General features: G+C 42.1%; 3 protein-coding genes across 4 annotated transcripts; 2 read left to right on the top strand and 1 right to left on the bottom strand.

The window, feature by feature from the left end:
- Nucleotides 1-9603: 9603 nt before the first annotated feature.
- Nucleotides 9604-12955, top strand: s1pr3a (sphingosine-1-phosphate receptor 3a). The gene is made up of 2 exons (XM_080505630.1): nt 9604-9853; nt 10498-12955. The coding sequence occupies exon 2, from the start codon at nt 10620-10622 to the stop codon at nt 11832-11834; it is 1215 nt and encodes a 404-aa protein (XP_080361756.1). The 5' UTR covers nt 9604-9853; nt 10498-10619; the 3' UTR covers nt 11835-12955.
- Nucleotides 12956-22035: 9080 nt separating this feature from the next.
- On the bottom strand, nt 22036-42732 carry shdb (Src homology 2 domain containing transforming protein D, b; the record flags this gene model as incomplete). Of its 2 annotated transcripts, XM_080506808.1 has the most annotated exons (7): nt 22036-22227; nt 25133-25252; nt 28750-28924; nt 29833-29910; nt 37360-37581; nt 40392-40542; nt 42403-42732. In XM_080506808.1, the coding sequence occupies 7 exons, from the start codon at nt 42730-42732 to the stop codon at nt 22041-22043; spliced, it is 1263 nt and encodes a 420-aa protein (XP_080362934.1). In that variant the 3' UTR covers nt 22036-22040. The 2 variants fall into 2 exon arrangements, with proteins under 2 accessions (XP_080362934.1, XP_080362935.1); XM_080506809.1 differs by lacking the exon at nt 29833-29910.
- A 4971-nt stretch (nt 42733-47703) lies between these two features.
- ankrd24 (ankyrin repeat domain 24) lies at nt 47704-60685 on the top strand (the record flags this gene model as incomplete). Its single annotated transcript, XM_080506085.1, has 22 exons — nt 47704-47739; nt 49533-49663; nt 50679-50767; nt 50867-50931; nt 51082-51139; nt 51385-51455; nt 51639-51745; nt 52310-52482; nt 53012-53034; nt 53286-53378; nt 54093-54182; nt 54301-54420; nt 54526-54655; nt 54818-54996; nt 56061-56224; nt 56537-57303; nt 57382-57698; nt 58375-58608; nt 59148-59324; nt 59400-59558; nt 59711-59776; nt 60338-60685. 22 exons carry the CDS (start codon nt 47704-47706, stop codon nt 60404-60406), a joined length of 3318 nt encoding a protein of 1105 aa, XP_080362211.1. The 3' UTR covers nt 60407-60685.
- Between the last annotated feature and the right edge of the window lie 263 nt (nt 60686-60948).

Here is a 60948-nt window from a genome sequence, read left to right on the forward strand (position 1 = left end):
TTCTCATCCATCGTTGAAGCATGCCGCAGTTGGAACCTCTCGGGCACAACAGCACACTTGCAAGCGATGGAAGCACAGATGTTTCATGACTGGATGGTTGGAGGCGGAGGAGACTGCTGTGATCTCAGAAATGTCTTGGCCCATCATGTTAGGTTCATAAACACAGGTGTACTGTTGTACAGCGGGTTTGGGGCTCCGTGTGTCCTTCTGAGAATCGGTATGAGTCTCTCTATGGAAATGCAGCGACATATGGCCTGCAGATGCTATGAGCGTCAGTAGCACAAGGACTGAGATGTGGCTGAAAACACTGTTAATCATAACTCTGAGCTGTTTTGCAGCAGACTATTCTACTTGAAAATTATAATCTGGCTCTAAACGTATGTTTCAATGTCATTGTATATATAATTATTACTACTACTACTAGTAGTACCATTCCTTCAGCCTGTGAGATTAAAAAGCAGTGGCAGAGCCAAATATTTTCATGTGATCATGCCCTGAATCTGCCCAGCGATATTAAAGCAGTCATTAAAAACAGTTTATTATGACCTGAAGATGTGGCTTTTGTAACACTATCTTTACTGGCTTTCGTAAAATACTTGCCAGACACCTGCAGATGAATTCATTCGATGAATCAATGCGTGGACCGAGTGTTTTGTCCTTCTTCTCCACAAAGAAGAACCCTCCCTGGCAGGAGTGCAGTCAGAGAGGCCTCACTGTACTCTCTTATAGCATTGGTTTCTGGGGAACACAAAGAGTGCAGCCTCTTACAAGGAGGAAAGGAACCAGGAAGAAAATCTATAGCACAGTCATATGAACCAAGAGGAAGAGTGGTTTGCCTTGATAAAGACCTCCTTCAGGTCCCAGTAGACCCAGAGCACCAAGGAGATATTGGCTGAGACGGAGTCACAAGAGCTGTTGACAGGATTAATGACAGGGGTGTAGTGAACAGTTCAACTTGCTCTAGGACTTGATGATGTCGGTGTTTCATTCAAAAAAACCCCTGAGCCTGATCCTTGACATTGCGAGTTGGTTTCCCGGTTGGCTGCAGTACAGGCACGTCTATGACGGAGTCCATACGTATGCTCAGGAACGCATCGCCGAGGTTGACTCGAGCCTCTCTGCCAGGAGGGACATGCAGGAAGATCTGCAGGAGATTCTTTGTGAAGCTCAGTAAGGTTTCACACAGGGGAGAGGTGGCTCCATTCTGCAGGAGCTCAGACCTCCACTTGCCGGGACAGATCGGAGACGATCGGAGACGATATGGGTGATGCAAGAGAAATTGATGGGGAACAACGTCACCTGTAATTCAAAATGCAGTTCACAGTAAGTCAAGAAAGACCTGCAGTCTCCAGAGCCTTGGCCAGTTGAGACAGGTATGGTGGAATGAGAACCAGAACAGTCTGTGGAGCAGCAGGCATAACGTGTTTTCGGGAGCAGGCGCAGTGCTCTTGGTTGGAGGTTTGGCGATCTATCAATGCAGGTAATCTACTGCTGTTCTGGAGGTCTCATGTCTATACGCCACAGCATAGATTTCCTGGGGGCCCGCCTCCAGAAGGTTCCGCAAGGCAGCATCCCTGAATAGCCAGAACTACCCAAAGTGGATCAGAGTCCTCTGGGTTCATGAACGGCAAGGCCGTACGATCACAATTCAAGGCAGAACCCTTGAATATAGTTCAAATAGTTTGTTGAGGATCTGATGGCAATAGTAGATTATCTATATGGCAATCCTAACTGAAGTCCAAAACACGAGCAAAAGTCCAGAAACATGAAAAGTCTAAAAACATGAGCAAACACTAGGAAATACAAAGAAGCTGCAGGATGTCACAAAATGAATGTGCGATGACAATCTGGCAACAAACACATGAGATAATGAGCTTTATATGTGCTGAGGAAGGGAAAGACAAGGAGGGAGGACAGGAAGGACAAGTGTGCATCAATGGAGATGAGACAGGTGATCATTAAAATAAAACACGGAAGCAGACAGACTTTTCAAAGACATAGGAGGAAACCTGACAGCAGGTGCCTATAATTCACTAATATAAATTCACCTGAGTATGAGAAGTGAATAATCATTTTTAAATGTGGGATTGTTAAGAGTAGTGGCCAACAGTGTCTTTTAACTAACTTGCACAGCAGTGATAACAGTACTGTCGCTTGTCGAAAAGTCTGACATCATTTCTGATGGCTATTATGAATATGATCATTAGTTACAGGCATCATCAGATCAAAATGTAAACAGCATTTACATATCGTTCTGAAAGCAGGTTCAGCTAAAAATAAGATTATTGTTTCAATTGCTTAATTTATTAAAGCATTATGATGCAAGGTAGTTGATCATAATATATTCTGTGATCAAATGATGATTCATTGCATTCTGTTGAACAGAACTAAATAAAAAAAAGAAACTGCAGTATCTACTAAACAACATGCCGTATTGCCTGATATCTGTAGTATCTCTGTATTTTGGGCATTTTTTTTTTCCTGTTGGACTTCAGTCAGGAACCTAAACACATTGAAATAAATATCTATACATCGTCTGTGAGACATCACAAATCCAAAGTACAATTAGGATGATACAAGATAAAGATGGAGGTGTAGTTGGTTTGCATTAAAGCATGGGAAAGAGATGGCAATACACACACACAAAAAAAGAGGTTTGTTAGGCTACCTCTTTAAAGTAGTAATCCAAAATTAAACAGTGTCGGGTTTACAAGCTGTAGTTGACCCGTCTTCTGGCCCTCAGTCAGCAGTCAGTGTGGCCTCGTCTAATGGGATGTGAAGTGTGTGTTTTTTGCCTTTATTTTGTCCAGCAGGTCTCTGGAGCCAGGGAGCTTTGGGATGGCTCTGCCCGATGACCCGCCTGTCTTATTGTCGTTGCTGGTTGAGTGGTCACCACGGCGGCCTTTGCCACCTCTGCAGATCTCTATCAAGCCTTTCTTTTATCTGTAGCACTGTTGTGTCACACAGACCACAGAGCCCGCTGTCAGTGAGCGGCTGGTCGTCCGGCTGATTGCCATTCACACAGTAATTCATTCACAAACATCCACTATTCATGTCAAACAGCCACGATGGAGAGGTCACATGCAGGGGGAAAATACCTCTGAACTTCACATGCACACATAAACACTTACTGAGGTCAACACAGAGAAAGTTCATTATGTTTATTTAGCTGCATTTTTTATTTGTTTTTGCCTTTGATTTCTCAGCAAGAAGACAAAGGGTTAGCAAATATAATACTATTTATGAATGAAGTGTCTCATGGTCACTGAAACAACGTGGCATTTTCAAGAGCTCAGGACGGAAATGTCTCTGGAAGCAGACACATAAGGTGTAACTCACAAGATATTGACTACTGAAACAACTGGAAGTTTAACATCTGTTTAAGATGAATTCAAATAGGTTTTGGAAAGATTACATTTTGATTCCTTCCAATTGTAATTTGGGATCAGTCAATTGTTCTTTCTGAATGGAAATACCACATTAGCAGTTGTTCCTGCTTTCATTAATAGTACGTCTAAGTCCAGAAAGATACAAAAGCAATATGTTTACAACAAAATGCACCATATTAATGTAATATATGTAAAATGATACATTTTGTATTGAGAACATTTGGTTAAAAAATGTGTTTTCAGTAGTGTCTCCTGACTTCCTCTATCCATGTTGTGTGTTTCATATGATCTGTTTCATAGTGGACAGTAAATGATAACAGCGTCTTGACCAATGATCAATGATTCAGCGGAATATGAGAGATGATTTTAGACTCACGTCACATAGCCATTACATATCTGGTGCACTTCATTAGCTTTGCTATGCATCAGTTTGGGCTGGAATACGTGCAATTGTATATATAGTGACGTATTCGCTGCAGGAAATGTCCAACCAACAGCCATAAAATCTGCTGATGAAGAAAGAAAAAACAAAATGTGCCTGTCTTTGAAAGTTAAACTCCAGTGATGCTAAATGTGGACGGATTCCCCTTCGGGAATGGAAGCTCGTCTGTTTCTGTCAGTGGGCTGGGGTTTTTTTTTTTCTCAGGCTCCTCCTGCATTTTATTTTAAGTGCTGTGGAGTTGAGGGTAAGGTTTCTCAGGACTTTGTAAAATCGTTTTGGTAGGTGTTGGGGGGTGCTGGATGATGCGTGATCAGGGTTAGTGGAACATGTGTTGAGCACCAAACACTGGAATGTATGGCCCTTAAACCTCCGCCTCTGGGGAAATGTGCCTTTGACCTCATTATACTGAACAACGGACAGAAAAAATATCACAGTGAGCCAAAATACACAAACTTCCCATAATAGGATGCATAATTCCTGCATGTAAAGACCACATGTACAGTTTACTGGATTGTGTCTCACACACACACACACACACACACACACACACACACACACACACACACACACACACACACACACACACACACACACACACACACACACACACACACACACACACACACACACACACACACACACACACACGTGCACATTTCTTTCCCAGACATCAAGAAAGCAGTTCTGAGAAAATCGGGCATGAATGTTTACATGACTGAGGTCCAAGTTATTTTTAACATATTTTGGCAAAGCAATCTCTTGATGTCTCTTTAGTGTTCAAGAGTTGGATTATAGCAAAGAAAATAAAGAGAGCCATAAAGATCTGAAGTTCCAGGCGGATTGTTTGAGAACATAGATGGTGGCATTTTACAATTGGAGTTCAGATGTGGTGGGTTTTGAGTTCTTAGGTCCATACAGTCCTTTCCACACCATTCAAGTGTGATCGTATAATAAGAACTATTGAAGAAATTAAAATAAATCAGAAATTCATTAGCTTCTTAACCTCCGGGTGTATTGGGATCGGCTGGGGTGGGAGGAGGCGGGGGTTGCATTGGCGGACCGTAAATGGGATTCTATTCAGTCACACATCATATAGGATATCTGACAGAGCCACACTATAGGGCCAGTTGCTCATAATTTATCTTGATTTCCTTCCTCCTTACAACTGCTCGCAACAACAATGAAACCTTTATCAGATCTCATCTCTTTGACTTCCTGTGCTTCGTATGTTTCTACATCCACTTTTGTCTAATTTTGCAGTTCAGGAGAGAATTGAAAATCCCGAACTTCATTTTTTCTGTCCTGTTAACAAGGTGGCCAATTTACCATGAAATTACAATGCAAGTCCATCTGTTCTACTTCTGTTGTTTTTTGTTTTTTTTGTCTTCCCATCTGTGCATCTACCGAGCTGCTATTCTGAGCTGAATGCAGATAAAACCTGTTATCTAAAAGAAGCAGCGAGGCTCAGTCCAACAGTCACCTTGTGCCCTTACAAGATTCAGACCTCAACTGATAGCTCCAAGACAGCACCATTAGTTGAGATAAACTATCAGCACAATGTCCAACAATAAAGTAATGTCTTCCATGCAAGAATGTGTGTGATGGTAGTGTGGATACAGATAAGGCTGCAATGATTTCAGATTAGCAGGAGTACTTTTTTTTTTTTTTTTAATTGTCCTGGGATTTGTTATTTAAAAATATATTCCTGTCAAAAAGCTTTTCACTTCTGCAAATGATTAAGTTTTTTTTAATTATTTTTGTAACAGATTGCCATGGCAGTCCATATATTGTTCTGTGATGTGATTGGATTTGGTAGTGAGGATATGCTGTAAGCAGCGTTGAGCCCCGCAGTACTCATTCTATTAATTTAAGGAATATAGTGACACCTGATGTAGTTATGGTGGTTTGTGATAATACATTCTTTGAAGTAGTATTTTGTGTGTGTGTGTGAATGCATAAAATGAAAGTTTTGATCTCTTTGAATGAAGATAGTTTAGTTTTTCAGTTTGACATTTTTCAGTCAGACACATGGATTTGGAGCATTTTGGGAAATGTTTAGTAATAGTTGTTGAGTAATTAAAAGCAGCTTAAAAACTTACCTGATCATGAGGTGTTTGTTTTTTAACAGTCCTGACTGACGAGTCAGTTGCTTATCTGAACTTCTTGCTCCTATTACCCTGCACCAGTATTTCTGGACCATTGTTCCCCATCCGATATTTATTTCTCTTTCTACTTTCCTCTCAGCCCAATTGCCAGTTTGAAGTCTACTCTTGTTGAAAGGGATTGTTTTCCTCTACACTGCTTTTGCTCACGTGAGGGTTTTTTTTCTTTGTTTTTATTATTCCGTTAATTTAGTATTTAGTGTTGTAAGTTGTGTAATATATTGTTTTTTGATCTAAATTAAATTCCTTTAATTAAAAAAAGAGTTGCCAAAGGGATCAAAGCATGTTCTGCATAAATACTTTATAAGTGGTATTGTTGCACTGTAAAGATTTTTTTTCGGCCGGTCTGGGTAAATAAGGAGAGTGAAGGGCAGAGGGGTGACGGTCGAAGAGGCCATCCTTTTCCACCGCTGTGGCTCGTCCCTCGTTTCCCACTACACTTTGCATTCCCAAACATACAAATCACCAACGAAGACTGCGTCAGTGTGCCCTGACTCACTCACGCACACACGCACACACACACTCACGCACGCACACACACAAATGTTGAAACAGGAGGTGTTGCATAAAAGCTGTCGGAGAATTCACCACAAGGTTAGGTTTTAATGTTCTGGTGACTGGCAGCTTTTTCCTCTTTCCAACCTGGCAACAAATATCCAGGAAGTCAGTTTCCAGCTCACAACAACAACACAGCGCCACGGCCTTCAGCGTGTTTTCATACAGTTATAAATGGCTTGTCGGGCCGTCTGCACATCACTTGGTGCTCAGGGTAAAGTCAACATCTCTCGGGGTCGTTCATTAATCTACAGTGCCGAGGCTGACGTTTGTAAGAGGGCCAGCCTCCCAGTAACCTCTTACAATCAGTGATACCGCAGGGACTGTAAGAGAAAGACAAGCGGCCTGCTCTGTCACACCTCAATCGCTTGCCCCTTCTTGTCTCTCTCCATCCCGTCTCCCTTTTATCAATATTTGTTACGCTGTGTGTCTGTTAGCCACTGTCATCCATCACAGTCTCAGTTTCGGGCCTGTCTGATGTTATTTTTGCCCGTTGAATCCAGTTAAAACAAAGGCGGTCGAAACAAAAACAGAATTGATGGACAATTTGGTGAGCCATCAGCTAAGAAAACAAAAAAAGGGGAAAAACACAAAGTAGCACCCCGTTCAACCACATTGAAATCAGTGCCTATAACATAATAGCAATATCACCATCTGTGGTTGTAAAGGAAATTTAAAAAAAAAGTCATATGTTGTACATGTGTGTCTGAAGTCTCTTCATCATATTCTCAAGATGGAACCATCCGAGCCATTCAAGTGGAAAATGACCATATTTGGTAAGTTCTGTTTTTTTTCCCATTTTTTCTTCTTACCCGAGGATGGTATGGTCACACCAGTCATATGATACATCCAGCTTGTATGGGATTTCATAGAATCTGTAAAAAGGACTTTGATGCATTACAATTATACCTTTATGTTTCTATTAAAGTAGAAACACTGCTGGGTTTTCCTATGTCGCTTCTGCAAAGCATTTCACTTTTCAACAATGTGAACACAGAATCTACTCAAATGACAAAAATGTATTTCTTTGTAGACATTCTGAAGGTAGAAAATGTAAATTGTGGGTTATGTTGGTCAGTTTTACTCACCACAATATTTGATTCTGGAACCTGGCACACCATGTCTTCGTTTCCAGTGAGTTTGAAAAGACCCCAAACAGAGGAAAATAAAAAAAGATTAGTCTTTTAATGACACTGTTGTGGTGAACATTTTGATTTGCAATTAGTTTTAGTGAGTTATATTTAAGGTTAAGCGCTATTAAGGGGAAATGATAATATTTCTGTTGAAGATGCTGAAATTTTATCAGTTAGTCCTCTTGATAAAAAAAAACCCCCAACAACTATAAATCTTTTTATTGGAGTAAAAAAAAGCTGTTCAAAACTGTAATTTTATGACACAACTGCAGGAAGCTGAGGGGAAAAGATATGGGGTAAATGCAGTAATGATCAGGCCCACCTGCTGTTTTCACCAGTTGCTTGTTTTTCTTCAAACCTACAGACATTGTATCTCAGGAAGCACAACTGCCGATAAAGTGTGGACCATGATCCCCTGGATATTGTAGAATTTGAGAAAGTTTTTTTTATTCTGGTGTGCACTGAAATGTTCCACTGAGTGAAGCTCTCAAGATGCCCCGTCACCACTAATATGAATGATTCTGCATATTAATGATGAACTAATGATCCGCCCTGCTCTTTCTAACCAACACAGCAACAGGATCCAGTCCCAACTGACGTCCACCCTGAACAATGTCTCTCACGTTCCACAATGTCCTGGTCCACAGCAGAAGCATCTTCATCAATAGACTCATAGTCGAGTCTCAAATTCAATATAATCACAGGAAATCCTTCTTTACTGTGGCCATCAGACTCTATAACTCTTTGTGTTGATTTTACTGTCAAGGATTCTCCGTGTTTATATTGTATTCTATTTATTTAATGCTATGCCTGGAACATGTTAATATTTACTTATGTAATATATATGTTTTTCTAATTTCTGAATCCTATTAATATTCTATTCTGCGTGGATCAATCTTGTAAAAAAAAAAAGTATTTTCTGTTCTGTTCTTTTCCACTGATTCAGCAGACCACAATAAGCATCATATACAATGTTCACATACACCAATGGAGGCAGCCACCTAACAAGGTGCATCCATCCATCGGAAGCAGATGGGGATTTCAGTGTTTTAACCATGGACACTTCAACAAATAGACAGAGGGGGATCAAACCACCAGCAACCTCCTGACCGAGAGACAACCTGCTCGACCAACTGAGCCAAAGCCATACAAGGCTCCACAAATAGGGGGAAAAAAGTACAATTCTTACATTCCCATCTATTCGCGTCAGCTCCAAAGGAAGAGGTCTGACCTATCTCACACTCTGAAGGACTGAAGGGACCCAGTGACTCCAACAACAATGACTCATCAAATCATAGATACGAAATGGATTCCAAGATTGTGGCCTATGAATGGAGATTATTCCACAGAAAGATACATGAACCAACAGATTGCTTGAAACTGCTTTTAACTTTGACTGGATGACACAATATTGTATTTCTTCACTGGTTTATTGCTCTTTTAAGAACATTTCACTATAATCACTCTGAGAATGTACACTAAAACGGAGCTGGAAAACATTAAGCTCGAAAAATCAAGGCGTTGAAAGACAAATTAGGTGTGTGACTCCATTTAAGAGTGCGGCCTGTGGGGCATGTGTTGGGACAAGTGCTGCAATTTTATGACACATTGGAGGGCAGCTGAAATCTCTTCCTGGACCTGGAACTGTCAGCTGTTGTTCTCCGACCACAGCAAACAAACAGACATAAAATAAGCTCAAACTCTGGAGATTTATTTCGCAAAGAGGATATTAAACGATGCATACATCCAGCACGTGAGAGCCGGAGGTTCCAGCCTCTATACCAGCTCATGATTTTTCTTTTTCTTTTTTGAGTGGAAACCAAAAGTGGAGGTGATCCCGCCCCGCCGGCTGGGAGGAGTGACTGAGGACTGGAGTCACGGTGCGAAAAGGACGCAAAAAAGTTTGGGACATGACCTGTTGTGGCTCTGCTTGGATAATAGCGCATGAGTTTTTCCTTTTTTGTTTGTTTGTTTGTTTTTCACAGGGAAGCGATCAATTTGGATTTGTAGCCTTACGTTGGGCACTGGACTCCCTTTCTTCAGCTCCTGTTTAGTATCAGGGCATCTTTACTCAGGAGAGAGAGAGAGAGAAAAAAAAAAAAAACATATTGCAAAATCTGCGCGTCCCACCTCAACGCCGGGATGTTCAGATGAATCCACTCGCTCCAAAAGGTACGACAGCGTTATGAAGTCAAACCACGAGTTTATACTGTAAAGCCTTTAATAGAGCGTGGCCATCCTCTTTGTTATTTATCCAGATGAAAGTTTACAAACAAGTTTTAAGTTTGCGTAACTTTCCTAATGAGTATAGTTGATGAATAGATGCATTTTTTTTTCAACAAAGTGGCTACAATTGGAAACGTTCTAAAGAAAGAGTTTTTCTTTTCTTGTTTTGATTGTAAAACTCGGGCATACAATTAAGCCTGGTCAGAGGTGACCGACTGTTCTTAGTTTTTCTTCTACTGCACAATTAACTAGAAGTTTGTATTATTTATAGCATTTCAGACATGGCTTATGCTTATAACTGACAGAGTATTTCTTAAAATTAGAATTGAGAGTGTCTTAATGATTTCGATTTTCTATGTTTTGTTGTATTATTGTATTTCCTTATAAACTGAAGCGTTAGTAACATACTATTCAAGAATATCTTATACTTTCTTCAATATGGTTTCTTTGGCGTTTTGTCCAGAAACGTTTAGTCAAATCCTTTGCCTGGAGTACAAACAACTGCTTTTGTCTCGCATGTGTTCATCAGGAATAAACCGTGATGTGATTTTGGAGAAAACCTAAACTTTTAAACGTGTTTTTGTCTGCAGGTAAACGAGTGGGTCTCTAAGATGTGACCGTCAGGCTTCAGCAGCGTCGCCTCCACTCTGTGTCCAGTGCTGTGGCGCCCTCTGCTGCGTGGCCCAGGAAGGTCATCGAAGGGCAAGGCAGTATGGGGAACGTCTTCGAGGAAGGGATGAACACTGTCATCGTCAGACACTACAACCAGTCCGGGAAGTGGGAACGGCCCCGCAGCGGTGGGGCCTGTAAGATGGCCTTACTGCTCTTCATCTGCGTGCTGATCGTTCTGGAGAACGTCACCGTTCTGCTCGCCCTCTGGAGGAACAAACGCTTCCACAGCCGCATGTATTTCCTCATTGGGAACCTGGCACTGTCCGACCTGCTGGCCGGCGTGGCTTATGTGGTCAACATCTTCACCTCGGGAAGTTATACCTTTTTCCTGACCCCGGTGCAGTGGCTGGCCAGAGAAGGCAGCATGTTTGTGGCCCTCAGTGCGTCCACCTTCAGCCTTCTGGCTATCGGGATAGAGCGGCACATGACGATGGTGCGTCTGCGCCCCTGCGAGACCTCAGGGCGAGGCAGACTTCTGGCGTTATTGGCAGCTTGCTGGTTTGTGTCAGTACTGCTCAGTGCCCTTCCCAGCCTGGGCTGGAACTGCCTGGACAATCTGGCGTCTTGCTCCACAGTGCTGCCGCTCTACGCTAAAAGTTACATCGCCTTCTGCATCAGCGTGTTCAGCGCACTGTTAGTGGCCATCATCATCCTCTACATCAGAATCTACCGCCTCGTGACCTCCAGTGGCCGCAGGGTGAGCAGCCGACCTTCAGAGCGCTCCCTGGCTCTGCTGCGGACTGTGGTGATTGTTCTTGGAGTGTTCGTCATGTGCTGGGCTCCTTTGTTCCTCCTGCTCCTGCTGGACGTTGGCTGTAGCCCAGAGAAGTGTCCCGTCCTCTACCAGGTGGACTGGTTCATCGCCCTGGCTGTGCTCAACTCAGCCCTGAATCCTCTCATATACACACTCTCCAGCAGGGAGATGAGAGCGGCATTTTTCCGGCTGCTGTGCTGCTGTCAGACCAGCATGGAGGCAAGTGGGACTCCTGTGGCGGGGAACCCACACCTGGGAACAATCATCCCCACCGCAGAAAACAGCAAGACAAGCTATGGAGGTGGAGGGGGAGGAGGAGGCTGCGGCAGTGTGGGTGGAAAGTCTACACTGAGCAGAGGGAAAGTTCCCACACCTGTGAACTCTGACAACAAGCATGGGGATCCCTCTGCCATCACCGTGCCGCATCCCACCGGGCCGGCAGACCTCCTCTCTGCTGTGCTGGTGAAGGCGGGGGCGCTGCCGCCCCTCGGCAAGTTCTAAGAGCAACTAAATGAGTGGATAGTCCACCTCAGAAACTATTTCTTTGTGCATTGTGGCCTGGTGTGGCATCGACAAAGATTGAGAAATTGGCTCTGACGTTCAGCTGAGACCAGATAAATCCTCACTGGAGACCAGAGTACCATACAGATCATGTTTTGCCACTACTTACAGCAACTCAGATTTTTTTTCACACCAGATTGAGAAACGTTATGTCAACCACAGTGGACCCCATAGGGATTATTTAAGACTTGTACAACAAACACATTTATAGAGATAAACAATTAGCAGCCTAAACAATGGCTATGAAGGTTTTGATGATGCTTTGAGAGTATAAATTAACATTATCAGTATTGTTTCTCTGTAGGTTTATTTTAATATATGATTTTTCATCAGAAACAATCAAATTATGGCACTTTTTTTATTGCATGTATGCTGGAATTCTTATAACTCCTGCGTTTTCCATCACGACTCCGTTTGGTAGATTATTTTCTGTGAAAACATTTGCCATCTTAATACTGTTTGTATATATATAAACATGTTTTCTTTGCGTGCATAAAGGTCCTCATGGTACTAATGATAAGACTTTATTATTGAATAGTTTTGATGCACTGTGAAATAGAACATTTATTGCCTGACCAGCAGCTCCATCAAGCTGCAATGCTTATTAACATTCACAATCAGATATTCCCACATCTGTTCTTAGCTGTGGGGCTGCAAAACGTTTGGTATTTCTACTTATCTAAGATATGCAAAGCAGTGGCGGACCAGGACTGTTGTTAAAGAACAGCGGCTTAGTTTGTGGGAGATGGAGGCTTTAACCTGGATCTGTGTGGTCCATATTTCACACAATTGTTTTTAGACTCAGCTTTTCATTTCCACACTGTTATTGTCCAAACATGTGTCCTGTCAGTGTAAAATACATTGTGATATGAATGAATTTGCATGGCTATAATTTACACTCATCAACACATTCACTTCTTATCAACAGAGAAAGAAACCACTCAGACATTAACCACTAGAGGGGAGGGGGACGACGTTGGATGTGAATTATTTAATGTTGATGGCATTTCGGGTGATGTAGTGCCAGATACCTTTGTATAGCCAATAAAACTTATTCCCTTTAGTTTCACATGTGTGTCATTTTTGTATAAAATCGAGCAGTGGGGAAAAAAATTAAAAAATTAGTGAAATAAACCATTATATGTTCTGGGGTTTTTGGTTGTATAGATTTTTTTTTGAAACTATGTAATGAAAGCCATGTAAAACTTCACAGTTTAAAGAACATTTACAAACAAGTAGCAGAATTCTTCGTCAGTCAATTTTGTCATATATGAAGAGCGATATCATAGTGTGACCATAAAATAAATATAGGGCAATAGTAAGGTGTCGACATATTTCAATGGCTCTCTGCTGCTCAGCCAGCATCATTTGTTCAAATAGAAATACTGAAAATGGTCAAGATACAGACACAGAAACCAATGAACATGGATTCCGAATGTAGTTTCTGGATATACAAACAGAGATTCACGTCTGTTACCTTCAAGGTTCAGAGAAACATTTAAGCCCCACATTACACACTCTTATTAATTCCAATTTCCTTGTTAATTAATTGCTTCTCAGACAGGAGAAGAGAAATGCCTCAGCTTTAACCTACTGCTCTCATGTAATGTCCTAATGGGAACCTGATTGATGCACTCTTATTCCCCTCCATAGGCAGACACGGGTCAGACAGTGATGAATAATGCAAACGTATTCCTGATATTCATTTTGAGAAAGGGATTGTTTTCAGAGGGTTCATAACAGTCATGAAAAGGATTTTTTGCATGAATTATCTGTCATTTTCTTGATTTGTGTATCAGTGAGACTTGCTGCTATGGATTGGGAACAGTCACAATGCGATAAATCCTGAGAAATTATCGGATATTTATAAGATGCTGGTAAAATTAAGAATTTGGGGATTTTTTAGTTTTTCTCCAAAAAAAATGTATTCTAAAAATAGCTTGTCTTCTTGTTAGTCCCCTTATGCCTGCTTCAGATTTGTTTATCATAATTTTCTTAACTATCAACTGAATTTCTCACCGCAGATAAGGCAAACAACAAAGCTCAAACTTGCAGAAACTTGCTTCAGATGTGGAATTGAAATATATGTTTTACATTATTCTTGGATTTTCCAAAAAAATGCAATTGATAGGTGTTCTGCTGAACTTAATTGTTTAATACTTTCAGAGAATATGAAGTACAGGATACGTATCTGCAAAAAAGTGTCCTCTAGTGGCAGCTTAGGTTAAGTCTTGACCTGTGTGTCTTTAATCAGGCATAAAAACTACCCAATCTACAGCGCCAGTGACTGTCGTGAATCCTATAAAAAGGAGTAGCCAACTGGAGTACTTGCATTATATAGACATGAAAGCAACCATAGCAAGTTTATTATTTTAAGAATTGTATTTATGTTTATGCATTGTGGCTACTGGCTCCCACCATTCACTTTCTTTAGGCACATTTGTATGAGGTGAGCATGAAAGTGGGTGAATACATTTGTTTATGAATCAATCAAATAGCAATTCTGATCATTTGTGTTTTGTCAAAATTTTAAAAAAGAAATAGAAAATAGAAAAAACCAAGTAGCAGCTGCACTGAGCATATCATATCAGACATTATATTTCTGACAACCTTATCACAGCAAAGACCAAATAGGAGCTGACAGACTGGCATTTAATACTCACCTCAGCTGAGGGAAGCTGCTCTGCACCTCAAGTTCTGATGATAAAAGACAGTGATGATGTGATTCCAGCCAAGTATTTCCAGCTTAAAGGTCACTGCCTATTTCCAGTCAAATACACTGAACACTCATTTCCCTGAATTAGTCAGGGACGACTGTGCCCTCTTGCAATGTGGAACATTTGAAAGTCTTGACGTACAATTCGTCATGGATTCACCGTCTCCTGCTCTCATGTCTTCATTTTTCAAACCATCACATGCAATATTGATTTAAAGTGTTATTTCATTTATATAAATTTTACTCTGAAAACAGGTTTGGAAAAAAAAAGAATAGAAATACGAACTGTTACAAAAAGGAAAAAGACAAATTTAAAGAAAGATATTGTGAGAAACTTTGTTGAAAAGAAACAAAAGTAAGGCGGTTTCTTTTCCGATATAAAGACTGCTGCTGGCAGTGCTGTGCATTTCAAATCAATGATCAGTAGCAATTTAACAATGTGCGCGCGTGGTGACAATAAGAATCAACTCTCGCAAAGCATGTACAAGAAAAGACTTTTGAAGTTTTTCCAAATTGAGATGAAATGAAACAAGCTCCACTGTAATGACTGAAATCAACAACAGGCAGATACAGGATTGTTGCTCCACACAAACAGAAAAGACCAAATGAATGATTGGATCTGATACAGAAGCAAACGAAGCTGAAGACATACATGTGGACTTCTTCCTGGAGTGTCCCATCGGTCTTTCAGTGAGTGCTCCGCTGACCTCTTCACACGCGTTGATGAATGACTGGCTGCAGCTGTTGAAAGGGACGGGAGGCACAACATGGAAACTTACTCTAGGAAGCACGCAAATACACAAGCTGCTGCAATGGAACAATAAAAGGAAACAATGGCTGAAATAAAAAAAAAAGAAAAAGTTTTTTCCATGAAATTGCATATTCTCAGTTATACAGAATCTTAAAGTAAAAATTTTTATGAATGCAACATTTAAAACCGAAGAACCTTTACAACCTGCCACAAAAATTATCTAATCTCTTATTTCATTTCTAAGTTGGCCGCATGGTGCAAATGTTGCTACTGTTATCGTCACAAAGCGAGAAGGTCCAAGGTTCAAATCTGGGCCAGACTTTATTGCTAACTCTATCTAGCCCCTTTAGTGTGATTGTCCATGTTTTCACTGTAATGAACTGCCGCTGAGTTGAGAATCTACCCCACAACCCTAAATTGGATAAAACAGTAAATGAGATGGACGGATTCATATCTGCATGTTCTAAAATCTAACAGGCCGACGAAGATGTACTTTCGGTTTTCTTGTGCTGAAAAAAATGACTGACGACCAAATATCAAAGTGATTTTTTGATTGGAATAAAATGCAAGTTGGGGGTTATAGAAGATTAGATATTTAAGGTGCATGGATGGATGGATGGATGGATGGATGCATCTCCATTCGTCTCTATAATCTTACAATGTAACGTTATCCTCTGGTTCAAATTTTTTATTTACTGCTGTTTTTGATACCATTTTCTGCCAATAATATTGAGAGCTTTAGTAGCACGAAGTCTGTGTTCTCTTTTAGACAAAATCTACCCTATATAAATTGAATTATTGCATTACAGTAAATGTTACACTGCGTATAGCACTCTTCAATATCAGGCTTAATGTTTCTAATGTTGTTTAATGTTTTGAGGTCCACCCCTACCTAACTGAAGTGGTATTTGAATAGTTTTCTAAAAATAAATAAACAAACCCCCCCCCCCCCCCCCCCCCAACATCCAAGAAAAAAAAAAAAAAATCCCTAAATAGCCTTCCTGCTAACTGGGTCAAATACCTTAATAAATCATGTTAACTAAATAACCGTCACCAGTGTTCTTTGAGGATTTAGACATGGTGGATTTGTGTTATTCTCTGTGCACAATGCTTATTTGCATATGACTAATGTGAACACGACAGAGGACAAGAGAATCACACCCCCTCCCATCATCACGATCCTGGCTTCATACCACTGTGTGTGTGTGTGTGTGTGTGTGTGTGTGTGTGTGTGTGTGTGTGTGTGTGTGTGTGTGTGTGTGTGTGTGTGTGTGTGTGTGTGTGTGTGTGTGTGTGTGTGTGTGTGTTTGCATGTGCCACATTTTTGTGCACACGTGTTTGCGCAGTGTGCGTTTGAGAGACAGAACAAAGACTCCATCTGGTCTGAGCCACTGAATGTGCCAGTATGAAACACTTCTGTCATTCTCAAGTCCCTTTTTGATGCAGCTCGAAGGTGGATGGGGTCCAGACTGGGAATAGCATGGGGTCCCATTTGAGCCGGCCGCTCACGCTGGGCGCCCCCTGCGCTGAAACCATTCCGTCCTCCTCGGCTGAGTTGCACCACTCTCTCCAAAGAAGACAGAGACACTCCTCTGGTGTGTGATGACACTCATTCCCTACCTTCACCTCCACTGCTCCCCAATTCAGTAGATAGCAATTATATGTGGAACAAAGAAGCCAAAGACCCAGGCAGACTTTGTTGATAAGCTCCCCGGGATCAGAGGGCTTTATCCAAGGAGCAGCTGGGAAGAAACTGGGGGAGCCGAGGCATAGGTCATTTCGTAGGAGTATATTCGATGGAGCTGGCTGAGATTTAGATTGGTGGGTACTCCTCCCAGCATACCCCTTCATGCCCCACTGCCATTACTTCTCCTGGTTGGAGGAGATTGTGTAGACAAGCAGAGTAAAAACAGGATACGTTGATTTGACAGTCATTTTATCTTCTAAGCATAGTCATTCTTCCTATTTTATGTCTTGTTTCTTAGCAACAGAAAAAACATCCCAGCGTCTTGGACTGGGCTGGTTGGTTTTAACAACAAAAAGAGAACCTTACGTCTAATTTATGTGCAGGCTGTAAATGCCTCCAATTAAATGTGAATCGTATCTCATCGGTTCATCAGACCATAATCTGAAACTTTAAAAGGCTCACGTTCAAGTCTTTACAATGTGTAAGTGGTGCTGAATGATTAAAGCGTCAAGGCGGATTTCGGACAGTGTTGTGTCTCCGTTTATGTCTCCTTATCCAGAGAAGACGAAAGAGTGTTGTAAAATTTCTATCAATATCATAAACCTGAATCTATTTCAGAATTTAATATATACTATGTCAAATGTTACACAACATTATAATTTCGTAGCCATTGTATGATATGTTCTGAGCGAGGACGACACAGAGGATGCTCAAAGGTGAACCTTTGTTCTCATTGAAATTGGTCCCTTCTGGAGGTCCATTGGTTTAGTTTTGGTCGTGAGAGCTGGGTTCAAGCCGTCATAGCAGGATGGACATCTGGCCTAATAACCAGAGAAGCACATAGTTACAAGTTACTATGACTTGCATGGTGACGGTGGAAAAATCGAAAAGCCGAAAAACGATAATAGACGATGCTTTACGGAGAAACTGTGCACTGTACCTGGTCTGCATTCTCGACAGTTTCAGCATCAGCCAAGGCCGCCAAATGTTGAACATCAGTTTAACATAACAGATAGGTGGCAGGAGTGGATAAGCAGTCGCTTCCATATTCCTCCCCTGTGGAATACTCCCCAGAAAAATAGCAGCTGCTCCCATCTCTCCGAACCTTCTCTGATTGCAGTCCTCTGGCAGGGCCTGATGGTATGCGCACACCTGCTCACGCTGACCTCCAATCTATCTCTTCCACGCCTGCCCGCCACCACTGGAGGGATTAGCATGTCTGGGATAGGGGATAAGTGAGAGGGAGGATGGTGGCCTCTTAGTCTGGCATGCGTGTCCTGTTTCTCACTTGTGGCATTGAGAGTTGTGTACACAGCTGGCTGATTCTCTGCCTCTGCGCGTGCAATCCGCCAGGAGAGTTGTACTTGTGTTCTGAGCATCTGAAAGTGGAAACATTTGTGACTGATTTAAAAGTGTTTCCCCCCTCATACAACATAAATACCTACAAAAAAAGGGATGGGGGTTTGCATTGGTATTGTTTTCTTGATACTTGCAGTACAAAATGAAACTTTAAGGGAAAAACCGAGAAAGTTATTAAGAGTCATTAACTGAAAACTATCCTTTCACATGAATGCAGTTTTCATTATATCTGTTCAAATACCCATAAATAGTTGACATATATGTCCATCTGTTACTTACTTGGGTGTTTTGGTCTTAAATTCAGGTCTGGTCAGGGGCATTGAAATACCAAGGCAGCAAAGAGATCGCTTGGTTAATCAAAACAAAATCAAATGTTCAGCCTCCACACTCGCTGGACGTCATACATGAAAGTTTAGCCTGAACAATAGAAAGCGTTTACCTTGTTCCTATTGCTTCCAGCAGTTTGTATTCGTCTTCCCTTGTTTGTTGAATGCCTGCAGCACATTGTCCCACTTGGCAGTCACTGAATATGATGTCAACAGACGGATGGGAAAAAAAACAAAACTGTCGTTGCGAGCTGGGATGGTCACTGGACATTTTGCACACTGAAAATCCCGGAGGTCCAGAGATCAGTGTTGGTATTATTACCCTCATAACATGCCTGCTGCCCACATTCCTTGTTTCTTGTTCTGATATAGTTAATGATTTTTACCCAGTCTCAAATGTACGTTAACATATTTCTAAACATTTTTATGATCCCGTTTCTTTCACTGGACCACTTTATGGAAGGCTATTTTTAGTCTCAGACACTTTAGTTATGAATATCATTAAAGTGCACCAGCCTATGCAATAAAATAACTTGAAATTTAAGGTCATTGTTCAATAATTAAATTAGTCACACTGAGGTGTTTCCTTCATTGAGATTTCTAAACATTCAATTCATCTAAAAATTACAATTTAAAACATTGATAGGCATGCACTTGTCAGCTGTGCATGTGTATGTACATGTCATGTGGTTCTCCAGCATGGAGCTCAATAACCATCACAGGTGTTCATTCCTAAGCTTATCCGATGCATTAACAGCTGCTGTCACAGTACAATTAGAGACACCGACCAGATCTGAGTTTATGTACATTCTGTTGCAAGTATGAACTACACGCATGCACGTACACATACACAGAATGGTGCAAACATACAACGGCAACACCGACACACAGAGAGATTAATTGCATGATGCTAAGAGTGCGGTGCCATTTGTTCCAGCCTAATTAATGTGCTCATGAAAATACAAAATAGGAAAACACCCTCATACTGGGCATTTTTCAGTCTGATATAAAATAGCTAACAAACTCAAAAGCACTGCCAGACAAAAGCCTGCAGACATGAGCATGATATTTGTTTGATTTTTTAATGTTGTATTGCGGCTGCCGTTATTATTCATATTTCTCCCCAGGGAAGCATGTTTGAAAAATGGGACTGTGGCAGCCTCCTCCATGTCACCGTCTCACTCCTTCAACACACGCACGCACGCACGCACACACACACACACACACACACACACACACACACACACACACACACACACACACACACACACACACACACACACACACACACACACACACACACACACACACACACACACACACACACACACACTTGTTTGGAGTCTTGTTGAGGAAGTGCAAGCAGGCGGCGTCTGCCTCCCATCCCTCCAGCTCCTCCTCCCTTTCCTCTTCTCTCTTGTTTTTTTTTTTTTCTTCTTCCTTCACTCTTTTTTTTTTTTTTTTTACCCCAATAGAGAGAGTGATCCAGCCCGTCTCCTCTCTCCGTCACGCGGGTAATCAGCCTCTGCTATTTCATTTGGTTCAGTAATGAAAGCAATCCCAGTGCTTTTCATTGCAGCGCAGCCAAATAATGAGGACTGCCTCACCCCTCCTCAGCCACACCTCCCTCTCCTCTCCCCCACCCGCCCCACAGTCCTCACCCTCTCCCTCCCAACCCTGCTGTTAATGGATGAAGGAAAGCAAATGTGTGCGTGCTTCAGTATGTGAAGCACGCAATCTTGCCAAGTCCTTTGTGCCACTTTGGCTCCTCTCTAGACTGTAAAGAGTATAAAATCTGATCCACAATATTCTTCATCAGGATATTTTGGAAATTTTTTTTCCTTCATGAAATAAACACAAGATATTTTCACATGTAATATAAATCTGTGGCTTTGTTTTTTTTTCCACCTAACATTTGTTCATTGATAAGTTGTAAACCATTGACAATAGCATTGGTTTTCATTTCCATTTACTACTGGCTACAACCACCAGTAGACAGTGGAAACACACCCCAAATGGCATACTTTAAACTAAACTAAACATACTTTAGTTAATCCAATTGGGGGAATTTTTTATTTTTTTTTCCAGCATTGATCAATCCGATTTCTAGAATGTGGAGGTGCAGCCAGGGGCTTCGATGTCGGCTCTTCCTATCATTGTGAAGCAGAATTCACCAAGCATTGGATTGTTCACCCACTAATAGGGAACGTGAGCTGGGTTTAGACCGTCGTGAGACAGGTTAGTTTTACCCTACTGATGATGTGTTGTTGCAATTGTAATCCTGCTCTGTCAAGGGTATTGCCCAGGGACAGACAGTGGCGACACGTCAATGTCGCCAATATTCACATTCCAGGTTTGTTTGAGTCTTCTTCCATCTTCTTTGCTTTGTATGTAGCCTGCACCTTCCAGTTTAGCTCATCTTTAAGCCAGTCAAGACACAACAACAGTAACGGGTTGCTTCAAACAAGCCCAGCATTGTTTACCAATAGCACCATAGGCAAGCAACAACAGATAAAGGTTAGAAAGGTCAACACAAGTACGAATACAGCACAGCTTCTCGGTTGCCTATCATGAACAATCAACGATAACAGAGAGATGTGTCAAGCAAATCTTAAGCAGAGAACACAGAACAGACTGGATGGACATGAACAGGTGTGGCTTTGTGTAGAAAATCCTTTCAAATATAACCGCTGCTGGTAAAAACCTTCTTTCTCTCAAAATAGATCTTTTTGGTATCATGAATACTATTGTTTTTAAACATTAATTTTACAGCATTTATAAAACAACAGGGTTTTCTTTGCCTGTCCGTGTAAAATGCTTCTCATTCTTTACAGCACAATTCAATTTATTGATTCTGGTATAAACATGAAAAAATCAGCACAAAATGACTTGCAAGGTTTTTTTTCCCGTAACAACTGCAATATTTTCACCACTGCACTGAAGTGTTTTTGTGGAACAGCATAAACTTATTATTGGTGCTCTCTTGAGGGGAACCTCGGTACATTCAGATTTTATTTTTCCAGCTCCAGCTCCGTTAACAGCAACTGTGTTTCTAACAGCTGTGAAAAAAATGTCAGGAAATGGATTGAGATGTCTTGTTGGATGTATTGCATTCCATGTGAATTGATCACCTGGAGGTGTTACAGATGCCCGTTACAACAGAATTCTGCTGAACAATCACAAGTTGTCCTGACGATCAGGAAGAGAAAGAGACGTGACTCTGCGGGGAAAATCCCATCAAATGTTCGTGTATGAAGTGTCCCGTCACACTAAAATCCTGGAGGTCCACGAGTAGCATCCAGGTCAGTCAGAGTGTCTGCACCAGCACTGGGAACAGCAGGGAGAGATGCTCGGCACCTCGGATCGGCAGTTTGTGTGCGGTGTAGAAGTGGATGAGCTCTGGGATGGTGTCAAAGGGTGGGCTGTTCTGCCCCAGCACATACTTGCCATCTTTACACTGGGTGAACTTCATGTGCATGAAACCCTGGCAGCTCCTGTGAGACACAAGAAAAGGTGATTGAGAAAAAGGCAAAAGGAGGAGGGGAGTTAATACATTTCTCCATAAAAAAAACCCCCAGAAGAATAAAGGATGGACTAATAAAACCTTAAACATTATAACACGCATTTTGTACCATGATGATTCTTTATGTAACCGTATGGATTTATATCTGCCTTATTATTAACATTGAGAATGTGAGTCTCACCACATTTACCACCATGTCATCCATTAGGAAGGAAATAACTTGTAATGGATGGATGAGTGGAGTCAGAAGAACAGAAGACAAACGCTCTGGACTGTGAAAGTGGATTTGCTGAGCGAACTAAACCTCCTATTCAAACTCGAGGCAGCCACAACAGAACTGTCCCTTTAAGAGCCAGCTCGCCTGTCATGATGCCCATCTAATTATAGAAGCACAAGGAAAGACAAGGACTGAAGCTGGTCACCGTAATCATGATTGTTCTAGTGAACTAAATTAAAATTTGGAGAGCAGCGAGACCAAAAACCCTCGCTGTGACTACAAACAGGGCAACGACCCACAGCTTGTTATTGTCCCACTGGCCTGAAAGTCAGGCGCTGCATGATGTCACTGCTCAGAGTTCATCGAGTGCTTTCATTCAGTGACGTTGTTTGGGGACTGTTTGTATCCGACGGTAAATGAGAACTTGCAAGTCCTCATTCATAATACATGTTAGTTTGAATCTGGCAACTTGTTTCAGTGTTGACTCACTTTGTGGTGGTAACACATTCTAAACAACCTTTATGAGTCATGTGTTGAATTATTTACATTTCTGTTTTATCTGAGCTTATTGGAAATGTGATTCACATTTTCAAGGGAAAGACGACGCATGCAGGTGCTCCATTCCCACCACAATGTCAAGATGGTATGTTGTTATTTCAAAGAGTCCTTTCTGAAGGCTACAATAGCATCTGCAGCTTTTCACCGACCAGCCAAAACACCCAGATAAAGACTGTGGATATGCTACAATCCAGAGTGGGAAATATTCTCTTGTTTCTACCACCAAAGTTTTATTTCATTATTAATGGCATTGTTCAATCTATGATGGGGCAAAGCAGGTCAGGATTACTTAACATATTGATTTAAAATGCAAAAGATTGAAGCTAAATCTTGAGGTTCGAAATACTTTCTAAACGTCTGAAGGGCTGTACGTAGAAACAGACTACTCATATGGACACTCTTTTCTGAAAGCATCTGAGGAATCCATCCATACATCCTTCCATCCATCCATCATCAATCCATCAGCTGAAAGAAGATGACACTCTGGAGAGGTTGACAGTTGCCCGAAGGACTCTCACAAAGAGACGCTCCCCATGCATGCTCTCACATTTACAGTCACATTCCCCACAACCAAATGCCTCCACCCCCCCCCCCCCCACCAAAAAAAAGGAAAAGAAAATTTCCTTTGATTGTGGGAGAAAGCAACAGATTCAGGAGAAAACATACACAAGGAGAACATGTACACTCCAGAAAGAATGGCCGAATGTGTGTACATCATCATCTATTCAATAACCAGCCCTTCAAACCATAAGACCTACATAAACTGAGAACATATGACACAAACTATGAGACAAGGTTTACCAGCAACAATGTTATGAAAATTACACATTTCAGCCCTTCGAGTGCTGTTGATGACAAATTGTTAGACTGACGACCCATTGTGCAAATAAGAAAAATAAAGGTATATGGCATGTGACATTAATTGGTAACCAGAAATTGCCCCCAGGTGTGAATGTGAGGTTGTTTGTCTCTGTGTGTTTGCCCTGAGACAGACTGGAGACCTGCCCAGGTGCATCCTGTCCTTGTCCATTGCAGGCTGGGATCGGCTCCAGCGCCCCGCTACCCTAAACAGGATAAGCAGCACGGAGGATTGCTGGATGGAAGTTGTATTCCAAAGTGTGATGACTTTTTGAAGGCTTAAATCTTTTTCTAATTCACTTCCAAATACATAAAGCTTTTATTTCTTGGCCCATCTCACTTCTTTGTATTGGAAGTGAAGTTATAAAATCTGGGCAACATCTTTGACTCCAACTTTTTTTCACTGGTGGAGAGAATGCAATAAACCATCGCAGCTAGTTTCTGATTAGACAGACGGATAGATAGGTAGATAGATAGATAGACCTCTTCCCTACATTGCATGTCCCAGCTGGGGAAGTAGTAGTGGTACTGACCTTGTCGCTTGTGTGTGTGTGTGTGTGTGTGTGTGTGTGTCAGATCCACTCGACTCATGTAAATGAGTAATGCATGAGCTTGTTTATATGTCAGCACAACACGGTGACACTCAGTGTCTCCCCCTCCCCTCACTCCCTCTCCCTCTCCCTTGCTTAATTCCCTTCTTGTGTGTCCCACAGAAGGTAATTCATATTCATTAGTGATTATGTGGAGGATGATGTGTGCACTGAAGTGTGCTCTACCTGCCTGATTACCACTTAGAGGGCCCACTGGGTACAAGGAGGAAGGCCACAGCAAAGATCCAAGGATGGTGCAAGAACAGAGTGATGATGGAAGCAGGGTGTGAAGCCAGGACAATGGATCATGGGAGTAATTATAATGCAGAGATTTGACCAGATAAGCAGTATTGTGCACCGCAAATGAGTATCGGGAGAGGAATTGGTGTGGCAGTGATCTTAAGTGAAGGTGATGGCGGAGGGGAAAAAGCGAAAGCGAGGAGGGAGAAACAGATGGGGAAGAGGTGTGGGAGACTCCAAATGAGAACCAGAGCCCAGGTGGCTTCACACACACACTTTGCCGACACTACTTCGTCGCAAAGCAGAAAAACAAGAGAGAGAAGTGTGCTATTAAATTGCAATGCTGTTCATCTGGGAATAACATTAAAGGTGTGCAGGTGTTCCACCACTTGTCGTGTGTGCTCGTATCTCACCGTAGGGACAAGGAGTAGTCAGAGCGGTTGGTCTGACTGTTCCTCACCAGGTAGCTGCACTCTTTACACAGTGTCAGCAGCGACTCAGCCTCCGATCGTGACAATGAGCCATGGTACCACCTGATTGAGCACAAAGGAAGATAAGATTAGATATGACAAGTGGTAATTGTTAGTACCAGCCGATTTTTCATGGATGTTAGCGCGCTAAAGCAAGTGGTTCTACATGAGTGATGCAATAACACAAATGCTTCAGAGAGAAAGACAGTCCTAACAATGAGACTTAGTACAATAATGATACAATATCAATAGTGAATGTTTGGCATTTTGTTAGACTGACAATATCATTTCAAAGAAGCAACAAACCACTTGCAATTATGAGAGGTGCTGCCCGCAGGTAAAATGACGATCAGAACTATTACAATTAATCCGAAGGGGCCGTGAATGTCTGAAGCAAATTTATTGTCAATCCAACCAATAGTTGAGGTCCTAAACTCAGAAGCACACACCAGCAGCATGATGAGGGGATCACCAAAGTCATTATACTCTCGCCCTCTCCCGGGTAGCATCAGGGCCATCTCATCTACCTACACAGTCATCAGTTATAAAACTGAAATTACCATCTTGTGGTTGTGTGCCTCCGCAAATCACCAAAGAAGCATTAATGTCTGTCTAGACTCATATAATATATGTAGTGAAGACTGTTCCGGAATGTAATGAAAGATATAAAGTGGAGGATTATTAAGAGACGCACTCACAGCCAGAATTACTGCATCATGGTTGTACGTGTCGGCCAATCAGAAAAGTTGCACATTAAGGTCGTTGCGACCTTCACATGGTACGTTTGGAAATGTAATAAAAGTTTTACTGCAGGGGTCTCAAAGTCAGATCCTTGAGGGCCGCAGCCCTGCATGTTTTCCACGTCTCCCTGCTTCCACACAGCTGACTGCAGTAAGCAGCTCCTTGTCTGGCTTTGTGCTGAATGTGGTGATGAACCATCAGGACATTCAGGAGAGGGAGACATGGAACACATGCTGGTATGCAGCTCTCGAGGATCTGAGAATACAAATTGTTGGACTGTGGGAGGGAACTGGAGCACCTGGAGGAAAAAAAAAAGACTTGCATGCTTCAAACTCCATTACTAAAGATCCCCAAAGCCTGACCACAGTGCAAACCACTACACCATTGTGTAGCCAGTTCAGAAATCATTATTTTTATACAGTCTTTATACAAACAAACTTTAAAAACACTGGACAAAAAGCCAATTCGTTATCATCATTGTAGGATACTTGAGAAACATGAGTTATTGAGCTTTGAGAATTTTAGGTTAGTCACCAATTTGTGTATGGTCTATAAAATTTTAAATGGTTTGGCCCCACAGCCATTATGTGTTTTTATCCACGCTCGCTCGTCAAATTCCATCAGATCCACTAGAATATCCTCCATACGAGATTGTACCATACCATTTCGCCGCACTGTAGCGGGGCAATCTGCTTTTTCTGTAAGAGCCACAAACCAGTGGAATACCTTACCTGACGCCGTAAGGGGCAGTAGCTCTCTCAGAGTCTTCAAATCCAACCTCAAAAATCTGTTAAAAGCTGCTCAGCTCTGCAACCACTAATTTGGTCCGTAGACTTCTTTTTGTGTGTGTGGGTGTGGGCGTGGGTGGGATGAGGGAGGTGGGGGGAGTTGCACGCAGACGTGTGTAGCCACGTTGTTGTGGTGTTTTATCCCTGTATATTGTTTAATCTGTCTTGTTACTGTGTTGTATTTTTGTGACCTGCCAAGGGACTACAGATGCAAATTAGCTTAAAGCTACAATCTGGTATAGTGCATCAAATGGCAACATTTATGTTTTAACTGTACATTGTCCCTTTTAAATAAATTTTATATTCATTCATTCATTTCTCAATTCTCAGGAGAAATTGACACCATTGTGTTCGGGGATACAAGTAATGTTGGATGCCAACAAGATGCTCAAAATTAGAATCTTCTTATCTCAACATGTAAGAAAGCAACAGGAAACTTTAGGGACGTGCTTCACTTGACTATACGTACAAGTTACAACAGTGATGGTTTGTTCAATCTGGGCAGTCGTTGGGTTATTGATTGGTTTGAAATTATCTCTATGAATTAGATCCTTTCATTGGTGGAATGTTTTGTGTTTCTGACATGGAAAGCAATTTTATGTATAAGCAAGTGTCATTTGGATCATTCGACCTTGTGAAATCGGAATCCTCAAAGGCAATAAAAGACCATAACCAAGGATAGGTACATGTACAAACACAAAACTGTGCTGCTTAAACAGCTGAACAATTATTTGTATATTCAAGTCCATGTAAAAACACTGTATTACGAATCAGACATACTGTATGTATGTGCAGTTTGTGCTGGGCCACACAAAATCATCATGCCTTTTTAAATTCAAGATGGCGGCAGGCTGCACTAATCCCAGCCGATGATGGGTGAGTGTAGGGTATAACCTAGGCAGGTCGCAATCCAACATGGTGCAAACACAAAGAGACAGACAACACACACACACACACACACACTCGCATTCACACGGAGAAATTTAGGTTCACCAATTAACCAAACATGTCCGTTTTTGGACTGAAGGAGGAAACAGGAGCACCTGGAGGAAACCCACGTGCAAACTCCATATCTGAATGTGTGACCTGCTCACTATAAGGCGCGAGCTTTAACCACTGCCAGCTGCATATATGACATATCACAGCTTTTCAGTCTGTTAGTGGGAACACACACTTGTGCAGAATTTGAACAAATTAAGCCGAGACTTTCTGGAGATACTTAGCTGCGAGTTGGATGTACAGGCAAGCAGAACACATAATGCCTCAGGCTGTTGCTGACTGCAATTTCCTAACAGCATGACAAAACTACAACAACAACCAAAATCTAACTGATCTGCTGGAGTTCGACTGGATGCCACAAAGACTCATGACCACCACCCGATGTGCACAGCAGCATTTAAATCTCACATATTGCACCTTCAAACCGAGCTGAAGAAAACTCAGAGGGCTCATGCCAGTCCTTAGGAGATCATCAGGGAGTAATGGAGCATAAGAATCAAATAACATTCCCAAGTGAATTTTTGTACACGTATGTGTTCGTGAGAGCAAAACAGCATGTGTCATGTGTGTATGTGTGAATGTGTATCTGTGCTTAAGGGGTGTCTTGTGTTCGGATTTCATTAGTAAAACGGCACTTTATGTGTGCAGAAACAGCACATAACTTACACCAATGATGTCTGAAATTAAGACCAAAGTAAATGCGTGTTTTTAATGGTCTGACTTAATTAGTTCTTATGCTAACCTTTTGCACTTCTGTGAGCTCTGATAAGTGCTGCTTAGCTGGAACACATAAGCGCTTAATTCTAATATGTCCAAGTCATTAAAGGATCAAAGTGGTGGAATTAAACTGGGTTTCGCTATTTGGAGAAATGTACAATATTGAAAACCACTATCATGACAATGTTGGGTGAATATCCATGAAAGGCATACCTTTAAACTATGCAAATTGATTAGATGGGGGGGGGGTTAATTATTAGTGTGGTACATTTAAATGAATGGGGTAGGGTAACCCGAATCCTATGAAGTACATACACTTGTTTCTCCAGAGGTAGGGTAGGGTCCACTCTCTCCCCGACCATTGAAGGACCGTCATGAGGCATTCGGAACTTCATCCCACCTCCTGCCAGTGGGCTGGACCTGGGCCCGGAAGGACGTAACCGTTCCGTCGGCGATGACGACCGATCCCACTCCGCACCATCAAACTGCACTGTTGACAGGCAAGGACAGAAAAAAAGTGACTCGTGATATTCAAACAGCAATAAGATCATGACTGATTAAACCTCTCAGTCAGACCAGAGTAAACACAGGACATGCAGGCATTGGAAAACTCCAACATGCAACGCAAAGCACAAAGACCTCTGATGGATGTGTCACAGTCTTTGACTGCAGGTCCAGGGCTGACAATACCAACACTATCAGCATGATCGACATACTATCATCATTAATGTGTTTATGAGTCCAAGAGGGCAAATAGAGACAGAAGGTTTGCGTCATGTGTGTCTATGTCAGGTGCTTATTTTAAACTGCACCGTTGACATGCAGACACAAAAGAGGTGTGGCACCTTAATGAGCCGACTCACCCAAATAAATCCCAGGCCAGTGACAATTTGCATTTGGCTTTGCAAGATTCCTTAATATAGACCATACCAAGACTATTTGAGAGAAAATTACACATACAATTACACATGAAGTGTTATTTACCCCAATAGTGCCTCCTTTCCAGAAATTCAATCTGGGGAACTTATAATTAACCATTAAGTGTGCCACGGCACTACTAACTACCCTGACATGAAGACAGCAGATATCCTCATCACTTGGAAGCTCCGCATGCATACAACAACAACAACAACAACAACAACAAAGAAACCAGCACGGAGTGAGTGTATAAACCCTCCAAACCTACCACCAGGAATAGCAACAGGCAGACGCAAATGCAGGTGCTGTGATTGCAGCCCACTGGGGGTTCAGGGTGGAGGTAGTACAGATGTAGGACAACAACATGGTTCACGCAGGTCATGGCGACTGGATGTGTGTGTGTTTAAGTTGCTAAAAGAAAGCAGGGGAAGGAGGGGGGGGAGGGTGGTAGTAGCAGTGGTGTTCAGGGTGAGAGGTCACCTAGCTCTCTGATGGGGGGCTCCTCTTCCAGCTGACCCACTGGGGCAGGCCAGGGCAACTCGGACAACTCCCTCATTTCTAAAAGAGGCGGAGAGTGGGGAGGAGGCGAGAGAAGAGGCAGTAAGAAAAAAAGAAAAAAAACAGCAGATGGCTTAGAGCAAAGTCAACTCAAAGGAAGAAAGGTGTGAGAAAGTAGTGATGATTAAGAAGGCAAGACTGATCTCATATGCAAGACTTTAAGAGGAGGGGAGGCAGGCAGAGTGACAAAGAAGTGTGATGAGGAAGGGGTGGCAGGCAGGGAAGCCCTGGTAAGAGTGGGAGAAGAGGTATGTGTGGAGGTGGCAGGGACAACGTCAACTCCACCGCCTGTCATGACAGGTAATATCCTCCAGTTTACCTCTCCTTGCTTTATCCCCAATGTGAAAAACACAACCTTTGGGCTTGAAAGACTGTATTTACTTGAAATTATCCTGGGAGATAAAAGGGAAGAATGCTGAGGAGATAAAACTGCAAGAGGAGCAGAAGTCAGGGGCCCAGTTATTTTTAGGCATCTGAGCAACACTTCAAGATATTGTCCCTTAGCAGTAGATACGATGAAAACAAAAAAATGACTTCATAAGGAGTGCGGCACAGTGTGACAAAAGAGATGAAGCTATGGAAGCAAAATAACGCTCAGTTCACTGTCCTACCTACAGTAGGAGAGTGACAGAAGGTGTGCTGTTGTGAGACAGAACTGAAAATAGCTCATTATATACTATGGCAGGCCACAATGTACTGCACACACCTACACACCTACACACACACACTGCAATTTGCCAGTTTCACACCGTATATTCAGCTCAGTTCCCCCCAAAACGGATTACAAAACAAATAAAAGGAAAAGAGGAGTAACATCTTAATGAGCCGCCAAATCCAAAGACCCCCCCAGGCCTGCGACATCAAAGGCCATTTGAATGGGCGTTTGGAGAGAGACCCGGGCTGTACATACATGCCTCTCTCCCTCCTCGGTTAATTATTGAGCAGGCAGACACACTCAGCCACTTTCTCTGGCTCTCCGTGAATTATTGATGCATGGCGCAGTACAATGGCCCCATCTGGAGCGGGCCGCACCTCCGCTGAAGCCAGGATTAAAGTGTGGCCTGGCACTTCTCAATGGGAGACACGCACGCAAACACACAGGTCCACACACACACACAAACAGACACACCTGACACCCCGAAACAACACCGCTGCCCCACTCTGCTGCCCGACAGCTCACCACCACATCACATTTCACACCTGTAAATCTCCAGCAATGTTGAAATAGGTGCGTGTAAAGAGAGGAGTTTAACTGAGAGGCAAACAAAAGCACTTTATGGACAATGAAAATGAAGACCATCCGTTACAGATTAAAAATGTGCTCACCCTTCTGAGGTGGCGATAAACTCAGAGAGTTGGGTACCTCAGAGAAGAAATTTCATGACAAATCTTCAACGCTTCGGTGGCTGTAATCACCTTTTAACAAGTCAGTTTATCTCGTCTTTGTGACTGTTTGACTACCTTTTCTAATAAACTGCTAATTTCTTACATTTGGAAGTGACTGTAGGAAGTTAATGCACAATTTTGTAGAATTTCAAAAGAACATTAATTCCAGAGTGGATGATATATAAAAAAAAAAAAAAAAAAAAGGTACTTGCTTTTTTATCATAAAAGTATTCTCTTGATCAGCTTGGAAAAGCTTGAAATAAAGAACATATAACAACTAGATTAGCCTTATATTGTGCTGTTTACTGTTGATCACTATGCACACCTACTTGTTTAATCATTTAATTGGTCAATTACTTGGTCACTCAAAGTCCAAGCCTTGAGCCGGATTGAGCCTCGAGCAGGAAAAATTGTGTCGGCAAAAAAAAAAAAAGAAATGCCGAGTCGGGTGTATATTACTACTTATGTAAAATGTGAGCAGTAATGAACCAAGAATAGGACCCTCTGGCTAACTACTAATGATGTAAGAGGGCCTGATGGAGCACCATCAGCAACAATGTGAGATATGAATTTAACCAACTGGATGAGACAACCGATGAGGTATTTGATTAAACCGGATTTTGTGGCCAAAAGTGGTTAAATGAGCTTCGTGTCCACAGGTTCAGCTTTCAATCATTGCTGTTCCTACATTATTGTTCCAATTATTTTAATGAAGGTATTCACATGTATATATACACACACATGCACGCGCGCATACACACACAGACGCCTGTCAATGCCTCCCACATATTTTTGCATTTCTGTGTGCAGTTGTGCAGCAGAAACAGCAGACAGTATTGAGACATCTAACAGCTCAAGAGACAGTACAGGAGATATATAACTATGATATGCTGATTTCCATGCAGCACAACTGTACCTAAACAGAGACAATACTCTTCAAAGCCTTAACTCTGTGCAAAAAGACTTCGCAATCAGAATTTGGTAAAGCGACGTCACTATACCAGTTTCATATACGTAGATTGATTCAGAACAAAAGGGAAATTGTTATTTACCTCCTACTAATGAACCCGAATGAATAATAAATAAAAATCATCCACAACTATTTAAATACACACCCTATAACATCAGTCATTAGTGAGCAGGGAACATCTGGCTTCTATTCACTTTTAATGGGAGCCTGTGGATCCGTCATTCACAAAAGGCTGTTTTCTTGAATAGAAAACAATGTGGTCAGTGATTTACAGATATAGGCACTCCCAGTCTTTATACCTACAGCTGCGATTCTTCATTAATACTTAAAAATGTATCCATGAGTGAAAATGCATTTTTATCTCTCAATCTCAACGTGGATAGTGAAACAGATGTGAGCAATTAATGGTTTGCCAAGATTTTATGTGCCAGGTACATCAACTACCTGCTACAGATTAGTGGGAATTTCCTGGGGGGGAGGAAATGATCAGGCTTAGCTTCTCGTTCTGTGGTGCAGAGAGGATTCATCGCCTTGGGTGACATATGACTGACTTTTCAAGCACACCAGCTGCTTTCTGTTGTCATAATTAAGTAGGAGCAGACAAAGACAATAGACGAGCTTCATTAGGTCTATTAATGGAGGCATCTGTTTCTCAAACAGGCCTGGAATCCGATCTTCTCTCTGCTCACAACGACCTTCTGCTTGGCTAAAAAAAAATAATACCATAAGCACTGGCAATTACCACCTTATGCCTAAAGAGAGGACAATCACATGCATACAAATTCCCCATTCAAGATATGGAGCCAAACATTTGAACAATTTCGAAATCTACATTATTCCCACGTCCCTGTAGATTTGCAGTATTTACCTGGTCTTCCTCTCCGTCTTCACCACTCCTTCACCCATTCCCCTCCAGGTCCCATCATTATTTCTCTTTCCATATTCCCCTGCTCCTCTCCTCACTTGACCTACTCTACTTCTATCATTTCTCTTCCATCCCTCATACTGGTCAAAGAGGATGACGCACAGATTCCTGCATTGGTTTTTCATTGATGTCACTGAAGGTCTAAGCTGAAAGACAAAGGGAAATCATAAAGTGACAGAAAAAGAGGAGCGGGCAGGAGGACGCAAATGTGGCAAAGATTAAAAAGGGCCCAAGTGAAAGACAGAAAGCAGTCCAGCTAATGTGCCAGTAAAATGACAAAGGCTGGTCAGATGTCCCAAAGGCCTGTTTAAAGCCACAGAGAGTAGAGTTAATCAGCAATGGAAATCACATTTTCTTTTCCTTCTTCAGTGATCTCACCTGCAGGTTTTCTATTTTTAGTGCTATAAAGCAACTTGTGAGTCATGTCTGTGAAAAGTGCTATAGAAATAAAGTTCTACTCTATTTTATTCTATTCTATATTACTTTGATCGGGGGACTTCCATCCCATCCCAGTTTAGAGTGGGTGAAAGGCAGGGTACGTCATGGACAGATCATAAGTACAAAGGAAACACACTCTAATACACACCTGTGTTCAATTTCATCACTTTGAACTGTTAAAAAAAAGAAAAAGGGTAAAAGAAGTAATACCCACAAATGCACAGGGAGAGCATGCAAACTTTAATGTCTAAATCAAATTTAAATGCAAACTGTTTATTATTAGGATGATATGATATCCGATGCCATATCACAAATATAGTGATGTGTATAGTAAATGCATCAAATGCGCCGATTAAATATACAGTACAGAGAATCACAGACTTTTCTTTTCATTTTGTGGTTTAAGGGTTTATGTGAACCCAAATCCAAAAACAAAACAATTTCCTTCACTTTGCCTTTACGGCCAAAGTAGGAAGTTCCAGTGTGCAGCTTCAGTGCTTTGCTTTTGCCTAATGAGCAGCTGCACAAGAACAAGTGGAAGATAAGTGCTTTGCTCAATGGCACCATAACAGTAATTGCAAGGGGTGGCAATATTATCCATACACCTTTCCAATCCTGTTTTTTTTTCTTCCAATCTGATTTGTAGTACGCCCATCATGGGTCGACTTTCTTTTACTCTCCTCAGCCAGGGCTGGCAACAAACGGCGAAAAGCTACTGGTGTGGACTGTAAAACATCAAAACATGAAACACTTAAAACTCGCACTCCTCTGTTCATTAGGTGTGGCAATCTGAGATCTAGTAAGATGTTGCTTTTGATTATCTCACTAATAATGGCAAATGGCCACAGGGTTTATCGCTTACTGCTGGACGGTGTATTAACTTCCAGGGATTAATGACTGCTGTAATTTTCAGTTGGATCGTGGTAACTAGTTACAGCTTTGTAATGTAATTAAAACCCACTGGACTGAAGGAGGCCTGTCATGTCCAACTCACGAGCTACCCTGAGAGAGGTGTATGAAGTGGACTTTGATAGAAAAATGAGCCATTTTTTCGGAGACAAGCCTGTTTTTTGAAATCAAACAGCTGCGGTTTCCAACAACCACCCGGGCAATTACATTTAAGCACTGATAAGCTGTGAAAATCATAATCAAAGAGCTCTTGTGCGAATGCAGTGCATGCAAATCCACATGCGATGTGTGCCAGCGATCCTCCCCACTGCCCCACACCCACACACTCATTTGTGCCAAACACGCATACTGCATACAGTCTCTTCTCACCCCTGAATTAGGTGCCTGGTGATAATCAGAGCTGAAGACGAAAACCCACGTGTGTTCATGTGCGTGCATGTTTTGTGAGTAGGTGATGATGAGGGTCTTCTGGCAGATCACGATGCCCCTCTTCGCCCCCTGCAGCAGGTCATCTGAATGAGCGTGTCACATCCACGGTGGAGGGAGGGCTGTGGGGACAGGTCTGTCACCGCTGCTGTGTTGGGTGTGTATATGTGTGAGCACGTGTGCCTGTGTTAGCAGATGACTGATTGCACCCTGCCACAATGGCCCTGACTCCCCCTCTTCTTCATTCGGCTCACCCCGACACAGCCCCCGACCATTAATACTGCTCACCACTGCTCCCCTCAGGAGGCATTGGGCCTCAACAAACATCCTAGAAGCTGCCACTAAACATACTATAACCTTGGATGTCCGTTTCTGTCTCTGTGCAGCATCCTCATAATTCATTTTCCACTTTTTCCTATCTTTTAAAGTGCAATTCATCCTTTCCCATCTTTTTTCCTTCTTTTTTTTTTCTATTTCATCACCATCCTCTCATCTCTCTATGTCCGCAGATGTAGGCAGTGCCTAGCAACGTGAGAGGGTCTGGGAATATGGATTAAATGTGAGAATGGAAAACACTGTTTGTATGTTTACACTTCGCTGCTCTGGTCTGCTCAGACAGACAGCATGCCAACTCAGAGTGCTGACTCCAAATGGAAAAAACAAGGGGTCAGACAACTGGAGCTGCACAAGCGTTTTCCTCCACTGCCTTCTCTAATGGTGCTGTAAGCGCTCCTCAGCTGGAGTGCACAGTGTCTTTGGCACAAAGGAAAAAGGCAGAAAGGAAGGAAGAAACTCCCAGATAAAGCAGGGATGAGTGCAGAAGCGGTGATAGGTAACACTGGCTTTGTAAATCAACAGCTGCGTGCCGTCTTTTCAAATAATCGTCACTCTTAAATAAATCAGTTTGTCTCCTTAGTGATTCTCCGCTCTGTGCAACTTCAGCATGGACACATAATGAGTGCATACATCTCTGTGTGTAGCTGTACGTGTATTTAGACAGTGGGGTACCGGCCGTGACTCTTATTAGCAATGGATCAGTCATGCACATGTAGGCATGTAATTAACTGGGGAGAGAGAATGAGGGGCGCAGCACAGAATGAGGAGGCGAGCAGGAATGAAGGGGAGTGAGGATGAGGCAAGGTTGATTTATTATCCCATCACCTTGACCTTGCTGACTCGAAGATGCAGCTCAATTAAGCCAACTTGGCCCAGCATAACTTGCACTGATCCACTTCTAAAAGAGCTATCAGTTATAGTCTGTTTCTCTTTACCTTCCCATCTTTCTAATTTCCACTTTGCTATCCTTTTTTAAATTTTTTTGATTATCCAATAGAAATGAACGGTGTGGTTCATCCTGCCAGGGGAACTAGAAAAAACAAAACTAACAATGAGCCAAATAATTTGGAAAATACTTTCAATAGGATCATTGTTAAAGGTAATGGATGCAGCTGTCTTGTTCCTCTAATGGAAACCTTTTTTCTTTTTTGACAGCAGCTATTTCTTTCTTACCCATTGAGACACACAAGAGACCTTTGTCAGCATTAACGATCCTCTTGGAGGTTGTGGTCACTCACACATGTGCGACCCCCCAAAAAAAAAATCAATAGTGAGCAGAAGGTGTTTGAATGTAAAAAGGGAGATTTGTGCCATTTGCACAGCATCCCCCCCTTGCTGGTTAAAGAAGACTTTAGAGATGCAGTGACAGGGGGTCCTGCACTAAATTAAAGGTCAAGACAGTTAGATGATTATTTTATCATGTAGTATCAACAGCAGGGATCGCTGTGTGATCCACGGAAAGCTTTAACCTTTTGAAAAGCCTCTTTCCAGTCTGGCTTTAATCATCTTCACTAATTCTACTAAATGAGTCCCTTTAAGGAAATATCTTTAAAGATAATCGTTGTTCAGAGTCCACCCGGAGCTCTCGTAACTCTGGTCTCCTGTTGGTGGGGATTTTTTTTATTTTTTTTTTTATTTGAGACCTTTCAAAACAATCTACAACTGTATTCTGCACAACTGAGAGTGCTGATTAAGCCTGGCAGCTTGAATGCAGAAGAAACAACACTTACCAAAAGTACAATGGGCTATGATTAACCGTTTGGATAATGCAGTAAAACAGTCTTTTCAAATATTAAAAAAAAAACAAAAAACTGTGGCCTAATCAATCCATTTTAGTTAGTTAAATACTGTAAAATACATTTATTCACTTTTATTGCCCGAGGTCAACTTTAATAAACTGTTATGGTTTTCCAGTTGAAAAGCAAAGACAATTGACAATCTAGTTTATGAAGTACTCACCAAATCATGCAGCTTATTGATTATCTGGCTTGCCTGTCTGTGCTTCACCTTGTTTGTCTTAATTAAACTGTCAGTGCACTAAAATAATCGTTCTGCTTACCTGCGAAAGCTTTGGAGATGTGGTCTTTTTTCCATTCCCAGGGCTGGTCGTACTCATCGGCCGGTCTCTCGTCATCTTGTGGCAGCCTGCTGCTCTCTTTTCCCTCCTCTTGAGACTCTCCATACACAAAACCCAGGCGCTGACACCGCTCGTCATCATAGGGAGTATCATAGAGCTGCACCCCTCCACGTACCCTTCCTCCTCCAGAGCCACGCTGCAACTCTGTCAATGCACATTGAGAATGGCACACATTTATACACGCAAACATTTGACTGTAGCAAAAGGCCTGTTGAGCTCTAACATGACAAGAATTAAAGGAGTGAAATAAGTGATGAGCTACATTATAGGTTATGTTTACACAGCTTGCCTTGGCCTCAGGATGTCAAATGAGGGAAGGGGGGGGGGGGGGCTTCACCAGGCATTGAGCTAGGTGCTGAGTAGCAACGAAGTAGACAACCCCTCCTCTTGTCCAACCGGAATCCCTGCAGCAGCCGAGCATGTCTCACAACAGCACTCAAAATCCCCTGTTAACATTTTCATCACTTTCTCAGTAGGATCCAACCAAATGCTTCCCAGAACCTGAGCTAAAAGGCTTTGAGATTACAGATGCAATAAAGAAGATGAAGCATGATTTCTAAATGCATCAATTAGAGCCTGCAAGCTGTAGCGGGAAACATCAGCGACGGCAATTGATATATTGACCTCAAAAATGTACCCTCCAACAACGCAGGTGGTACAGACGAGGGAGAAAATGATAGGGTAAGCATCTTTTGTGTCTCCACCTGGCAGTCTTACAAAGGCGGATATATTAATTTGAGAAGCGAAAGGGTTCTAATGGAAGGGTTCGCTGGTGAAAGGAACAGAAAAAACTTCAACCTTCACACAACAAGACACAGCTATTAGGCCACCCTGTGATCACCATGGTGACCAAGCACAGACCCTGAGGAAAGACCCTCCGAAGAAAAAGGTGGAGTGGAACGGAGAGAGGAGGAGCAAGGCAAAGAGGTGGGGGGGGAGAGAGAGAGCGAGAGAGAGAGAGAGAGAGAGAGAGAGAGTGATGAGCAGCAGAGGGAAAGGGAAAAGGAAATGGAAGCAATGAGGAAGCAAGGGGAGGAGAAGGGCGATGTGCGGGGACAGAGGAAGGAGGCAGGGCGGCTGTCACGATTTGACGTTAAGCCACTGAGACAGAAGCACAGCGGGGCTGGATGTTGCTCTACCTGCGCCGGGAGCCCGTGGTGTCGCGGCAGCCGGGAGATGGAGAAGATGAAAGTTGGTAGATAAAAAAACAGACGGGGGAAAAAAAGTAAAATGGAAAATTCACAGGGAACATAAGCGGGGAGTAGGGACAGAGGGCAAAAAAAGCAATCTGACAGAGTGGCAGATATTGAAGCTTGAGAAGAATGACAAGAAGGGAGGCCTGCGAAGTGTTTAGGCATGCAGATGTGTGCCACCTGGGAGGCCAGTATTTTACCCTTATGAACCAAGCTCAAGAACCAGGGTAAGGTTGAAAGAGATAACCTTGAGAGGTTGATGCCTTGAAGTAGTTTTACCTCCTAAAAGTAGAGTCAGAGAAGAACAAAGGTAGATCTTTAGGGAGTCCTTTGCGAGAAAAAAAAATACGGTTTCAATCTCACATCTGTCTTTGCTGCTTCACAGTTTTTTTTTTTTAATGAGCAACAACAGACTGAAACAGACAGACAAAAGCAGGCTGAATGACAGCCCAGGAGTGACGGGCTGAATTCAGCGTCATTGAAAGAACTGCGGTAATGCTTTGGCAAATGCTCTGCCATCACCATCGTGAACCTAATCTCTCCAATGGCTCTATCCAGCCGCAGCAACAAAGGATTTTATTCCAGGTTTCTCACTTTGGGAAGAGTAAAGGACGCTCCAATCACTTATGCCTGACATTATGAACTCCGAAGGAAGAGCAAAAAGAGCAGCGCCAGTTACAACAGCGAAAGGACAAAGCATACAATTTACCAAAGGACATATTAGAATGACAGCCAAAGACTCCCCTCTGGGCCAACAGGAGCCCTCGAGATGAGGGGAGATGGAGAGATGGGAGAACGTGGAGGGGGCAAGCTTTTACACTAAATGACTGGGACAGTCCAGAGAGAGAGCAAGGGGAAGGGGCCAGACAGAGATGTTATATGAGGAGAGACAAATGGAAAAGGATAGATGTGAGATAGACATTGCGGGAGAAAATCACAAGGGAGACGAGGGGTTGGAGAGTGGATAGTGAATAGACTCTCTCGAACGGCATTTCATGAGGCTGAGAACTGGCTCAGCTGCGCTGGGCGAAAACACACTGAAGTGGGCTGTAAGAACACTCTTAATGATGAAATGCCCTCTTACAAATGTGGCAATTAAAAGAGACTCACACAGAAGCTGTACATTCAACAATAGGATCTGCTAACTTTGGATCAAACATTAGTAATAAAAAAAAATGTAAAAATCTGAAATATTACACTATGTTGCAAAAAATATGAGTTAAAAAAATACACTGGATTTAAACCTCTTCGTGTTAAAATGGACAATTTTCTATGGATCAATGTGGACTGTATTTGGAAGCATAACAGCGTCATGTTATTCATGATTTAATGTGCCAAAAAGTGCTATAATCTCTTTTCAGATAAGTAGACTTAATTCATCCCTTTGAAATGTCGACTTTCTGCCTCATGATGATGGCACCTTCAATTGGCCAGTGTGAATATAAAAGGAGAAAAACTGATATGAAGCTAAATTTGCATTTTATGACTATGCCTCATATACACAGTATGTTTCTCCCTTTTTACGCTGGATGTGACATTGTTCGGCTATTTCTCACATGTATTGCTGCAGGGAACAATAATTTTCATTGGTCATGGGTCTTTAGAATGACAGCCTTCTACAAATGCATACTCATTGACTCATTATAGCTAGCCAAAAGGAATAACTGGGTATGTAGAATATCAGGTGTTGATTTGACCAAAAAATAAAGACTTAAAAACTACGTACAATACTTTACATACAAAAGAAGCAGTGAAACTGACCTGTGATGACCCTCTGGGCCTCATATGGCTCCATGTATCCATTATTCTCACAGGGAACAGGTCCGGGCTCTCGTTCTGGTCGATGGTCCAATCGAGCATCAAACGGATCAGAATAATCGGTGTCCCCTGCCAATGGAGCCGAGGGAACCACCTATAAGACAAAGCTCTCACTTACTGGAAAAAAAGACATTTTTCTCGCCTTTATCTCTGACTTGATATGATGAATTTTTAAAAAATGCGGCAGTTATTTTGGGCTTTGATCCTGCATTTCAAAATCAATATTTTTTAAATCAAGTGCTTCTCATCAAGCTCTTGATGGAAACACTTGACTGTAAGTATCCGAGGACGCACACCTACAGACTCAACACGAATGTAAATGCTTAAAAACTGGGATTGCTGCACAAACAATAGCTCATCAACACTTCAGATGAAGGTAGCAGCACAACACTTAAAAGGAGCAATCAGCTGCTCACTGAATGGCACAAGAAAGGTTTGATTACGGACAAAACACTTTGGAGACTCATCACCTCCAAGATGAAAACTCACACATTTACTGAGTCACATACTATTAGCACATCCGAACAAAAGAAGCTGACACACTGAAGATCCTTTTTAAAACCCTAACCCCCCCCCAAAAAAAACCTCTGCTATTATTACATGGCGACAGAATGTAGCAATAAATCATCACCGAGGTTCTGAGACCAACCAGTTTTTTTTTTACCACAGGAAGCGAGGACAGGGATAAAAGAGGGGGATATCAGGCCATTTGTTCATTTATGCAAGCGCAGGAGAGAAACCATACTCATCTGGCACAGTGACAGCAGCATAAGCAACCATATGGTATCGCGGACACGATCCCTCCCACACATACACATTCACTACTATACAAACATGAAAACCACACACACACTTATATACACAAACCTCGAAACAAGTATATCCTTTGTGTCTCACTCGCTCTGACAAAGGAAATCACTATGGCTCACTTCCCAAAGTCCCGCTGAATGCATACACGCCCTCACAAAATTACATTCTAATCCCCATGTTGATTCTTTAACAGGTTATCTATTGATGCACAGGAATCTGCAATGTTAATTAGAGTGCGGATGTTCCCACAGACCATGGGAAATTAATGAGAGCACGGGGAGCGCGAGGCTGAGAGGGGAGCTTTTGACTCCAGTTAAGACTATTACTTTAATCCACCTCAAGACTTTCGCACTTGTAGCATTTTCCACGAGTGGAGTCCTGGATTTAACCGGAGCGATGAAAACCTTGAAACGCTCCTTAACTTACTCAGCATGTGTGAGTTGACCTAATGTGTTGACCATTTCATTGTAAAACCTTCACGTCTGCTTCGGTTATTCTCTCAACATCTGCCTCAGCTGGTCTCAGTGGCGGTGTTGTCGACAGCACATCGCTGAATGGAGAGCCAGAGGAAGCACTGGGGTCCTGATGATACGAACAGCGCTAAAGCATAAGTTACAGCTCCCCGTGGCCCTTGACACATCACCACACAACACACTGTCGATGGCCCCTGACATGTGCTGGTGTGTGTGTGTGTGTGGGGGGGGGGGGGTCCCCCTCTCTCTCAGCTTGCAAAACTAAACCCTATCTATTATTTATGTTCGGACATAAACTCAGGGGACTGTGACCCTCTCAGATTCAATGGTCCGCTCTAGCCATCAATAATTCTTTCCTTCATCTATAGTCCTGAGTTTATGTGGCACGCAGGATGTGATGTGATTTATGTAAACTATGCATATTCGTGACAAACATCGCCAGTCACTTGCTCATGGAGTCTGATCAATAAAGCTGTCACGTTGACGGAAATGGGATGGGAAAGACAAGTGGCGGAGAGTCGTGGCTTGTTTTTATATATTTTTTTTTCCCTTTACTTGCTCTCGCTTTATTTCTGCTTTATGAGAAAGGGACCCTATAAAGATCTTTGTTCCTCGCTGCCGAGTTCTATCTTAGAGTGCCTATAAAAGTGTGTAGAAGCCGAGGGTCTTACAGGCTCTTGCTGGTCCTCTAGAGAGATGGCACTGAGGAGAATCTTGGTGCGCCCCAACTCCTGGGAGTCCACTTTAATTAGCCTGTGTTTGGGAGACTTCACGTCCACATTGGATGACTTCATGGGAGACCCAAACACTGGCGTGGCAGGGTCAGAGGTGCCGGATTCCCCCCTGGACCTGTTTTCAGAGTCCTCATAGGGATCTTCAAAATCAAGGTCTCTCTGGAGCCGGTAGGCTTTGAGGATTTCGCTCTCAGAGTAGTCCGGAGTGGGAGGCTGTGGCGGAACCTTCCTGCCAAAGCTCAGGTAGTCTTTCAGCCACTTGGCCATGGCAACGCAGCTTCGAGGTGCTGGAGTGTGATGAACTGACAGCAGAGGGTCTGCAGGGAGAACACAGCGACAGACGGAGTTATTGCTTGACCTTATTTTTTTCATGAGACTGCACGAGCTGCATATTGGATTTGCTCAGAGGTCTTTAGGGTTGGTTTTCATCATAATGAAACAGTCTAGAGATTAAGATATAGTTTAAATTGTATTTTAATACTGGACGGTATCAAAATGTTAACCCACAGTCCAGAAAATCCACTTTTCAAAAAGACTATTTGCTCTGTACAAGACTTGCTGCTCTAATCGCAGAGCCAAAACCAGACAATTCCTGTGCTTTACATGCACTCATGTGACATTAAACTACAGCGACAGCTGGGCTTTACGCACTCCTTTTGTTTTACGCAGGGAGCAATAACGTCTGGCATCTGGACTTTGCCCAAAGGCTGCAATTACATTTCACACCCGTCAATAAAGTGCGACTTTATCCTGGTGATATAAAAGTAAAGACAAAGACAGAAAACAGAAACAGAACACTCAAAATCCATGTGGACTCAAAGACACGCGAGTTGTATTAAATTGAAGAGGCTTATTGACGTTTCTGCTGAGACTCTTCGAACGTGAAATACAACAAGTGAAAGTGTTACCGTGAGTAAGAAAAAAACAAACAAAAACAAACCCTAAACATTTCGAAACAGTGACTAGAACAGGCTGTGGGATTTAAATAGTAGCCAGAGACCTCTGCGCTCCCAGAGCTCAGCCACTTACCGAGCCACTTTAGTCCTTTGGCCACTTTGGATGCTTTATTCCACGTTTCTTCATGTCGGTGACAATCAGGCGACACCGAGAAGAGACAAAACCTTCCAACTCGTGTCGATTTCTGCTCCACAAAAAAAAAACCCAAAAAACAACAAAAAACAAACCCGAAGCAAGAGAAAACAGCACCGCGCGCGCCACAACACAGACTATGTGAGAGATCCACCGGAGTCGCTCCAGCGATTGACAGCGAATGTGCGAGTGAAAAGAAGCGACTCCGGCTCCTGGAAAAAAAAAAAAAAAAAAAAAAAAAAACTCAACAGAGCGATTAAAGGGGAGGCGCTTCACTCCCGAGGGGGGGAATATCCTCCTGTTTCTATTCGCAGTCAGCCGACCGTTCATTCATTGAAATATCAGTGCATCACACGGCGCTGCAACAAGAGGCGCATCTTTTTCCCAGAGAAATGCAACTGGAAGAACAAATGGAGAACGGGATCGGAGAGAGATGAAACATCAGCCTGCGCGGATGCGCTCCGGAGATATTCCTGCATTATTTATTCGCATGACATCAGTACAGCATTTCCATGTTCCAGCTTTCGTCGAGGATATTTAAATTATTTTTGTCCTTGAATTGGGAGGGGGGGTGAACATAAGTGTTATGTGCGTCTTTTTTACGAGATGTCTTGGAGAAGTAGTACATAAAATTCCACAATTCTTTGTTGATCATATACTGGGCAGAAACGTTTTGAAAAATGTTAACAGATCCTTGTCACACAGGCAAGATGACCTTCTTCTCAATGGCGAAAGTAAATCATGTTGAGTTTTATCCCCTTTGTTTGAAGCCCACGTCGATCGCTCCAATTGTATTTAATCCTTTAAGAGATTTCCCATTATCCAGTATCCAGGCAGGTAAATTGAATCATGTGCTACCGTTGGTAAGGGCTTTCTAAGTCTGTTAAGAGGTCGTAAAGGCTTCTTCACGTCAGTCCTGAGCTCACTTTCTCCCAGGGGCAGGGGGCTGGATGAGGTCATGCAGCTACAATCCACCCCCACCACTGTCACCCTCCACACATTATCACATCCTCTCCATCCTGCTCGCCCAGCGCCGGCTCAAGGCCCACAGGAAGGTCATGGACATCAAAAGCGAAAGTGTTTGTGAAATAAATGTGTCACTGAAAAAGTCCCAAGCCACTGTAGTCCAACCTAAATCAATTATAGTGGCAAAGCCTGTATGCTTGAATGTAGGAGCGATTCCATCAATCAACAAAGGCACTTTTCATCTCCGCATAAGAAGTTCACCACAGCTGCAAACCCCTGGACTTTTATTTGATCCTCAACTGAATGTCATCATATTTTCAAAGTGCACAAATGACCCATGTGTGATTTCTTGTAATTTTAAGTGAGAGTGTTAATTATAACAAAATAAAATAGTGCCACTATATTCATTCAAAAGGTGATGCAAGTTGGACTCTGGGTGCTGATAAATAATTAACACACATGACATTATTCCTGTTTGAGTCCATCCATTGTTATATGATGTTTGTTGAATGCCGGTGCTGTTGGAACGAATTTGGAGACTCAGTCACACCGATACATTCATATGTAAACATATAATAAATTAAAAACGTCCCAGGAAAGAAACTAAAGGAAACTCACTTTGGCAAAGAGAAAAAATGCAAACACACCATCAATTGAAAAAAATCTATAGCCCCTGGTCTTCTTGGCAATAATACTAGTAATAATATGACTTCTGGATTTCTGTACCACCTCTTTGGTCCAATAAGAAGATGGAAAGTCTTTGTGTTTAATTAACTAAATTAACTAAATTATCTATCTATCTATCTATCTATCTATCTATCTATCTATCTATCTATCTATCTATCTATCTATCTATCTATCTATCTATCTATCTATCTATCTATCTATCTATCTATCTATCTATCTATCTATCTATCTATCTATCTATCTATCTATCTATCTATCTATCTATCTATCTATCTATCTATCTATCTATCTATCTATCTGTCTATCTGTCTATCTGTCTATTTATTTAAATCCAGGGTTCATAACATCATACTGAACATTTTCTGTCCCAGTCTTTCAGCAGTGAAACTGTAGCCAATGCAACAGTTGGGTCTATCAGTGAACAATGTGATGCTCAAAATCCAGGGAGTTAAAGACAATACAGATTGATTGCCACTACCAAGGCTAATTATTTACCTTTCTGAGGTCAGATTTGGAAGACCAATGAAAATGCCTTAATTCATTCATATTCTATGCCACTTCTTTTGGGCTCACTCCTGTTGAGCGATGAAGCTGATCCTCAAACCTCATATGCATGGTTTTTGGACTATGGGTGTAACCTAGGATACTCAGACATGCAACGGGTCAACGTGTAAAGACCTCATAGAAGGAATAAAAATCACCCAGAATCAAACAAGGGATATTCTCTCTGTTTAGTGAGCGCACTAACCGGCACATCAACAATTGATATAGTTCTTGTTAAAGGTTTTATCTTAAGCCTATTTGGTACGTTTATAAGTTGACAAAAAAAAATCTTGATTGCACATATCCATCTGAATACTACATTTCTACTTGTTTGCACAATATTTGAGTGGATCCATGATCAATTAAATAATTTTTTTCTTCTTAAAACAAACACATTATTTCATCATTACCTATTTTGTAAGTCTCCTCTCCTCTCACTACCTTCTGCATATTGAGCACCTATTTCTGTTTCCATCTTAGCCAGATGAGAGCCGGGTCTTAAAAGAATAACAGCTGTCAGAGTGAGTGATGGTAAGATACACAGAGAGCACAAAAAAAGAAAACAACCTAAAAGAAGAACCAGGATGTCTCAGTGAGAGACAATGAAACAGAGTCTGACAGATCTATAGTCACAGTGGGGATTTCTTCATGCAAATCAGACACATTTGCGTGGAAGTCAGAGCTGTTAATTAAATGAAGAAAACGAGAAGGGGCTGTGGATTTTTGGTCCCAGAGAATTAATAAGACTGCCTCATTAGAAAATGCTAAATATGGATGTAACATTTTCTCTGAAGTTCAGTGCTTGACAAAAATGTTTCTCCTCCTGTATAACCTTTGCGATCTGTTAAACTGAACTGTGGACAGTTGTGTTGAACTGAAGCAAGTTATTCTTTCAAAAACATAGATGTGTTATATCAAAATCATCTGGACTGTATAAAGGAATTGGGGGGGGGGGGGGGGGGGGGGACCAGCACAGACCTGTAAAAACAATCAAGGTTCACAGTTGTGTCAGCCTTGCTTGTACTGCCCCCAATCGGCAGCTAATGTTTATTGCGTGTGTCCTGCAGAAATTCTCACAATAAACTTGTCAACTGCACTAATATAGCAGAATCTTTGGGGAAAGAACCCCAAATTGCTTGATTTTGATTTGTTGATTTTTCCCTACTGAAAATGTGAAATATATAGAAGAAAATTTGCTGAAATTGAAGTATTATAAAATTGGCAAATTGCAAAATCGTGGCATGAGCGCAAGGTACACATTCACACACACACACACACACACACACACACACACACACACACACACACACACACACACACACACACACACACACACACACACACACACACACACACACACACACACACACACAGACAGAGAGAGTTGTAGTCAGAAACCTGACTGTTACATTATCCGGCTGGCTCAAGAATAAAAACAATAAACACAGTTTATTATATACTTGCGCATCGACAGTGAGACGGTTCCACTCAGCCATCCATCACAGCCAATCACATGTTGATCCGGCGATATGCTCCTCCCTGATTGGTTCCTTGGTGATGAGGGCGGGACCTTCCTGCTGTCAGCCAGGCAGCAGTGACTTCGGTGTTGAGCTGTGGGCGTCTGATGGGACAGAGAAATCCCTCAACCAGGACGGGACGGCCCTCTCCAGGTAGGCTGCATGTTTCACCTGCAGACATGTGGTTAGTATTTAGTTTATTTGTGTTTATCTTAGCCCAAAATCTGGCAAATCCATTCATTGTGTTAACATGTTGGCACATTAGGTCCATGCTCAGACCATTAACGCCTGAAGTCTCCATAAACCAATCATAATCAATGTCTAATTCACTGGAAGGGGAAAAATGTAAAATGAAACACATTTTGTTTGCTTGGTTGTTCATTAACGTATTTGTTCTTGCAGTGCTCCTGTTGTGACAGAGCTTCATGATACTGCAATGAAAAGTCTCAAAGCAAAGTTTAAAAAGAACGAGGTAAGTGTCACTGTTGTCGTGCAGAGTGCTAAGCTGAACAGGCGAGACTATTCTGGAGAAATTGTCACACCCGCTGTTTTGCCTACATGTACATGACCTAATATTAATGCATTAATCTGCATCAAAGACCCACTTATACAAGACACAGTTTGCCCTCTGCGTGGGGGATATTGGGGAGGGTTGGGGCAGGTGAGGGCTATGGGATACGGTGTCACTGAGAAGCAGCAGGAGAGCAGGCCTGTCTCCAGACTGCAGCTATAACCAGAGATCTCAGGTGGCCTTCAATTATTCACATGTACACACAAAGAATTCTTACTTTCCTGCTGTCATTCGCTTGCTTTTATGAAGGGCTGTGTAGCTTTTTTTTTTAATATAGAAGGATCAAGACAGAACAATTTGACTGGGATCCCATCTGGCTGTGACTTTTTTTTGGCATTTGGCACTAAAACAAACTGAGAAACGCATCTCTTTTCAACTTTTGGAAGTTCTCCCTAACTCGGCCATTGGTTCCATTATGTGGTCTGAACATTTAGTACCTGGATGCTTTTAGTATAATTTGAGCCTGTTGCTGTCTTAAGCGGATACTTTACCCTACTGACATGCTTCCCCACACATTTAGTGATTCACACGTCAAGGTTGACAAGATCACCTCAAAAAAGGATGGATGGAGATAGATAGATAGATAGATAGATAGATAGATAGATAGATAGATAGATAGATAGATAGATAGATAGATAGATAGATAGATAGATAGATAATTTTATGAAAGTGCTTGTGTCAGTGTATCCACTCTGTCCTTTAAACGAGGTATCAAACCAGCAGAGCAGAGTGCAGATTTTTCTCCTCTTTCTGCTGAGTCCTCTCATCACACGGGCCCGTTGTGTAGCTGCAGAAGACGAGAGCCGCTGTTCACTGCCGGGGCGGCACAGTGCAGGACCTGACTCAAACTGATGGAGGAGAGGAGGGAGCTGGATGAAGAGAAGAAGGCGTCACATAAATTAGTAGGTTAGAGAAAGGAGGACAGTGAAAGGAGGTGGCAAAGGAAAGTAGTACGTGTGTGTGTGTGTGTGTGTGTGATGTGTGTCTGATATGTGTGTGAGGTGCAGTGGAGGACAACATCCCTGCTAGCAGCTGGAGCAGGATGAAAGGATGCAGTTCTGAATGCGGAGAGTAGAGGAGGTGCTGCACAGGGGTGACGTGAGGACAGAGAATAGCTGTTTTGCTTTGTATACATGAGTGTGTGTGTGTGTGTGTGTGTTCATGTTCATGTGTGGAAAGCTTGTCGGTTTCACTGCAGGTATGATTTCGGGTTAGTGTTGTACTCTGTGGTATTTCCAGCTCGGTTGTGTTTCGACCTCTGAAGGGTATCTGAAGAAACTCACCATCACTGGAGGAGTTTATTGTCATGTAGTCGGGGTGCAGTTTGCATTGTCGGGCAGGATAAGCAGTCGTCACTTCACACTTTAGCTGTTGTATGTGACCACTGGCTGGCAGCATGGATCCTCAGCAGCCTGTTTTTAGCCTGATGAAGCGGTTCTGTCCTTGTTTCAGCCTGCTCCCACTGCCAGTAGGTACCTTCTCTCTCTACCCAGGAAAAATAGGAAAAAGATAATTTCTTTCTTTTTAAACTATTTGTCTGTAATACAAGTTGTTATCTGCAAGTTGTAAAATTGATATGCAAGAAGAAAAAAAGTACATTGAGTACATTTACTACTTTGTATGCGATAAGTATTCATTGACGCAGCAGTGATCTGGTGTGTGCTGACCTGTTCTCTGGCTTTAACCCCCCCCAGAGTCAAGATTGGAGTAAGAGTGATGAAAGGCTTCTGCAGGCCGTTGAGCAGAATGAACCTGACAAAGTCTCTGCCCTCATTGTCAAAAAAGGTCTGTGTCCAACCAAGCTGGATGCTGAGGGCAAATCAGCGTAAGTTAAGAACTTGATTTTTACCTTACAGTTAGCAGCATATAGGATATCGATAGCAATTTCATAGCATTTCATAATCAAATAAAACAATGGAAAAGAAAATAAACTTTCTTTTAACCTTTTAACAGAAACAAAACAACCAACAGATCAAGACACAGAGACGGCAGCTTTCTGCCTGCACTGATTGAGGTTTGGGGATTGGAAGAGAGGAAAGAATAGGACACAGTCAGGGAACAGCAAAGAGGTTGACATCAGACAGCAAGCTGATCAACACTGCAGATGTTACGGACGTAGGAAGTTCAGCTAAACAAACATTTTGCTTTATTATCAGAAAACCTTCTGGATAATACTGAGAAAACTAAGACAAGGGACCACAGACTATGGTAGAGAAGCATATAAAAGCCCTGACATACAATAAGTTAAAGGAGGAGTGATAAATATTCAAATATACATTTCAGATATCTTTATTTATAAAAACAATAGGTCATAGTATTGCAATAGTGCATTAGTGTAAAATAATGAAGAAAAGTAAACAAACTAACCCTAACCCCACAGTATAGCAGCTTAACTAAGAAAATTGATTTTCTATTCCATTGAATTAATAATGAATTCATTACATCATGTGGTGGCTCTTCGTGAAGTGAAAATAAATTTATTGTGCATTCATTATCTCCCCATCGCCATCATCATTAATTAGTTATAAAGAAGTAATTCCATCCAAGACTAAACATAATAAATCTGTTCATATACCTCATTACTAAATAAATAACTCCATAAATAAACATATACATCCCGTAAGGAAATTGTAACATTTCAACCTTTCAACCTCAGACATGTTTATTCTATTGTGAATAAAATACAAACTAATGGATCAGTAAAATTAGCATCTAATTGTTGTAATTTTTTATAAATAATCAAAGTTTTAGGGAATTTGTATTTTGTTTTGTTTCTTCTTTTGTTTTGTTGTTATTTGTGATAATTAATGACACAGGTGTTGTCTTGTTCCTTTCGGCAGCTTTCACCTGTCTGTATGCCGAGGCCGACTAAACTGTCTGGAGGTCATCATTTCTCATGGAGCAGACATCAATGCAACCGATGGTGCTGGTAAGGTTTTTTTTTTTCATGGAAAAATGAATCCCGTAAACTGAATATCGCTCGTCATCAGCTGTTTTCAAATGTCTGCTTGTGATTGACTGACACCAGGCCTCAGCGCTCTTCACCTTGCAGCCAAAAATGGACAGTCAGAGTGTTTAAAGAGGCTTTTACAGGTAAAACACAGTCACATGATACCGTAGCAATGAGTTTGGCAAATAACATTTTTATACATAACATTTGATGTAATTTTTTTTATATTGCTGTAATTACATACAATATATATTTGTTCCAGTTATAATTTTTTTGATTTGTTTCTCTGTCAGGAGAGACTGTCTGTAGATTGCACTGACAGTATTGGTCGGACTCCACTTCATCATTCAGGTAAATGTCAGAGAAAACATGACAGATCTGTATTTAATCCCATAACGGCCTGCATGCAGCAAATTGTTATGAATGTTTTTCAACCCAATTTAAATTTTAACGGTAGCTCGTATAGAGAAAGCTTGAATCAGACTTTACTGATATTTTGTCTCAAAAGTTAGCGTTTATATTTTCATCAAGTCAGTTCAACTCACGGGCTAAAATTTCACATTTGATAACTGTATAATGGGAATTTTACACCACAGCTGTGAGTGGCTGCTTGTCCTGCACTGAGACCCTCTGGGACTTCAAGGCTGATCTGGACATTCAAGACAGCGTAAGTTTGTAGATTGAAGCGACAGTAAGGGATGTTTGATTTGGCATTTTTGTTAGCGGTTACTTTGTTTTTTGTTATTTTGTTCAGTTTGGTATGGTTTAGTTCAAGTATTTTAAGTAAAATCAGTAGGTAAAGTATCTTTTGTTGCTCTGCTATGATTGTATGATTGTGCATCTTTCTCAGGATGGAGCGACTCCTCTGATCTTAGCGGCTCAGATGAGCAGGGTGGAGCTGTGTGTCTTTCTGTTGGGTCGAGGTGCCGATGCTAACCTGCAGGACAGCCAAGGAAGGTACGGAACTGTTCATGACAATCTTCTTGAGACGCTCTACTTTCACTTTGAAAGGTTTATTGAGGGAGTGAGGTCATATGCGTGGAGTGCGAAAAGCGCATAACAGCGCTCTCAGTGGAGACAAGAAATAGAAAACATGTCTTCAGGATTACTGCCACAGCCGTCTGGGTTGGCATACAGGATGGGTTCACATAGAAAATGACTTGAGTTGTTGGAAATGCTTGGTCAGATGCTGAGCAACAGATTTCTGTTTGGCCTTAGGCAGCCTTTTGGAGAGGATTATTAGAGAAGTGTATAGTAAATAATGTCTATTATAAACCAGCTCTAAATTTGAATTCCTTGCGAGTAAGTTAAACATTATTTTATTTATATTCATTAGAATTCTTATATATTTCATGCTTGTATTGATGACATGTCCTCACTCTAAAATACTGAATATTGTATATGTCAATGTCCTGTACTTTGTAATTTTAATCATAAGCGATGGTACTTGTTCTCTCATTGTGATTATTTAGAGATTGTTGTGCTCTAATTTGTACTTCGATGTTATATCTGGTGTTACAGGTCTGCATTGATGTTGGCATGTGAGAGTGACAGTGTTGAGACAGTGGAGGCGCTGCTGAGAGGCGGCGCTGACACCCAACTGGCCGACGCTCTTGGACACAAAACGGCCGACTACGGCGAAACTACTGGCAACCGGCGCATCATTCAGATGTTGCAGGATGGAGTACCTCCGGGTATGAGTATAGGGGTCCTCAGTCTATTTTCATTTTCTGGTGCTGGAAGTTGTCATCTACTTTTCTAAGTAATTTTATATCGTAAAACATTTTGCTGTCAGTTTAATCAGAGTGACTTTGAAATAATAGCCAGTGAGTTCAGCTCTGTTTGGAGCCGTGCTGCTCCGGATGGTGACTGTAACAGGAGGGGGCGGACCAGGAGGACAGCTGGGTGTGATTGTAAAGTGGGTTTGAACCCCCACCCGCTTGAAAGGCAACTTTTATCTCCGAACAAAGACTTTGCAAACACGTAAAAAAACACATGTGCGGCGAGTCTGAAGAGATGACGATGAAGGATTTAATGTGCTTAAGATGCAATGATAATTTGATATTTCCAACGTCTCACTGCTTCACAGTCACACAAAGAACAGCTGTGTAAGCTTATTAAAACGTAACTGGAGTACATACACGTATTTTAGTCCACATTTTACATCTGTTTGCTGAAGATGTTTGAGAACTTTTCTGTCTCTCTTTCCCAACCCATTCGTAGCATCTGAGACGGCAGGCGAGGAGGTAATAATGCATAGCTTAGTGTTGCAACACTCCTCCCATCAATGAGCTCATGGCCAATCATATTGTGCATGTTTTCCAATATGAGGTCATTGTTTTTGTGTGCTGCTTTCTTTTTGTTGGCCTTCTTTCCCCTTTGCTGCCCACCATTTTCCTTATCTTAGTCTCCTCTATTTTCCTTTTTTTTTTTTTATGTTGAGCTTGACCTCAGTTTGTATTTGACCCCCCCCCGCCCCCTTCTCACACCCACGCAGCCTGCTCAAATCCCCTCAGGCACGTCATCAGTGCAGGGGGGGACGACCCCACGCAAACGCAAAGCTCCTCCACCACCCCGCTCTCCTCTTCAGGTACAGTAAGAAGCATTTTAGCAGATGGGGAAAATGTTTAAATCATCAACATTTTCATTATATTGAGCGTGTGATGTCCACACATGTCTGAGCTGTAAAAGTTTTTTAATTTAAAGGTTTTTTTTTTTAGGTGATTTTTAGTTTTTTTTTTTGCCAGTGTTGAATAGATAAAACCAAAACTCAAAAGTATACACCTATAGTTATGAATATTCTATGTGCACAGTGTGTTCTTGAATATTCTGAGTATCATACAAATTGTGAAATGAAACAATACTGCATTTAAAATGTGAAAATGCACATTTGTGGTCATATTAATCCTTAAAAAGTTGTTTTAAGGACCATTGATGTGTAAAAGCTTGCTCCACTAGCTTAATTCACGAGTGTAAGCATGCTGTTGTCCCAAAGAGCACAAATGTTTGTTTGACAGCTAGTAGACAAACAATAATTTTATCCTGGGTGTGGATGGACAACTGTGATTTTGATTGGAATGAAATTTAGACTGGTTTACCAACTGATGAATATAAGTTGTGTTTTATCATTCACAACTCTGGCAAAAAACATATTGCACACCTGGTCGCTCGTGAGCTACGTGTTGGGGACCCCTGCTCCACAATGATCTTTGGTGATGTTGAATACACAAATTCCTTAATGCTATCATCTATATTAATTTATTTGCTTGATTTTTTTTTCTTTTTATTATGGGGGGGTCTAAAGATCCAGGAATTACCACCTTCCCCTCAGCCCCGGAGCTCAACCCCTTCAGCCAAGTCTCCACAGCATCCAGAAAACCAGCAATCACCCCAGGTTGGCACAACAAGTCTGAATTTCTGTAAAGTTATAGTCCAAACATGTTTTCATTTTCATCACACATTAAACGTACTATGTGCCATTAGTTGTCATATTTTCTGCCGTGATGTATTAGTCGGAAGATGAGGAGGTGTTTGAAGAGATCCGGCGACTGCGCCTGGAGAGAGGCCGTCTGCTCCAGAAAATCAAAACCTTGGAACAGCAGCAACAGAGCGCCCTCTCTGCTCTGGAGGAGGTACTGAACATAAAGCTGAAACCATTTTTCTCTCACTGTTGTCTGCACATATATACATTTGGTCTGAGTGAATTCTGATATTAATTGCCTAGTTCTGTACACTAGATGTCTAAACTAAAGCAGCGTCTTAAGGAGGCTGAAATCGAGAGGGACAAGCTCCTGGAGGAGCTGAAAGGAGGGCACGGCATTGGGGCCAGTGACTCTGAGGACATGGATGAAATGCTGGACTTCCCTGGTACGCAGTGTCTTTGTAAACTTGGATGACTCTCAAACAGGGCATGCATGTACTTCCAAGAAACGCATGCCTGTCCTGCCACTTGGGACTTCTTGTGTTCATCTTGTACCTGGTTTATACAGATTTATATTTAGTGTGGCTTCTCGTGACCCTTCTCTCTAGAAAAGTTGCTCTCCAAGCGCTCCAGAGCCTCTATTGCTAATGATGAGACCACTTCTGAAACCGAGAGAGACTCTGCCAGCCCCTCCCCAGCCCCAGGAGATGCGGGGACATTTGCTGACCTCCATAAAGAAATACAGAGCCTCACCTCCCAAAACGCCGAGCTCATTCTTAAAGTGCAGGTAAGGCCAAGCAGCATTATCTGATGTATGAACAACCACATGTATGCATGCGAAAATGCAGCCTATATTGAATACAAAAGATCCCATCCATCTTTTTTCTACACTGCTTATCCTGTTCAGAGTCGCAGGGCGATGGAGCCAATCCCAGCTCACTACGGGCGAGGGCAGGTCACCAGTCCATCATAGTTCAAACAGAAAGTTCAGAAAGGCAGACAATCATACACACTCACAGTCACACCTCGGGGAAATTCTAGGCTCACCAATTACATTCACTTGCTTTTTGGACTGTGGAAGGAAACCAACACATAAACAGGGAGAACATGCAAACTCCACTGAGAAAGTATTTGAACCCAGACCTTCTCGCTGTAAGGCGATAGCACTCACCATTGTGCTGCCGTGTGGCAATACACAATGATTTGCTAAATGTATTTTATGAAACTATTAGTCATAACTACTTTTGAACACTGCACTCTGGCTAATGCACCCAGGCACTGTGTTCATACAGGTATAAATAGAACAGAACATCATCAGATACAGACATGGAGGGTGTTTGTGGACATTGTTCACAAACTGGCTGATGTTGGTTGAAGTAAATGTAGCTCTTTAGCGTTAAAAACTTTGTTTGACATATTCTGTGGTGATATGGATGCTTATCTACCACTGGAAATAGGACTAACAGAAACTCCAGCCAAAAATGTTTGCATCTTCCCCTCCATGTGAAAATGAACGGAGCAGGGAAACTCAGATAAGTGATCAGATATGACTGCAAAGAAAGGATGAATGAGGACAAATGCCAACCTAATCCCGTGCTGTGTTTTACAATGGGGGTGACAACAGTAATAAACCAAAAATACATAGCATAAAATGATTATGATTATTATGATTACTATTATTAATTCTACGAGCAGTAGTAGTATAGTATATTTATGAATAATTCTATTAAATTGTACATATTATGTACATATATTCTGACAGCCTGAAGAGATTATTCACTGACCATACAATTCATTGAATTGAAAGGTGTTAACCCTTTGTGACCTGTTGTTTCTTCCTCTGGTGACCAGATGTTGGAGATGTTTGAGAAGGATGACACAGACATGCAGGCCTCCAGTTCGGACTTTGTCCCAATAGTTCAGTATGAGACATTGAGGAAAGAGTTTGAGGCACTCCAAGAGCGCTTTTCTCAGGTTCACGGCTCAGATGAATCCTCCAGTGTGGCAGAAGAACGGTAAGAATTTATCCTTTTATTATTGACCTTAAGTTAACTGGATCAGCTACCACAGTACGTAGGTTTAGCACAAGTGTTTCTTGTGAGCTGGTTTTCCTAATTACGGTCCTACAGCCATATCAGTTTGTTTTTGGTGCTTCTATCAGGGTCCATTTTAAAGATAGTGGGCACCTTTGCAGGACAATAAAGGTTTATCATAAGACTTGTGTACAATATCTGTTACTGTGGCTTTGTTTATTTTTTATAAGTCATTTGACTTCATGAACTTGGAAAACACACTGAAATGATCAATTAATTCTTTTGGTTCTGCAGTGGCAGTGATAAGTCTCATGAAGGCAGAGTGGATGTAGAAAGCACAGAAGGTCTGAGGATGAAACTACGCGAGATGGAGGAGCAGTTGGCCTCTTCCCAGTCGGAGATGGAGGAGCTGAAGGAGCAGATGCGCCTCGGGGTGCTTTCTGTGGAGTGTGGAGAAGGAGAGATTGCAGCAGCAGCAGCAGCAGCAGGTGCTGGGGCTGCAGAAGAGGGTCCAGGCCCAGAGGCACAGCAGCTGAGAGCTAGGGTGACAGAGTTAGAGGAGGAGCTTGCTAAGAGGCAGGGCGAGGCTGGAAGTCAGAGCAGCCTGGACAGTGACACAATCCAACAGCTGACCGAGAAAGTAAAGGAACTTCAGCATGCACTGGCTCAGAGAGACTCCCGGAAAGAGGAAGGAGACAGAACCGAAGAGACGGACACTGTGAAGTGTCTCCGTGACAAAGTCACAGAGTTGGAGGCAGCCCTGGCAGATAGTAGAACATCAGGGAAAGAGGGAAGAGTGGCAGGAGATGGAGACCAGGTCCGCCGCTTGCAGGAGCGTTTGGGTGAGCTGGAGGGGGAACTCCGAAAGTGTGTGCCTCGCTCAGAGCTGGAGGAGGTGCAAGTGACCCTGGGGCTTCAGTGTGAGCAACTGGCAAGGGAAAGGGCGGAGGTGGCCAAAAGGCTCAATAACGCCCTCCTAGAACTGGAGAGACTCAGACCTCAAACACGTGGAGATGATGACGAGGAGGATGAGGAAGAGGAGGAGCATTCAGAGAGCTCAGGTGTGTAGTATATTGTTTTCTTTGTATTCAGTTTACCATTCTGCACTTTTCATCTCGTGAATGTCTCTCCTGCTTCAGACCGGTCCAGGCGCTCGCTGGCAGCAGTGAGAGAGGAACTCGAGGTTGCCAGACAGGAAGCAGCCCAGGCACTGGACTGCCTCTGTGCAGAGAGGGAGGGCCGCGCACAGGACGCCCTGCAACTGAAAGATGCTGTGCCTCTGTCCAAACATAACGAGGCACTCTCTAGAGTGTCTGAGCAGTTAGCTCAGACGCTGCAGGAGCTCCAAGAGGAGAAAACCCTTTGGGGTCAAGCCGAGGAGCTGGCTGCTAAACTGGAGGCCAAACTGGAAGCCATGCAGGATGCCATACCCAAAGAGGAGCATGAGAAAGTGAAGGTTTGTATTAGTTATTTGTTTGTTTTTACAGTATCTCTTTCATTGGGTATGACAAAAGTAAATGCAAAGTACATTTTTCCCGGAAAACCCCAAAAAGTTTAGAAAGTACAAACTTTCGATGTGAAACCTCAGATATTAAAATGAACTTTTTGTTTTGCATAAAATTACAATAGCAGTCCTCCAACAGACTATTGGATTTTCACAGTTTGTTTACTGGATGCACAGGCACTATAACAGCAGTTACAGCAAATACAGTAGTTGATGCTGTTCGATATTAATTCTTCGGAATGAAATCCATCCAGCTTCATTTTAAACTGTTTATATTTCATTCACAGTACAGTTATAAAAGCCACAATTTCACCCTCCTCAGGAGCAGCTCATTTTTTGGACAATTGCTCAATTGTCAATTGGCAGTGGTGTCTTTTCTAATATATGTCTAATTCCAATCAAAGGAGTGTACGTAGTACAGCCATTAAGGAATTCCGATACAAATATGACAGCACATAAATACATGACCAGCAAAAGTACTTTTTATGCATCCATATTTCGCAATATATGGTCGTGTGTTTCCATTTCACTTTTAAGTTTGCCATAAAGTTCTGACTGTAATAATATTACAAAGCTTTGCTTAATCTGGTTAGACTTGTACAATTTGGTGAACCTTCTTGTCGAACAGGCAGAGCTGGAGCACTCTCTGCAGGCCAGTGAAAGCAGTGCCGCTGCAGCTCAGGACGCTCTCAGTGAGAAGGAGACGGAGTTGAGAGAGCTGAAATCCCAGAAGGCCTCAGAACAGGGTCTGATCTCTAAGGAGGACCATGAGGCTCTGCGGCTCTCGCTGCAGGCGGAGGTCAACGCCATCACAGCTCGCTTCAATGACCTCACTCGTAAACATGAGAAGACCTGCACTGAGGTGTGTGTATGTTGTCTCAGATGACTTTAGTCCTTTCTAATGCTTTCTAAATCCAAATTAGTCGTTATTGCGTTTGCCATGAAGTGAGCCGTGTACCATAAAGGACTCTCTCCTGCATTTATACTACGTATACCATGTCTACTGTATTGTGAAAAGTGTCCAGACTCAGAACCCTCGTGGAACCCCCCCATGGTTAAATCTATTCTGAGTTGAAGACTCATGTTCATTCTTGGTTAGTACTGTTATAAAATCAAATTGTATGGTTTTTGAACTAAGGATTCATTTGTGGATATCTGAGAAAAACCTATAGTCTACAAAAAAATGCAGGTTTTTTTTGTTTTTCATCCAGTAGATTTAACCACTGAATAAGCAATGTGTTCCAAACATTGCTTAATGTCATGTTGTTAAATTTGGGCATTTATATTCATTATTGAAACTCATTTTATACACAAAATAAAGTTATTTTAGGTGCCGAATGCACTAAATGAAGGCAACCTTTGTAAAGTGACAGAAAGCAACTGGTGGTTTTTCTGATATAGGTGTTCCAGGTGCAGAGGGAGGCACTCTTTAACAAGAGTGAACGGCAAGCCGCAGAGTCCCAGCTGGCCACAGTGCAGCAGCATCTTTCTGAACTCAAGGCCCAATCAAGCCACGTCCAGGAGCTCCACAAGGATATCCAGGAATCCCAGGGCCTGGTCAAGGAGAAGGACCGTAAGGTGAAAGACTGCTAGGTTAAGTCAGAGTGTTTCTCTTGAGGAATGAAACAGGTAAAATGCTTGGTTTTCTTTTAGATAACAGAGCTGTCCAAGGAGGTATTTCGGCTAAAAGAGGCTCTTGGAGCTCTTTCGCCCCCTCTTGGCATCAACACCTCCTCCTCCAGCCATCATGGTAACCCTGGACAGCAAATGGCATTGCAGAACAGGATTGCCATACTAACCCAACAGCTTCAGGTGAGAAAAGAATCGACAGTTTCAGTTATGAAAATCATATGCAAAAGTTGTTTGTTCTTTTTGCATCACTCCTCACACTCACTTTCAAAAATGACTGAGCATAGTGATTGTCACTTGCTGTTCAAACGGTAGCATTATTTTCTCCCTGGCAGGACTGGGAGAGGAAACACAAACAGGTGGTGACTGTTTACCGCTCGCATTTGCTGGCAGCTGTGCAGGTCAGTTGATTTGAACATTTATACACACACGTTAACCTGGAACAACAACCTTAACACGCCAATATTCTGCCTTTTTAAGGTGAACGTGATGTGAGCACCTTTGAGTTGATGTTACCTTTTAAAAGACCTGCGTCCAATTAAATAATTACTAGCAGAAGTTCTTTGCAAAAAGCGTTCTATTCATATGTCTCCCCATCAAATGACATGGCATAACTCAAATATAGAGACAGCATTAATTAATGTTCCAGCCCGGCATGAAAACCTCACTATCACAATTATACTCAGATAAGTCTCGTCAGGGTTTAGTCAGGCCTTATAATAGGGATCATTTGATTTCAAATGATAATGTGGTAATATAAAGGGTGAGGAGATAGATGTGTGGAGGGAGTGGTTGGGTAATGGATTCTCGGTTAAGATTTTTGGGTTCTCCTCCAGATTGTATACAGTACCCTTCCGAATGGTACAAATATAGTCAATTGAAATACTACAAAATGTTCCATTTGCAGCACTTAATTAAACCCAACTGCTGGTTAGAGGTTAATTATGTCTTTTTCCTACCAGGGTCGTATGGATGAAGAGGTGCAACGTTTGCTTCTCCAGATTTTAAGGATGACACAGCAAGGACACTAAACTTTACAAAGCCTACAGATCTCTTCTCCTCCTAAACAAGATATAGTTCAGCAGCTCCAATACAGCATCTTATGTGACTGATACGGTGAAGACCATGTCCACACAGCCAAATACAACTGATCTGTGGTCAGAAAAAGCTGCATGTTAATGTTGTAGTAATTGTAACAGCAGAAACAACTATGTGGAGAACTTGAATGTGGAGTGCCTTTATTCTATGTCAGGGGTTTATCATGGCAGAAACTTGAATATGAAAATGGAGTGGTTGCTTAGACGATAGAATCTGGTACATTGCTTGTGGCAAACTTTTTTGTTGATTTTTTGAAAAAGTTGAATTTGGTTTTAATAAAAAAGAAAAAAATCCTTATTGTTCCCGTTTTGTTTGCCCTACTTAAAGCAAAATATCCATATTATAATGCACCGTCTATCAGCTACTCATCTATTGTATGATGGAATGCTGGAGTCTGAATGTTTTCATTAAAGGTCAGAAAGCTGGGCTTAATTCTGGGTTTCCTACATTGGGTATAGTGCGAGAAAGAATAAAA

This window comes from Blennius ocellaris, assembly GCF_963422515.1.
Source record: "Blennius ocellaris genome assembly, chromosome: 12".
Taxonomy (NCBI): domain Eukaryota; kingdom Metazoa; phylum Chordata; class Actinopteri; order Blenniiformes; family Blenniidae; genus Blennius; species Blennius ocellaris.

What these genes read in the sequence shown, in the direction of transcription:
- s1pr3a (XM_080505630.1), top strand. Translation starts at nt 10,620, where the DNA reads ATGGGGAACGTCTTCGAGGAAGGGATGAACACTGTCATCGTCAGACAC.